General features: G+C 36.5%; 3 protein-coding genes across 11 annotated transcripts in view; 2 read left to right on the top strand and 1 right to left on the bottom strand.

The window, feature by feature from the left end:
* The window catches only part of LOC121317318 (protein RUFY3-like), a 27,069-nt gene extending 16,595 nt beyond the window's left edge, over positions 1-10,474 (top strand). For 4 of the 8 annotated variants that reach the window (XM_041253128.1, XM_041253137.1, XM_041253146.1 and 1 more), the window contains 15 exons: positions 883-984; positions 1,391-1,514; positions 1,744-1,808; positions 2,129-2,194; positions 2,328-2,397; positions 2,770-2,862; positions 3,156-3,239; positions 3,433-3,600; positions 4,073-4,170; positions 6,226-6,345; positions 6,989-7,121; positions 7,581-7,651; positions 7,999-8,026; positions 8,469-8,537; positions 9,317-10,474. In XM_041253128.1, the coding sequence (XP_041109062.1) occupies positions 883-984; positions 1,391-1,514; positions 1,744-1,808; positions 2,129-2,194; positions 2,328-2,397; positions 2,770-2,862; positions 3,156-3,239; positions 3,433-3,600; positions 4,073-4,170; positions 6,226-6,345; positions 6,989-7,121; positions 7,581-7,651; positions 7,999-8,026; positions 8,469-8,537; positions 9,317-9,460 (1,435 nt within the window). In that variant the 3' untranslated portion in view covers positions 9,461-10,474. Of the gene's footprint in view, positions 1-882; positions 985-1,390; positions 1,515-1,743; positions 1,809-2,128; positions 2,195-2,327; positions 2,398-2,769; positions 2,863-3,155; positions 3,240-3,432; positions 3,601-4,072; positions 4,171-4,659; positions 5,409-6,205; positions 6,346-6,988; positions 7,122-7,580; positions 7,652-7,998; positions 8,027-8,468; positions 8,538-9,316 lie in introns of those variants that run through there. The other 4 variants (XM_041253173.1, XM_041253177.1, XM_041253184.1 and 1 more) reach the window with 2 other exon arrangements.
* A 1,467-nt stretch (positions 10,475-11,941) lies between these two features.
* grsf1 (G-rich RNA sequence binding factor 1) lies at positions 11,942-18,495 on the bottom strand. Of its 2 annotated transcripts, none has more exons than XM_041253192.1 (10): positions 18,046-18,495; positions 17,455-17,602; positions 17,045-17,200; positions 15,428-15,562; positions 15,056-15,194; positions 14,804-14,964; positions 13,805-13,914; positions 13,497-13,632; positions 12,715-12,776; positions 11,942-12,507 (listed from the first exon to the last, which is right to left on the bottom strand). In XM_041253192.1, exons 1-9 carry the CDS (start codon positions 18,295-18,297, stop codon positions 12,727-12,729), a joined length of 1,287 nt encoding a protein of 428 aa, XP_041109126.1. In that variant the 5' UTR covers positions 18,298-18,495; the 3' UTR covers positions 11,942-12,507; positions 12,715-12,726. The 2 variants fall into 2 exon arrangements, with proteins under 2 accessions (XP_041109126.1, XP_041109135.1); XM_041253201.1 differs by having other exon boundaries at positions 18,412-18,492.
* Positions 18,496-19,242: 747 nt separating this feature from the next.
* LOC121317309 (MOB kinase activator 1B) lies at positions 19,243-35,463 on the top strand. The gene is made up of 6 exons (XM_041253116.1): positions 19,243-19,423; positions 23,911-24,077; positions 31,156-31,249; positions 32,424-32,557; positions 33,425-33,588; positions 33,969-35,463. The coding sequence occupies exons 1-6, from the start codon at positions 19,410-19,412 to the stop codon at positions 34,044-34,046; spliced, it is 651 nt and encodes a 216-aa protein (XP_041109050.1). The 5' UTR covers positions 19,243-19,409; the 3' UTR covers positions 34,047-35,463.
* Positions 35,464-52,500: the final 17,037 nt, after the last annotated feature.

Raw genomic sequence — 52,500 nt, 5'->3', positions numbered from 1 at the left:
GCGTGTCGATATTTCTTTAAATAGTGAAACCAATTATGTTTTCCTTTGACCAGTAATTTGAGAAATATGTTTATAGTAGTGCTGCCCGTATTCTCACAAAGCCCAAGAAACATGAGCATATGTATCTCCTGTCATTGCTATTCTCCACTGGCTGTCAGTCAAATGTAGGATTTAATTATATAATTTATTACAAGCTTATAAATCCTTACATTCTCAAGGCCCTGCTTATCTTGGGGATCTCCTTCAGTAGCACATACCTAAATGAAAGTTGAGAGCTGGTAACAATGTTCTTTTGTCTGCGCCTAGGACTCGTCTGTGCACTGTGGGTGATCGGGCTTTCTGCTCTTCAGCCCCATGCCTATGGAACGCCCTGCCAGGCTATTTTAATGATTTTTTTAAATCTAATCTTAAAACGTACTTCTTTCGATTTGGCTTTCTGTAAATGATTTTACTGTTTGAAATGAAATTGAAATGTCTGTTTTTGTGCTGCTTTGTGAAGTGATTTGTGATTTTTATACATAAACCGCTATATAAATACAATTTATTATTATTATATTTATTATTATTTAATAAATAAAATGGCAGTGTGTGATGGATAGGAGTTATTAAATTATTTAACTATCTATGCAGGCCCAGGGAAGCACTAGACCTGAACTTAAAACAGTTCAATTGAGTCTATTCCACAACAGTTATGCTGTCTGTCTCTATAACCTCAGTACAGAAGCAGAGAACCTAAATCTTCCTGTATGTAGTCCTGAACTAGTTATTTTTTTTCACCAGGGTTCATTCTTAATAATGACCTCATCTGGACATGTTCCATGTTATATAAATATTTTACATTATAAGAATATTGAAATGTCGTCTTTTGTTCCATCTTTACAGAACCCCGATCGGCAGAGGAAGAGCCTGGCTTCGTCTGGCATTGATGCAGAAGAAGCTCTCTGATTATATGAAGACTTTGATTAACAGAAAGGATCTTCTTAGGTTAGTTTGCAATATTCTTTACAGATACAGTTTCAACTACAGCATTGTGAAGAATCCATCACTGATCCTTGATTTATGTTGCGTAGTAAATGTTTTGCTGCATGTCATATTCTAATCCTTTTAATATATTTTACTTTTATATCAGTTGAAAAGCTTCAGTAAAACATGTCATGAACCATTGCCTAATTATTAGTGTATTTTACTAAAACATTTGTAATTAGAACAGCACAAGTATGGACAATTACACTTAATATACAATAAGCAAAATAAACTAAAATAAAAAAAATCCAAGTGAATAGAGGGTTGCTATGTGAGCTTGAAGTAGTCAGAATTACTTTAAGATATAAATGATCAAATATGGAGAAAACACATATTCTCGATTTAATAAAATATTTTTTGATTCCAGTGAGTTCTATGAACCAAATGCCTTGATGATGGAGGAGGAAGGAGCTGTGATTGCTGGACTGTTGGTCGGGCTCAATGTTATTGATGCAAATCTCTGTATGAAAGGAGAAGATCTAGATTCGCAGGTGCTTTTTCAAATGTGTTTTATGGAAGTTGGTGTATTCTGTTGCAGAGTCTAGACTTTTTAAGGTTTTTAGTTTTAGTTAGTCACTCATTTGTGGTTTTCAGAAACTTATGTAGCAGCAACAGATATACAGTATTGAATGGTCAGACCTTTGCCAATCTATCCCGATCCACACATTATTTTGAAACGAGGCGAATGTTTTTTCTCTAACTGATCTTGTTGCCCTGCAGGTTGGGGTTATAGATTTCTCTATGTATTTGAAGGATGGAAGTCACAGCAGCAAAAGCACTGAAGGGTAAATCATTAAAATGTTCTCATACTTTCATACTGTAAACTATAGAACTACAGTGAAGTGGTTGTATTCTGTTGCATCAAGAAGATTTACATAATAAAGTCATTCAAGTTATCATTTATTAGGACATTGCAGCCAACACTTCACACTAATATTTCTCTACCTGTTTAAAACTTGAATTTTAAACCTGTGTAAGATATTGTTTTCCGGATTGTTCTGTATTGATTTTAAGGATCTTAAGCTCAGAGCGCAGCTCTCATTAGTGTATCTCATATTCTGATTTCTTGTTTCTGGTATTGACTCTTAATATTTTTCTGTTTCAGGGATGGACAAATTACCGCAATTTTGGACCAGAAGAACTATGTTGAAGAACTCAACAGACATCTAAGGTATAATCATTTGAAATATAAATCATGCACGTTGGCCACAAAATGATTCGCAGTCCATTGCTGTTATTTTAAAAGAGGTTTGTATACCCGTAGTTGTCTATCAGTGTGATCTTTTTATTTTTCTTATTAACAGTGCTTCAGTGAACAACCTGCAGGCAAAGGTTGACGCTTTAGAAAAGTCAAACACGAAACTAACAGAAGAGGTTGGTCTTTTATTACTCTAAGTGAACTATCTTGCAACAATATGTATGCATACCCCATACAGCTGTAAAATAGCTTCTACATAATGTAGTTCCAGAATTTGGTGTCACTTTAACCTATTTTTAAATGGAAGTATTTCTTATAAAATCTTACCTGTAAAACAAAACCATGAAAAAAAAGGATACCCCCTATTTTCATGTGTTTATTGTGATTTGGATTCCTAAGCTACAGCTGAGTTTGGTGATCAGGTTCATAGCAGAGTTCATGGTTTCTCATACTTCAGTATACAATTGTACGTTTTCTGTTAAATGTGATTGGTTCTTGACAATATTGAGTTTTTTTTAAATCTGTACTCCTTTTTTGTTTGTTTTTAGCTTGCAGTTGCCAACAACAGGATCATAACAATGCAGGAAGAAGTAGAGCGAGTAAAAGAGGAGAGCTGTTATCTTCTGGAGTCAAACCGCAAGGTTATTGCAATTTTTTATATTTCTACATACCCCTATTTCTTTACAGCACAATTTTTTAAATATTAAACTTTCAGATCATCCCAGCACCTCCCCTCTAGATGAAGGCGGCCATTTTCCTGATGCCAGGTTTATTCTCTAAGTCTCTTTTTTTTTCTTTAATGAGTGTCTCCTTTATGAGTTACTGAATTAGCAGAATTGTGTGAATCCCATGATACATTGTAGGAGGCAAGCTAGATGGCATATACATTTTCCAACTGTTAGATGTTTTTTTTTTTTTTTTTTGGTATCTGTAGGTGTCAAAAGCTGATGGGAGTGCAGATGGACATGTTCTTGGCGACGCACGAAAACAGCTCAAGGAAGAAACTCAGCTCCGTCTGGTATGCTAGATCTACATTAACAGTATTGTTTTATAGTGCCATGGGTAGTGCTGTAGGTAATGCATACAAAAGAAAAAAAAACTGTTACATTTCTTTCCTCCTTAATGTTTTCTTAAGTAAGGTTTTGTGCTCCCCTGAACATGTTGGTCTACAATACAGTAGCATTTGACTTGAATTCTTGTGTCACGTTTAGGATGTAGAGAAGGAGCTGGAAGTGCAGATTGGCATGAAACAAGAGATGGAGCTCTCCATGAAGATGCTGGAGAAAGACATCTGTGAAAAGCAGGATGCATTGGTGGCACTCCGACAGCAGCTGGATGACCTCAGGTCACTCAATCATGAGTTTTCACTCAAGTCACAGGTCATTCACTTTTATACTCTTATTATCATTTTAGAATGTTCCAATAGGTTATTTATTTCAGTTAACCAAGGGACATGATCCTATGTTGGTATCTGTAGTTATTTTATCTTTTTTATCGCCTGTTTAACTTGCCGAGCCATCGCTTTTCCAAGTTCGCTACCTTCTGAAGTGGTTATAGCTAACGTAATAACTTTGTAAAATCTTTCCTGTCCTGCACTTCCATTTGCTATTAAAGCAAATGTACAGTTTTGAAAGAACCTCATACTTTACTACAAAAAGATCAAAGAAGTGCAAGACAAACTGACTTTAACTTAACACAAATACAAACTTAAAATCTAAACACAGATAGTAGATTATCTTCAGAAACATGGATCATTCTTGTCTCTCTGCATCAGATATATCATCTCACAGTCTGAATACAAAGAGACGTGTTACTGCAGCACTATAACTTAACAAGCTTATTCTTCTACAGACCTCTGATTCTGCAGTAAAACAGAAGAGTGAAATTATCAGCCGCTTAGAAGACAAAACAAGTCAGTTGACAGCAACCATTAAACAACTGGAATTAAGGTAATCATAACAGTGCCACACCTTTTAAAGCACCCTTAATAAGAACAACTCAAATAGATGTTCAAAGACCATATTGCATATATGTTTATGTTAAGAGTATGAAACAAAGTTTATTACCCACACTACTAGCAGAGTTATTACATGTAGGAAAAGAAAATATTTGAACACCATAAAAATATAAAAGTGTTTTTTTTTCAGTACTGTATTTAATCCAGAGGGATATATATGCAATATTGGGAATTTGTTTTTGTTTGGATTGCTATCAGGATAAATTGTGTGCTTCCTGTCACTCCAAATTTAATGTTTTGTGAATTCCCTTTTCTGTCTTTAATTTAAAATGGTCCACTTTAAACACTAAAAGGTTGTCTCTTTTCTTATAATAATTAATCTTTTCCCTTTCTGTCCCTTATTTTGTTTTTTTGTTTCATTTGCATTACTTTCATTGCCCTTTTTTTATTTTTTTATTTTTTTATTCTGGGTTTTAAACAGTGAAATGGATATGGTGAAACAGGCCAAGAACCTAAATTCTGCTGCGAGCAAACTTATCCAGAAACCGCATTAGTCGCTACTAGAAAATGTCTCATTGCACAACTCTGATACCGACTTTCCCAGTTTTAATGTAGTTATGGCTGAAATAGAACAATACTTTCAAGGTTCAACATTTAATTACAACTGTTTCTTTTATCTACTGTAAAATATTTTTCCTAAAGTCTCGAACTTTTTTCCTCAGCATCTGCTTTTGTGAAAAAGTGACTACTAAGCCTGTCCATTTGCCCATGTTCCTTCAATTTTAAATGAATACTGATTTTCCTCAGTTTAAGACTGTTATTTTACGTTGTTTCTTGTTTGTGAGCTTCACTGAAATAAGTTGAGATACAGTGTAATGTGATGGTTCTTGACAGGTCAAGGGTTTATTTAATCATTTAGCCTTCAGTTTATAGTTGATGGTATCTGAAAAACTCTTCCCTACCTAACAGTATGTAGTAGAAAAGGAACCCGACTACATTTTGAGTATGCTGAAATTGTGCGTGGCCATGGCTGCTAAGGTAAGTCAAACCCTATTATGACAGAGGGTTTATGGCTAGAACTAGAAGCAATTCGGTTTTTGTTATGTGTTAGTGAACAGAAGAGGCGTACTGAACTAAAACCAGTTCCAACAACACTGTAGAGATATATATATATATATATATATATATATATATATATATATATATATATATATATATATATATATATATATATATATATATATATACTTTGTTTATATATAGTTAAACATATTTGAAAACCCATATCATATTGGTTAAATAAACTTGGTTCTTGTAACCGCGTATCTAGTAATTTGTGGGTGAGCAGTTCAGAGCTGTTGTGCGTACTCGTCAAGTCTCGACACAAAAATGTTATTTGACTCAGCAGTTTTTGGATTCAGAAGAAAGGAATTTTAATATAAAGCCTATACAAATACAAAACATAATTATTAACTTTGAAACAGACTCTGCAGCAAACCAATTTTAAATGTCAAGGCTGTTGCTAATAACTGTCAGTGACCTATCATTTTCTGTGTGATGCTACTTGAAAGAGAAGCTGCTAAATTAGTTCCCTTTTATGAAAATTGATAATTGACATTATAGAAGAACCATGTGCCTGAATAATTTTTTCCACTGATAGTCTGGTAGGATATGGAGAAAGATCGAGAAGCAGCGTTAATAAAAACAAAACATTATTGACATTTTCTCTCCATAACCTTGATCAATTCAAATCAATCTGTAAGGTTTTATTGTTGTTTGTATGAAAGTAGCAGTTGAGCTAATTTTATGTATTTGCAGCATATGGAACAAGTAGAAATTTATGTTGATCTAACTTGTAGTTGTAAACTGTAGTAAAAAACAGCTTTAATAAAACAAGTTGAAGAAAAATCCTGCCTGGTTCATCTTTCTACACATTCCTTTATTTTATTCACCTCCTTTTTTATACCATTTTTTTTTGTTTAAAATGGATTTTCCACCCCCACCATGGCTTTTGTTTTTACCACAAGTTCATGTGGCTCAAATCCAGATTACGGCAAGCAGAGGAGCAGCGTCAGTCAGCTGAAGAGGCCAACAGACTGTTCAAGCAGGAGTTCGGAGACAAGATTGAGAGCCTGCAGCTGGAGCTGGAGCAGACGAGAAAGCAGCGGTATGTCAACCCCATGGTGTCTGGACACTAGACTAGGGCAACACAAATGGACTCTCTTTCTTTCAGCCTATAATTACTACAAGGAAAAGTACAATTACACTCTACTTCAAGAAACTATGTGAAAGTGTAATGCAGAAGTCTCTTTGGGGCATGTTATGCCCTTCCGATTTTCACTGCCAGAGTAGCCATCATAACCCTGTAAGGGAAGCAAGTTGCTATTTTCACATCATATGGCTGGAGTGTTTCATGATATCGTTTTTAGTAGGGATAGCAGTGAGTGACATTATTGTAAGTTACCTATGCTAAGTAGGCTTTTAATATTGTTGTCAAAAGTTAAGAAGCATTAAGTGCAGCAGGCATCACAAGTAGATGGTTGAGTAATACAAGACCCGCAAGATTTAGATACATGGATTAAATGCAGGACTAAAATTAAGTGATGTTGCTCTTGTTTGTTTGAATGGCTTCAAAAACTGAAACACAGTATCTTGTCTACAACAAAGAAAGGCCTTTTTTTTAAAAACTATTTTTACTATTTATTTTTCATACATTTTACATATTTTAGTTCTATCGTGATTTGATGTTCAGTCCGTTTTGATAACGTGCATATGCAGTGTATTTTTCATTGGCCATTAATTTACTGCAGATTCCATTTGGAGATGGAATTGAGAAAGGAAAGAGAGCGGAGGACCATTCATCGGCATAATAATTCATCAGGAGATAAAAGCCCTTCCCCGCAGATAAAAACTTACAAACAGCATATGGCCGAGATCGAAAAGGTAGGAGTCGATCAAAATGTGAAGTTAGGAGATACAAATGCCAGGTAAAAGTAGAAAAGGGGTGCTGGGTAACTTCTTGCTGCCGTACCACATAATGTGTGCTGTATCTGTAATACTGTACTTTAATAGCAGAACTGTAGAGCCCCACCCTGACATTGGTGTAACCCTAATGTGCGTGTTTGTGTGTGTAAGTACGGCACCAATCCCAGTCATTGGAACAATATGATATATTGAGGGTATTGGGATGTTAGTCATAGTGGCCTACTTCTGTATATTTTCAAGTCTATTATTTTTATCCATTCTGTATATGCAGAGTGTTAGGTGACACAGATGGTTAATGCAATGCTGTGTGCCTGATGTAGGATGCTTTGTTCTTGTGAACATTTCTACAGTGCAAGTCAGCTTTGTATTTAAGGTTGACTGAGCCTCATCAAATTATCACTGTTTTTTTCCCCACAGGAGCTTCAGCTAGTTAAAGATGAAAATGTTAAGCTAAAAACTGTTTTAGATGAAAGCCTCAACTCAAGCATGTATGTATTTTATTTATTTATTTATTTATTTATTATAAGGAACATGCTTTCAGTACTGCTTGCAACTAAACTGGATGATCTGCTGTGTTTTAAAATAATCTGAATTGGAATCATAAAAACCTGATATGTTATTTTAAACGCTTCAGATGGAGGATCAGGTTTAAGTTGGCAGCCTGATGATAAATATGAATAATAAACTGTTACATTATCACCAGTAAAAAACAAAAAGCAAGGTGTTCTAAACAGCTCTGTGTTTGTCACTGTACAGGATATTTCTTACGTATGTATTTAATGTGCTTATACAATATGTGTTTAGCGTGCTAATTTGATGTTCTTTCTATACAAAGGTCACTACCACAAACTGAAGATGAGCAGGTAGGAAACAATTCTTTTAGATTATTTTCAATGTTAAAATGATAAAAAAAAAAAAAAAAAAAAAAAAAAAAAACTGCTAAAGCAATTTAGAGGATGAAAGTTTGTATTCAGTTCCATGCTTGAAAATGTAAAACATCTTAATTCTATATTGACGGAGCATATTAAGGCAACATTCTGTTTTGTTGTTCATTATTTATTTTAATGTAACATGCCCCATAAGTTTGTTTCTGATACCGCTAGTAAGTCCATGGAGGAGACAGAAACCCATGTTTGGGGTCTATTGCAGTTAAAATAAATATAAGTAAAACATAGCTTAAATATGTTGAAGCCAATTTCATGATGTAAACCTGTTTTAATCCAGCTCATAAGGAACCAGCAGAGAAGCTTAACTTCTTGCATTATGCTCAGTTTTTGTATCCATGCCCTTTTTTTGGTTTTGCAGATTCCACCCTTCATTGAGCCATCGATCTGCAAGCTGTGTGAGGAGGAAGATTCCTTAACAAGACCCAAGGTGAATGAACAAACTTTGACTATAACACAATACCACTAGTTAGGAAGTACAGTTCTAATATAATTTTAATAAATCAATAACCATCTGAATGTGCCCCTACACTTGAACTTCAAAAGTAACAAAGTGTGATAGATTTGACATCCTCCTGACATAGTGGAGCACATGCTTGTTTCAAACACTGTTCTAGCAGGCTGCATCGTGGAATGCTTAACCAGAGCTAATAAATTAATGTGACAGGCTTTGTTGTTCTACACAGCCTGCTTCATTGTAAACCCTCAGACCTGTCCACCTAGCTCCAGTGTGCGTGTATGTATAATTGTCAAAAGTTTACATACCCACTATTTGCAACAATGTTATTTACCAGTGTATTAAATGTTATAAATATTGTTTGCTACACTATACTTGCATTGCTCTGGTACCTGTTGTGATTGTGTTGAACACTCATTCATCTCACCGAGTGCTAGTTAAAAAGCTGTTAAATTAACTGAGTTAAGGCACAGGGTAGCGATATTTATGACTCCCACTCTATGAAAGTAAATTAAGTTGGACCTCTGCATTAAAAAATGTAAACCTGTGATGAACATGCAACTTGCCCAGTTTTACAGACATCCTTTTCTTTGTGCTGTATTTCATTATAGTGGAACCTGTAATGTGGTGTGTGTAACTGACTGAAGACCTTATTTTGTTTTTACGTAAATTCTAAGAATAATCTTGTGGGAGGAGGAATGACACATGGTAGTAAATTTTAAAATGTTCTGGTTTCTTTCTTTTTGTTTTAGAACTCGTGTAAAAACTGCAGTGAGATCTTCTGTGAGAGCTGTTTAGCAAATGAGTTGCCTCTGCCCTCCTCCATCCAGCCGGAGCATGTTTGCAATACATGCCACACAATGCTGATGCAGCAGTACTCAGCAAGCCCATCCTAATTTCTCTGAAATTATGTAACAAGCAGATTCACTTTGCACCAGCTAATGAATGCCTATATTAACATATCCTGTCTTTACTAGATGCTGTCACCATCTGTAAAAATCTAAATTATTGAATGGTATTTTTGTTTTAAAGAATTGGTGTGCATCAGCATTTCTAAACTGCGATAAGAATGCTGACTTAAAGTACTTGCAGCTAACCAAATAATTCCATAAATAGGTCTCGTGTAGTTTTGAAAGAAACACCTGTAATAGCAAAACATGGTATTTGGTACTGCATTAAGTTAGAAAAAGTTCTCCTCTTGCTTGCCTTACTTTCAGGTCACTGTCCCCCCACCCCACAGTGGCTTTATGTGGTTCGTTAACACAAGGAAGTCTGAGAAAGTGTCACTGTGTAAAGAACTCAAACCAAGGTTTTTAAAATGGTTTTTCTTTATCCCCAGCTATCACACTTGTTATAGAATGTGTTTCTTTCAAAAACATTCATTTGAGACCTATGTCATGAATGGAAGTGCACAACAAGAAAGTTTGATAGAATTATTTTGTAAGCTGTGACAACATTAACAACCAGAATGTACATTGAAGGTTAGGTTAATGGCTCTTGTACAGTGTCTGGTTTCAGTGTTTCCACATCATGTCTGTGAGTAGGAATACAAAGAGGCTTCAGTTTATTGATTACAAAGATGGTACCCCTTCTGATAGTTTATACCAATAAGGATATATTTAAAATAAACAGTAGGGAAAACTGAATAAGGTACATTTTGCAAAAAAAAAAAAAAAAAAAAAAACCTTTTAAAAAGCTATGCTAATGTAAACGGGTAATATTCTTAAATACAAGAATTTAATATACTACCCTTTTATTAATGTCTCTCACTGGTAGCATCAGAAAAATATTTGGAAAGTGTCCACTAAGTGGATGTATAAGAAACATTTAATATTAATTTAATCACTTGCATCTGAATGGTATGTGTGCCTACTATGGGGAAAACTGATTAAAAGTTATCAGAACTGAAATGTATCCATCTTTATCACTTTCTTAAATACAGATCTAAAGTCTTAGTTATGCCTAGTAAGTAATTTCTGCCTGTACAGACATTACTCTTGTACAGAAACACTACAATGGTAAAATTTCAAAGTGTTATATACTCTTGAACATCTTATCTCATTTAATTAGGATCACTCTGGGAAGCAGCGTTAGTATATTTAGAAATGTATTAAAGTAAATTTGAGCAAAGATCTTTAAATACAGCATATTGATCCATTTTTATTATTTTATTTTCAATGCAGTATTTGATTTTAATATTGCCTTCCTGCAACATTGCCCAGAAGCACTTAAGAAAAGGAATGACTTGTGCTGTGTAGGGTGAGTACAGGTTTGCCCCCTGGCTGTGCAGTTGCCAGTCTTCCTGCTCACATGGGAAGCAAAACCGCCAGGGACTGCTTCTCCTCATCACGTTACAGTGAACCCTGCTGGCCAGGCACCCAGTGAGCTCACAGCAGACACCTGCAGGGCTGGCTTTTGTTCTCCAGTCTGGACATCCACTCTTGAGTTCCTGGGTGTAGAAGAGGAAGCTGGCTATGTAGGATTCGGATTGCCTGAGCTGTGTGTGGGGATTTGCTGCTGTGAGGAGAAAAAATAATTGGACATTCCAAATAGGGGAAAAAATCAGGGGTGAAATAATTGGGCATGCTTAAAAAAAAAAAAACAAACAAAAAAAACCATAGAAAATGACCCAAATATGTATGTTACTGCTGCTGTATCAATAATCAAGTCTGGGTTGAATACGAGACAAATGACTACAACTAACCTAATGCAAGATAATATACAAAGAATTGTATATTATTGAAATTGTATCAACTATTAAAATATCAGTATTTATATCTGTACGCAGAAAAGTTTGCATTACACAAATTAACCGAATAGCCAAAAAGGTATACTTTTATGGTTCATTTTTTACACATTCAAAACACATTTGAAATGTAATTGATGCAAGTTCAATTCGAAGATGGTTTGATTGTGCTTAATCTAAACATTGCACAATGTATTTGTGTGACCTTAATTCATTTCTGGGAAACAGTCATACAGAATGTAGCTCTAAAGATTGAATATTTATGTTCAAATATGTAGAATATAAAATGAAATTTGAATTTTTTTGTCAATGTACGTTTATTTTTTTTATACATACTTTCTATCCTATCGGCTCCTCCTACACGACTCTTACACATATGCAGTTTAGTCTTCTCAAAGTACACTCCTGCATTATTATACTGTTCTATGTAACAGGAAACACAAAGTTCCTGATTTTATATTAGGCACATAATGCTAAACAGTACAGTAAACACAATAGTGGATTGTTTCCAGTCTTGCATTGTTTAAAATAGAATTAATTTAACATTTAAACTCTATAACCGTTATTTTGTGTAGCACATGATAAAATATGTTAGCCTTTTGATGTGTTTGTAAAAACCAGTAACACAAAATAACACGGAGCATATTTTTATTATACATGGCAACTGCAAATAAACAAGCAAGGCAGAATAGGCTTGTTGCTATCCATATAAATTTATTTTCACATTTCTTACCTCTGAAAATGGGCTAAATGCCTTTCAATCAAAGATAAATCCAATTAATTTCTAGAAGAAACTTGTTTGGAGCTCTACAATCAAATCATAGAAGTGGTTTTGAAAAATGAATCCCTGTATTATAAGGGTTAAACCAGTCACTGGAGCCTCTCTAGAATTTAAAGAATTAGACAAGTGCAACACTCAAAAAGCTGACAGTATTTTAATGTTCTGTGGCTCAAGTTCAGTAATTTTACATCCTAGCCCGAACGCTATATTATCTGGCAGAAGGGTTCGCTCTAACACAAGAATATAAATTACATCTTTGTCTGGGGGGGTCATTATGTTCAAAAAGGCAGCTGTCATGAAGCTGCTATACATTAGAAGACTCTTATGGATATGTTTTTACTTATTTTTAATATGCAGGTATTCTGCCCAGGAACATTGCTGTCTTCTCAGATATTGTCCCTGACTCTTGGACACACCTGGAATGAACAATACAGAATATATACAAAATTGGTTGTATATCAAACCAGTAATTAAAAATATATAACTTTATTATTACAGATAAACACAACATTAAATCGAGGACTAATGAGACATATTTATATATGTCTGCCAAGTGAAAAGCTATGTTGATGCTTTATGAATCCAAAAATATAATACCATTTTTCTAATTAAAAAGCTCCTACCTCATCTTCATGTCACTGGTTTTCTGATCCAGAATTCAGGAACAGTTCTATATACCTATGTTCTGGATGTAGGGAAGACAATTTACAAGTCAGGCAAGATATTATTGATTAACAAATGCAGCAAATCCCTTCTTGTGACCATTTAGACCACTCCCTGTCAGACCCTTTCAATTTGAAACCAGTCCAAATATCTCCCTTTATTAGCCTCAGCTCTCAATTATATAAGACAATTTTACTCACTCACTTTGGTGGTCTAAATACAGGGAATGCATCACATAATGTAGTCTGGTTAAATTTGGAAACTGATTGCACAGCACTGGCTGCTAGAGTCAGTTCAAGGGGGAACTTGTGGGGAGAGGACGATAGCTGGTGTTCTCTTGTAGCACTGCTCTTATGAGAATGAATACATATTTCCATCCTGCAAGATTGTATGCTGCAGAGCATTCTGGCTGAAAGAGCCATGCTGTTAAAAGGCTATAAACATAAAATGCAATCAGTTTCAAAAGGCAAACCTTGAGTTTACTTTAAGTTTACTGAAACAAATATGGCTCTGTCAGACAGCATTCATGCGCTTTAAAAAAAAAAAAAAAAAAGATCAATTTTGTTGATTTTCCAGAAAGCTACTAATCGTCTTTGGCCTTATATTGGATAATTCACTTATTTAAATCAAAAGAGACCTTTTGGAGCTCAGTGAGTAATCTGGATAGTAATATGAAAAATACAATTCTTCATTGGTAAATAAACACTTAAACTGAAATTCAAAGCAGTTGTGAAACACTTACGAATGTGTGATCTGTCTTTGGACATTGCTGACACTGCATCTTCATGAGTGGTAAAATACACATCTGCTTCACCTGTGGCTTTCCCATCAGGGCCAAACTCAATGTGAATTTTGACAGGCTTCAGTGGAAAGAAAAACTACAAAAAAAAAAAAAAAAGAAATTGAACATTACAACATACAATATTATATATATATATATATATATATATATATATATATATATATATATACACCACACACACACACTAAAAAGAAAAGTATATCACTCATAAAAAAACTGTTTACAGAAAATGTATTGAAATAACTTACGTTTACAATATCTATTCCATTAACTTCGAATGGCAAACCTCTCATATGTATGTTGTGACCAAACAGACTTGTTTCAGGATTTATATTTGATTGAGACATTAGACCACTGCCTGTAAAAAAATAAATAAACAAAATAATAATACACAGCGTGTTTATTATTAAGGTCATGTTGAAAATTATGCAGATAATGATAAATGATAAATGTGATGGTCCCGGTAGGTGACTTTATTTGATGTTTAATTTCCAGTAATTTTGGACTGTTGTGTATTTTTTTTAAAGACTACACCTAAATGAGAAGATACAAAATTAAATTGTATTTACATAGCGCCTTTCATTCTCAAACAATGTACAAGACAAAACTAAAGAAAGCACACTTAAACAGAGAAAGAGTAAAAAGAAAACAATCAAATAAATCAACTTTGGTATATATAATGTTAAAAAAAGAAAAGCAAAAGAAGTGTACACATTTTAAAAATGTAAAAAAAAAAAAAAAAAAAAAACTAATTTTTTATTCTGTATAAGCTGTAGATAAGTTACGGCATGACCTGGGAGCCAAGCAAACAGAGCACTGCTGTTGTCAAGTTAGGATTGCACAAAACCATGAATTTGGTTCTCAGCAGCAGACAATGAAAGAAATTAAGTTTAGCAATATTTTGCAGATGGTAAAAAGAGTCTTTGGTGACTTAAATTTGAGACTCAAATATAATTTAGAGTCAAATAAGATCCCCAGTTTTGTTCACATCTGTTTTGATGATTTTTCAACTGCCCAAACCTATTTGTAAAGATTTTGTGGTTGATTTTGGGGTAGGAATAGAAGTAGCTACAGTATGTAGTGATTATACCAATGCAACCAAAAGATTGCAATATATCACTAGGAAGTGTTAGGATTCATTGATATAAGATGAATCATATACAGTGATTTAAAAAGTCAACAGGCCACCATGCTGATTCCCACATCAACCCACTCCCTGGTATTCCCTCATTACTTAAATAACTTACTGCTTTTATAGTCTGGGGGTGAATTCCTGATATCTTGAACCCCTGTGGATGTGTTACTGGAGAAAGTAGCTTGTGTTGAGGGACGAGCCTCCACTTGCTTTTTCTGTGGGGTGTTGGGGGTTTGGATCTCAATCTTACTGCTTGGGAACACTTCAATATACCTGAATGAAAGCCAGAGGTTGTTTAGTAGGACTAGACAACCCTAGTGTAATAAATACATGAAGTGAAGTATGCACAATGCTGACTTCATACCTGCTGCCCATTGATTCTCTGTGCTTCAGTAAAGCTTGATCTGCCATTTCTGGTGAAGAAAACTCTACAAAAGCAACCCCTGTATTTCTCCCTCTGCGATCTGTAACTAATGTAACTCCATTTGCAATAACATCCAGACCTGAGGGCAGAAGAATTATAGATACGTAATAATAGAACATACAAAAAATATTACTAACATACATCAGCCAACATAACTGGAATTACAAACATGAGCTCTCATTAAAAAAAACCCTGTGTCTGTGTGATAGGAATTGAGAGAAAACCTCCTGTCTAAGGACAGGTTTTATACAAGCAGAGTATGCCTTTTTGTGTTTCATTATTATTATTTTTAACAATATCATGAAAACAAACCTTCAAAAAACTGAATGACATCTGTTTCAGTACAACTAAAAGGGAGTCCCCTGAGACGCACAACTCCATCGTTCACAGGAGAATCCACAGACTGCTTCAGAAAAGTCTCTGCTTCACTGTTTGTCACTTCATACACTGGGGAAAAAAAACAGAGACAACAAATACAAATGAATACAGTATAGGCGACTCGGTGCCAGGGGCGGCGCCACGCTTGGGCCTGAGCCCACCCATTTTGCTCATGGGGCCACCCAGTTATGGAGTGATTGACAATTAAAAACATTTCAAACCAAACCGTATCAGAATGTAATCCACTGCAGCAAGTCTAGCTCATCCTTGTGGTTCAAAAATATATATATGTCCCATTCACCCCAGTACAGTTGCCATGGTTATATATAAAAAAAAAAAAAGCATATAGGCGATTGGACGGCTGAGATACGAGATATTGCGTCTTCGATAGTATAGTATCGAAATTACAGCGCGTCGGCAGCATACATACAGATACTTTCATTGCAAGGCACGCAAGCAACCAGCTTGTGCAGTTGCTGTTTAGTTATTTTTTACACTTGCAATTAGCTGTCTAATTACCTACACATGGCAGAAGTGTGGAGTAGTGGTTAGGGCTCTGGACTCCTAACTGGAGGGTCGAGGGACACTGCTGTTGTACCCTTGAGTAAGATACTTTACCTAGATTGCTCCAGTAAAAACTCAACTGTATAAACAGGTAATTGTATGTTAAAAATAATGTGATATCTTTTAACAATTGTAAGTCGCCCTGGAAAAGGGCGTCTGCTAAGAAATATAATACAGAACGTTTAGCCAACTTTGCAGTAAACCATAGCTATATTTGTGTCTTACGCATTAGCTATGTCCCAACATATTTTGTAAAAAGAAAACAAACCGACGAATCAACAAATGCGCCAGTAATCTAAGTACCTACATTTAATTTTATCAACTCAGTTGACTGATGCAGCTGAGATGTACTGTACTGTATGTTATGTTCAACTCATGCCTCTATTCCTGTTTTGTTTTTGTTCCCATATAACTGTTTTCTAAAGCTCAAAGGGAAGTATTAACATTCACCTTTAGTCACTGTATGACAGCTTTTTAAATTTAAACTACACTTTGGGAACTCGAATACACGCTGCTATGCCTGTTGGTGGTAAATCGGATTTCCGACTGTCAAAATGTTTATCTAGGCAGAACATACTAAAGACTGATGTATGCTATGAGAACTGTCAATATATCGCACTCTAAGAGATTAGCCACAGTGCCAGCTCTGCTTCTTGACTTTTCAGAAAATGTGCCATTCAGTGCCCCCTCCCCCACCCACCCCCACTTCTGGTGATTTGTATAAAAATGTAGTGCCTTGCTCATGGGCCTGTGAGGTAATACCTTTCATAAATTTAAAACCAAAAAATACAATGTCAGTGATCTTGTTAAGTAGACACTGTTACACCTTCACATCGGAAGCGGGCTGGAGTTAATCATTCTACTAATCAAGCACCACAGGACCATTTTGTTAAAACTAAAGGCCTGCCTCTTCACATTCAAAGAATGAACTACGCATTTTATTTTAGCCCAGACTTTTTGCTATTATGTCAGTGTTTAGAAGCATACCTTCCACATAACGCGGGCCCAGATACTGCCTGTGCTTTTCTAAAGCTTTTTGGACATCCTCCTCATAATCCAGCTCAATAAACGCTTCTCCGCTTGGCTTTCCATCTCTGTTCAGTGTTAGGTGTATTCCATCAGCACCACCTCGAATTCTGCAGTCTTGAAATGCAAGGCAATAAACGCAATGAGAGTATGTTAACAATTCCACTTAACACAGCAATCCTTACAACACTACAGTACTTAATCATTCACTGTAAAATAATATAAAAAACCAAAAACTGGTGGCTTCATAATGCGTGTCACATGTTAAAGTTCCAGGGATTTTGAATGCACTGTAGGGAACAGCTAGAACAAGCGTGTTTTTTTTTTTTTTTACAGCTGTCGCAGTAACTGTTATTGTAACAAAAGGCTACCTGAGAAGAAGTTCTGCACGTCCTCTACTGTACAAGACCAGGGAAGGCCTCTTGCTCGGATAATAAACACTTCTTTAGCTCCAGCTTCTGCTTTGTCATCATAGTCAGGAAGAGGAGGATATTCGTCTTCTTTAAAAGGAAAACCAGTCTACTGCCAACAGATAATAAACTTTAATCCCAGGCAAAAAAAACAAACAAAAAGCAACATTGCTCCTTTTGGTCTATGATTTTCTGACCCAGCAGTGGTATGACTTCCCTGAGTCACTTGTTAACGATGCTGCCTGCAAGTTGACAGTGAAGGGGAATATGATAAATAAACATTTGATTTTACTACACCGCATATAAAAGTAGCCTAACAGGGTCATTGCATGTAATGATGCAATTAATTTTAGGGCACACTTTGCAGGAGAGCAACGTGTATCTACACTGGATCTATACACACACAACAACCCAGGCCTTATTCTGTACTGCTTCTCAAATTCAATTACAGCTAATGTACAGTGCAGTAATAAATAAATCAATATCTTTAAATTAATATCTGTCACACCGCATCCCGCAGTATTATATTCGTTGGCATCTGAATGTTTTTACCTGGCTGAAACAGCGGGACTGTACCACGGATTTCCCCAGTATAGACTGTGGGACCGGAGGAAGCAGTGTATTAATTGCATGCTGAGCAGGTGACCCATGCTGGGAAACACGAGGTCCAGTTTGGTTTCCAAAGTGACACAAAGCAAATCGGATATTAGAATTATCAGACCATGTATTCCTCGAAGAATGCAGTTTCCCCATGACGTTTCGGATGAGAATTTTAAAAAGGACAGATCTGCAGTGCACAGACATCACGAGACGAGCACAGTACCTACGTATTTCTAAAACCTACAACCATTTGATACAGGCACCAGTTATTTTAGTTTTTTGTTTTTGTTTTTAATACGATTTAACAAACAACTGTACCGGCATGAACTGAGATCCGACAAATGTCAAACCAGATGCTGAATGTCACTAATGTAGGAAAACCCTGTTCAACGTTTAAAGGTCAACGAGACGGAGAGCATAACACAGAAACGAAACTACATTACAATGTAATGGTTCCTGTTTTCGCACAGTGACATCTAGTGGTGAAATAGACTTGGCTGGTGGCACGCATATTCTGAATGTCCTTAAATTATACACAGCTGATGACACGTACTATTAATAATATTGAATTTGTTAATGTATAATAATAATAATAATAATAATAATAATAATTAGTAGTAGTAGTATAATGCAATGGCATGTTTAATTATGCATATTTAAAGTGTTATAAAAAGATACCAATATAATCCAGTCACTTTCTGAATATGAAATACTTTAAAAAAATATTGTTTATTAATTCATGTAGGATACAAACGAGTCGACATTTATTAGTGCAGTAGTGTATTCCTACACACATAAATCATACAGTATTTGTTTTTCTTCAATATACTAATATGTACAGTCGTATACAGTATTAATATATAAAGGAAACTGTTTTGGACGGTACTATAGGGTCCTTTACAAACTGAATACAAAAGCAGTTGTATTGCAACATAGAAAGCAATGTATGCTGCATTAGATTGCTTATTACTTATTAACATCCGAAGCCATTGGTCTTTTGTTAATTTTAATGTCAATGTTTAAACAAACGTGAATCCTACAGCACCACTTCAGGTTAAGGGAGAAGAAAGGGATCAATCTCCGAATCTCGCTGTGTCAGCATCTCTGTTCTCGCGAGATGTTTCGTGGCGTGCGCTTAGACTTTGAGAGAAAGAAGTTTAGCGTATTGGAGAACAAGGAGTGGAAAGACGTTTATCAGTTTCTTTTATTTATATACTCACCTTACCTGTAAACAGCGCTCTCCAGTTTTGTCATTTCGCAGGAGTTACACCTCTTTTGACATACGTGTAGCTACTGAGTTTCGTTCGTGAACAGAAATGAGCTTTTTGTTGTGAGTATAAATGTGTTGCTGCTATTATTTGTTGAACTTGGCTTTTTGGATGCTGCGGATTTAGGAAAGTGGCACCATACGAAACAGACCGTGTCCGTATATTTCATTCGTCTCATATGCCACAGGAAAACGTAAACAACAATTAAACATTTTGATGCTGTTTTAAAATTGGGCTCGGACTTAGTTGCAAGCAACATTAATCGTAAATGCTGCATGTATTTGTTTATTACGTGATGCTCTCACAATGTCATTGATTTTGCAGCCGTTGCTGCTCATGACATTATATATATATATATATATATATATATATATATATATATATATATATATATATATATATATATATATTAGTGTGTGTGTGTGTGTGTCTTGTTTAATGGAAAGACAGATGTCATTTACATCTGCTATTGACTCTGGTCCGATTAGACTCATTGAAATAATCAGACATCACTCTATATGTAAAAGGCCCGAATTGCACAGTCAAATGCAGTAATGACACCCATACATGTAGCAGTACTTGCTCAGAAATTGTAACTTACATGTACACGCTCTGTTGAACAGATAATAATGTAATGCGGTAATATGGCTGTGGTCCCCGTTTGACCCAAGCATGCAGTCTCATCTCATTACTAGGCAGAACACATAAGTGGCTCCCAGTTACATCTCTTGTATTCGGTACATGTAATGTAGTCGTTTTATTTAAGCAGGGGCCTTTATTTAATAACATGGATTACCTAAGGTTTTTATTTATACTATGTAATCCCCCCACCCCCCCCCCCCCCCCAATAAATAAATAAATAAATAAATAAAATACAAATTAAAAAGAAAAAACAAGAACAACACGTTTCAGCTATGATTTAAAGCGTGTGGTGCTTTGAGTCGCAACTCTATTAGCTAAGGGTTACAAACGGAAGCTTACCTCAGACGTATCTTCTTCAGGAAATGTAAACGTGATTTAAAATTTAACTGTACGACTGCCAAGACTAACGCCCTTTGTCCATGGCATTAGATTTCTCATGTTAATGTATTTTGGTGTTTACATTGTAATTTATATATATATATATAATATAAAATATTGGGGGTCATCATCCATTGATCTCTTAGAAACCTCTGTAATAGTTAAGAGCATCTTTTTTCCCCATTCTTGGCCAGTAATGTATGGAGGTTGACAGGATGTCAGCAACAACAGTATACTATTTGTGATTTCCAAAAGTCTTTCACAACCTTTTCTGTGCAAGGCAAGTCTTAAGATATGTGCTGCCCAGTTATGATACTGAGTACTAGGCAGAGTTGGGGTCAGTTATATTTTTTCAATTCCATTTCTAATCCCAGTTTCCTTTTAATCAATTTTAAGTCCTATTCCAATTATTTTACAACAAAGGCTTTATTGAGCAAACAGGCACTGTATACAATTTAATGAACTTGACAGGTAACCTGATAAAGCCTAAACGTCAGTAAAGACTATGCTGTAAAACGGAATAGGAACTGGAATTGTAGAAAAGGGAACTGGGATTGGAACTGGAATTTAAAAAATGGAATTGATCCCAACTGTGGGACTAGGCAATATGTTTCATACTATATATGAAAGTTTTCAGCCTATTATCATTTTGTTGTGATTCGGGAATATGCTATTTAAAGTGAGTTACTCCTGTGCAGGGGAGTTGTCGGATAACTATTCCCAGCAATTGCAAATCAAAATAAGTACAGTAAATGATTAATCAAATTAAAACTTTACTGTTAGGTCATTGGGCCAAAAGTCAGAACATTGGGTGATAGTATGCGACAGATTTAGCTGAAATTAGGATTTTTCAATTTCTTATGGATACCATTTTACATGCATTTTTCACAGAAAATCTGTCTCACTCAAGATGGAATGATTCCCTTTGTGTGGTGTCTGTAAAAGCAGATTCTGTTTGTCATTTAATGATAACTAAACATTAGACCCAGATAGAATGACCTTTAAGAAGTGCAGTAGGCTTTTAGACATCCTAGTCTGTGAACAAAACCTCTTTAGGCACTGACTTCAAATCTTCTTTGTATTATAAAGGGTCATTCCATGTTAAATCAACAGACTTTTTTTATGTGACTTCCTCCGATTGCGTTGCCAGATGCCATAGAGTCCATCAGTGGAAACATGCAAAATATAACAGCCCTACTGTAGCACTACCATTCACAAGATATTAAGAATTGTGCAGATTTTTTGATTGTTTAGCTGATCTTAATTATTTTCACTATATCCTTGCTCTTGATTTAAGCTGCCTGCAGCAAATTCAGGACATGTAAAAAGTGTGTTGAGTTGGCATGTACAGTAATGTCCTATGACACAGTTTTGTAGTAGAGGTTTGTGAAACAAAAAATATTTATGATATTTATATGAAGCAAAAGAGAAGCACAGTTTGGCTAGTTTTTAGTGAATCATTCAAACTGCAAGCAAGTAGTGACTTGCCATATATACTGTCTTTTTTTCAAGAAGTCTCCATTCTTTTCCAAAGTACTAATGCGTGTGGAAACAACTTTTTCTGACGCACAATGTTTCTGGACTCTTACCAAAGTTACATTTCTAAAGGATGTTTTTACACCTTTATGTGGTTCTGTTTCAGTACATTTCATGAAACGTGCATGTATTCAGATAATCAAGTTTATCTTGCAGTGCAAAGCAGTACATCCACTAGTAGTAAACACATCTGTCAATAAATTGCTTATTTGTAACCATTAAATTGTAGGATTTCATAATTGGTTCTGTACTTTTAAGTATCAACATAGTATTAACTGGTTACATTACAGTGTGCAGTCCATAGGCTTTTTACTGCATGGTCTTAAAGATTCTTGTTTGACAAAGAAACTAGTTTAAACTGCATTATGTATATTGAACATCTATGGCCGTATTTACCTCTGTGCTAAGTACAACAATCAGGTAGACTAGCTGTTCCTGCCTACAAGGAGTTTATTGACAGTTTGTACTATTGCAATTGTTTTGTTACTGTTGCTTCAAAATATGGCATTAATTCTGAGATCAGTCTTTTAAATCTGATATAAATCTGTTTTGGCTAATCACAATGTTGTATACTGAAGACACTTGTTCAAGTACAGTGTAATATTTGGGTGGATGGGTCATGCACCAAATACGAGGGTTCACATTCTGTTATATAATGCAAATACTGCTGATTTATATGTAGGCTACCATGTGTTTTCAGCACTCTTGAAATGCCATTGACTTCCTGTGATGGAGACAGAATTATTCTTGGTGTTAAATCTCCCTTCCGACCTGTGAGGGCACTGTGTAAAGAGAACAGAGTGCCTGGACTGGATGGCCAGACAGTTCATTCCCAGGGTTAGATGGAAGTCTGCCATCTAGAAAGGGGGCAGAGCTACCGTACACCAAATCATCGACCCGGAAGGGAAACGATGTGGCAGCCGCAGATTGGAGGAGTGGTTGCAGTCCTTAACCAAGGGGACGTGATTGACAGTACATAAGGGGATGTAGCAAGGTGATCTGTTCCTTTGTTATGGTTAATGCTGAACTGGAAGGAGAACAGCATTGTTATCGTGAGTGTTTTGTTTCTTTTTGTCTTGTCAAAAAATAACTTGTTGTTATTACACTGAACAAAAATATAAACACAACATGCAACAATTTCAAGGATTTTACTGAGTTACAGTTCATATAAGGAAATCAGTCAATTGAAATAAATTCATTAGGCCCTAATCTATGGATTTCACATGACTGTGAATATAGATATGCATCTGTTGGTCACAGACACCTTAAAAAAAAAAAGGTAGGGGCGTAGATCAGAGTACCAGTCAGTATCTGGTGTGACCACCGTTTCCTCATGCAGCGTGACACATCTCCTTCGCATAGAGTTGATCAGGCTGTTGATTATGGCCTGTGGAATGTTGTCCCACTCCTCTTCAATGGCTGCGAAGTTGCTGGATATTAGCGGCAACTGGAACACGCTGTCGTACACGTCGATCCAGAGCATCCAAAACATGCTCAATGGGTGACATGTCTGGTGAGTATGTAGGCCACGGAAGAACTAGGACATTTTCAGCTTCCTGGAATTGTGTACAGATCCTTGCGACATAGGGCCGTGCATTATCATGCTGAAACATGAGGTGATGGCGGCGGATGAACGGCATGACAATGGGCCTCAGGATCTCGTCACGGTATCTCCATTCAAATTGACATTGATAAAATGCAATTGTGTTCATTGTCTGTAGCTTATGCCTGCCCATACCATGCAATATGGTAGAAATTGACCCTTAATACTACTGGTCAAACTCTTCCAGATCTTTCTATAAAAACACTTAAAGAAATAGGTTACTTTTTATATATTAAAAGATGTTGCAATAACAGTTATTGAATAAGTGTCACTTGCAGGTTAATCCTACAGTTAAGACGAGTTGAGGTAAATATTAACATTTATCAGAGGTGCATGCAGTATCGGCTGATGATAATTTAAACCCAGTATATTTTCTTTTATTATTCATAGTGGAAGTCGCTCATCTAAGACGTTTAAACCAAAGAAAAACATTCCAGAAGGCTCCCACCAGTATGAACTTTTAAAACATGCAGAAGCTACCTTGGGAAGTGGCAATCTTCGTATGGCTGTTATGCTACCCGATGGGGAGGACTTGAATGAATGGGTTGCAGTAAACAGTAAGTAGAAGACACGTTTTACAACATTTTTATTTGTGTTCAATCCGAGTAACTGTTAACATAGTCTTAATCTGTAACATGCTGAGTGGGGTGAGACCTAAAAAAAATATGTATCTACTTATTTTACGTAGTTTTTCATACTGTATATCGAGTGAATTGCTTGTCAATGCAACTCATTAATCGACCAATGCACTTTATGAATAACCATTGCAAATCAGTATTTACTGATTGTCTGTCTGCACTGCTAGACCTGAAGAATTATAGTCAGTCAAAGTGGTAGACCTCCCCAGGCAGGTATTAAAGCTCTTTGCAGCCATGGGAATCCTTTGGTTGGTTTAGTCCCTGAGGGTATGTGGCTTTGGGAAGAGAAAATAAATTAAGAAATCAGTATTCCATTAGTTCTCATGGGTGGACTTCAGTTGGACAAATAAACTTGACCAATTGTGTAAAATTTGGGTCAGACCATAAAATGTGTCTGTCTGCAACATTGTGCTGTTGTCTTTAGTATGTTATTCTTATTATTCTTATTCTTCTTCTTACTATTATTATTTTAATTAATTAGTTGCCAATTGTTTCATTTTCTCCCCAATTTGGAATAGTCAATCATTTTTAGGCTCAGCTCACTGCTACCACCCCCTGCACTGACTCTGGTGGGGCTAAGATGAACACACGCTTCTTTTACACACTGCAGGCCCACCATGTAGCCTCCTCAGAGCTACAGTGTCGGAGGACAACGCAGCTTACAGGCAAGCCAGCAGGCGCCCGGCCAGACTACAAGAGTCACTGGTGCGCAGTGAGCCAAGGACACCCTGGCCGACCTACCCCCCCCTCGGGCGGCACTCGGACAATTGTGCGGTGCCCCCTGGGAGCTCACATCCAAGATCGGCAGTGGAATGGACTGGACATTGCCGGTTCAAGTCCAGGCTATTCCACTGCCGACCTTGGATGGGAGCTCATCCTGCACTTTTTCTATATGTAAATGCTTGTTCCTTTTTAGCATTTCATTAATTGGTTAAAAAATTGGCAACATTTCCTCTAATTATCAGAAAAAGCACAACATGAGGAATTGGACAGCTTCTGGAGAGAAATAAAACCAACATAAAAATAATAGTAAGATTCTTCTCACAAGAACCTTTTAGAGATGTTCTAGAATGTCAGAGAATACAAAAAAAAGTAACTATGGCAACTGGAAATGGCAATGCCCCAGCTTTGGGTAGTGAACTAAGTACTGTATCAACTAATTTAATTAATTGACATACATACATAAATAGAGTCGATATATCGTGAATGTCGGGGTCCAATATAAAGCCGCTATATATCGAGGGCCGCGATATAGTGAGAGACCCATAGAAAAACAAATAGGCTAACAAATGCTGTACAACCACTCCCTCGTTTTATCCTGAGCATCAGGGTCCAGTATAAATCCTCTACGCAACCTGCTTTTTCTCATTGTTCATATAAAAAGCAGCACACCATTTTAATGCAACGGAGGGTCATTGCTTTTCATCAATTTCAGTATCTAGTTAATTTCATGAGTCTTCCTCTCGTTTCTCAAATGCACAAACCCGCTGCATTGAAAGAATCCATTCTCAACATAGGAGGCTTGTTGCTAAGGAGCTGACGTCACTGCCTTGTGACTTTTGCTAGTGCATTGCTGCCGCACATGTACACCTTGTTGGCTAAAATAAAAAACGCTTCAGCAAATAGATATTTAATTTGATTGTGTTATTGTGCAATACGTGTGTATATGATAACCAGCGTTCCCTCTAAGCTTTTTAAATACTGAGAAACTTACCGTTTTGACTGAGAAAGGGTAAATTATTATCGGTGAGAAATGCCATGCACTAACCATTTTAATATATTTTTTGTTGCATTATACAATTTTGAAACAATATTCCAACACAAGTATCGCAACAATTTTACAATTTACTTTAAACGACATTTACTGTGCCTCTGCCTCTGATTTTGAATCATCCTGTGATCCTATGCAGCTCTGTCTGTTGTTATCATAGATGTAGACTGCATGCTTAACTGGTGACCTGCATAAAATTAATTTATACTACTGCATAAAACACTGGCATCTGCACTGCCTTCAATTGTAACCATCTTTAGGGCTACTAACTGTTCCATTCTTGGGAATACCAAATTCTGTTTTTCAAAAATTCCCAATTCCATTTGATCCTATATTTTTTTTTTTATCAACGTATAATGAAATGTATAATAAATATTACCACAAATCAGACTGTTGCTGCTGTAATAGTAAGTGAAGCATCTGAAGACACTTTAAACATTTTTTCGTAATGTTTATAGACATCACTTTACAACAATAAAAAATATGAAACAGTTTAGTAACAGTCTAGCAATGTCATGTGAGAGTAATCCTATGTACAGTACTCCACAAATTAAATTTAGCGTTTTACTGGCATTACAATAATAACCAGAATAAAATGTGAGACACTGGCAAAGGTGTTTTGACTGACTCGTTGCTGTAAAACAGGTTCACTGCTATGTATTACCCGATTGTAATTTAAGTTGTACCACTTTTAATGTAAATGTATAATTAATCCTCTCAATTGTTTCTTTCCTAATTCTGCTGTGTTATTCACAAGATTTAAAAAGATTTGTCTCCAGACAATGTCTTTATGAAACCAGCGGTGTGTGGTGTGGTGACTATATCCTTTCCACAATAGTGATCAATTGTATAGCTAGAAAAATAGTTTTAAGCTCATTTCTTCAGCGTCAGAAAATATAGTTCAATTAAGAAATGACCATGGTTTAAAATTGCTAATTATATCTTCATTCATGGCAGTTAGCGTGGAAAGAAATAAATTAAACAATAGTGAAATATGCGATTATTTAACTTCAGGAAAGCTCTGCCTTGAGTGCATTACCTTAGGTCTTAGTTTTTCAGCATAGAAGAATGCAGTGCTGGCATTATTACTCGCTTTCTTATTCTCTATGTGTTTACGACTGACATTTAATTTTTAATGGTATTGACTTGTACATGTTCACGTGAATTACAGCAAAACTTTAAGAATACTATCTCACCATCCTCATGTAGATAATCATATTTCTTTTAGCTCTGCCTTACTGAAATATTGCTTTTTTCTTCATTGGTGCAGCCAATGAATAATATATAATATACATATAATAATATACTAACTTATGAAAGTTAGTAAACTGAGTGCTAAGGTTGTTGCCAGTTACTGCGAAAAATGTGTGCATTTTAGCCTTAGCGGGAACGCTGATAACAGTACGATATTAATGTTTTGTTTTTAATTGCTTTGTATATTGTTGTTTGTGATGTGCAGTACGAAATAAAACAAACAGTAATTCTAAGTGTCAGTATATTGCAGCTAAGGCATACGTATCTAGACAGTTAAAATAGGGAATGGGGAGCCAACTCCAGGACCGCGATATATCCGAATCCGTAGTATAGCGAGGGGCGATATAAGGGGTTGGAGACCTCTATAATATATATATATATATATATATATAATAATATTAATTAATTTTGGTTTGACCAAACTTCTTCATAAGTGGGGGATGGTGATTAATGTCACATTTTGTTGAATTACAAACAATGCATGCACAGTTTTTCTATCTATTTATTTAAAGCTGTAGTGTTTAAACTGAACACTGTTATATGAGGAGGAGATTAAATGTCAGCAAAACTTACAAAAAAAGTGTACACAATGAAATTTACTGGTTGCATAAGTATTCAGGCCCCTTAAGTCAGTACTTCATAGAAGCACCTTTTGCAGCAATTACTGCTAAGAGTCTTTTTGGATAGGTCTCTACTAGCTTTGCCCAGTAGGGTGGTGAAATTTTTGCCCATTCTTCACGGGAAAATTGCTCCAGTTCTGATAAGTTTGTTAGGGATTGACAATGCACTGTAATCTTCAAGTCTCAACATAATTTTTCGATTGGATTCAAGTCAGGACTTTGACTGGACCACTCATTCTCTTCTTGTTTAAACACTCCAGTGTGGCTTTTGGCTTTGTGCTTCGGGTCATTGTCCTGCTGAAATGTGAATTTCCTCCCTAGTTTCGGAGTCTTGGCCGACTCAAACAGGTTTTCCTCAAGGATTCGCCTGTACTTTGCACCATCCATTCTTGCCTCTATCCTGACAAGCTTCTCAGTCCCTGCTGAAGAGAAGCATCCCCATAACATGATGCTGCCACCACCATGTTTGACAGTTGGGATGGTGTTGGGTTTGCGTCAGAAGTAACGATTGGAATTTAGACAGAAAAGTTCAATTTTTGTCCAGTCTGACCACAAAACCTTTTTCCACATGTCTGCAGATGAGGCTTTTGGAGTAGTGGCTTTGTTCTTGCCACCCGGCCATACAGGCCAGCTTTGTGTAGAGACCGGCTTATTGTTGATGTGTGAACACTGACTCCTATCTCGAACACAGAACTTTGCAGATCTCTCAAGGTCATTGTTGGCTTCAGAGTGATATCCCGAACCAGTTTCCTGCTTGCCTGGCTGCTAAGTTTGGGAGGGTTACCTGATCTGAATAAGGTGCTTCTATGAAGTACTGACTTAAGGGGCCTGAATACTATATATATATAATTAATCAAATTGTGCAAGCCATAAGGGTTTGATTTGTTACATTAACCCATAATTAACCCATAATTAAAACCATAATTTAATTTAATTCAATAAAAAGTTTTATCACAGTATTCTTACAATTGGCTGAGCTCTAGAAGACTATAGAATATCTTCAGAACCACTAGTCTTCGGAACCACAATATCTTCAGAACCACCTTTGTCTCTTCCCGACTAGACGACTGTAATGCATTGTTTGCTGGAGCCTCTAAATGTGTTATTAATAGGCTACAATATGTTCAGAACTCGGCTGTTTGAGTCCTAACTAGGTCTGAATCTTTTGTACGTATTACACTTGTCCTGGCATCTCTGCATTTGCTTCCTGTTAAGTTCAGAATTGAGTTTAAATTACTACTGTTAACATACAAGACCTTGAATGGTCTGTCTCCTAGCTGTATCTCTGATTTGTTAACTGTATATTCTCAGGTGCGAAACCTCAGATCTGCAGATGCCGGGCTCTTAACGGTGCCAAATCTAGGCTTCGGTCTATGGGAGAGAGGGCCTGCAGCTGTGATGCACCCAAGCTCTGGAATGCTCTCCCACAGAAAATAAAAGATTCAAATACTGTTGATATTTTCAAAAAGCAACTGAAAACACATTTTTTTTAATGGCATTTGAGTGTGTAGGGCTGGCTGTTTATGTGTTGTACAGTACTGGTGCTGTGTGACTTGTTTTAATTATTTTTTTTTTTTTATTGTGTATTGTTTTAAACTATAAAGCGCTTTGAGATGTGCTGTATGAATTGCGCTATAAAAAATAAAGATTATTATTATGTTCTAGTCTGATTTTACAAAAACTAAGCAGTATGTTTAAAGTGCTATTTTACATGGTGTGGAATCGTAGGTATAGGTTGTGACCTACTTGTTTCATATTGGTACCTATTTATTATTTGTATCCTTGGCTGTGAATGTCAGGTACTTTTTCGCTGTTGACATTGTGTTACAGTAATCCGTTGCATATCCGATTGCGCAGGGACCAGTGTAAGGGTGGCTATGTAAAAAGTCTGATGAATTAATCCTGTTTTAAAAACAATTATACACAGCTGTAACACTTACTATATTCATACACTTATTGTTTTGAGATTCAGCTTTTATTAAGGAGCTCCCCTAAATCCAGTGTTTAGAAAGGTACAGGGTATTAATGCATGTGACGCAGTAGCCGTCTCTGTGTGCGTGCATGCATTTGCTGCTGAGTGACAGGCAGGAGAGCGAGACGGAGGTTGAAGTTGATACACCCCACAGGTGAACAGGATTTATTTACTGAACAGCTCACGTGACAGTACCAGCAATGGCAGTGCACGATCACATACAACACAGTGCACAACAACTTTGGTGGGATCTACAATCTCTAAACTAATCTTCTCTGTTCAATAATAAACTAGCATTGCTGAAGAGCTTGATTATGGCGGATAAATGGCAAGGACGGATATGTGACGGATTACTGTATCTTAAATTTTGTAGAATTTCAAACCAGGTCAGATTTTAAATTCTTCATTGTCCAACTGCTTTTCATTGCTACTGCCTGCTATAGTATATGTTCGGTAAATGGCAGGCAACTATAAATAAATTGTTTTTCATAATTGTTGTCATAAGTTTATACCACAGTATCTATTCTAACAGCTGTTTTACTCTTCATCTGTAGCAATATATGATTATAAGAAAGCCCTCTTCCCTACATGGAGTCATCAAGGCATAACTGACCTGCCTGTATTTTAAAATATAAAGGTATTTGTAACGTTGCCTTTGGTCAGTTCTCATAATAAGTCATCAGGATTTATTCATAGAAACTTGAAAGTAGGTTGTCTTACTTTTCTTTTTCATAATTATCAAACCTTTTAACCTTTCAGGCAGCCTCAATAACTGCTTTGTTCTCCTTTGTGCCTTTTTTCATCAAGACAAATGATGCAGGGTAACCGTGTGACAGCTTCATTTCCCCAGAGTCCAGTTTGACAAAGAAAATACAAATGAGTCAATTGTTAATCTGAGACTAGCACATGTAAACCTTGGTTTACATTTTGCTTGGCAATATAAACAAGGCACTTTTACAGGAAAGTTTTGTGTGTTTGACAAGTACCATTGTATTTTTTTATACATGTTGCCCAAAATGTGGCCCTTGGAAGCATGTGAAAATGCCTTGATTATAAGAAAAGCCTACATTCTCTTTTGACATAGAAATTAAGCTGTGGAAACCCCCAAATGACAGTGATTCTGTCTCCATGTAATCAGTGTTAAATTACTGTTAGTATTTACCTCCTTTTTACAATTTAAATTTTTGTAAAACTTTGGGTGGTGGTGGTTGGTTCAGAATAATTACGTGGTATTCATTTTATGGATTTGTTCTGGTGGTAAATGTCATTTGGGGTTTTTTATGATATTGATGCAAACAAGCATATAATTCTAAAATAAATATATTTACTTATCGATCTCACGTTGCAGAATTAAATAAGTTTTTCTTTTTCAATCCCTAGCTGTAGACTTCTTCAACCAGATCAACATGCTTTATGGAACTATCACTGATTTCTGCACTGAACAAAGCTGTGCTCTTATGTCTGCTGGGCCCAAGTATGTCATTGTTTCTTCTGTCTGCCTGTGGGTTATGGTTGTTTATTTATTTATTTATGTGTTATTATTTTTTAATGAATAGTACATAGAAAAGCAATGTTATTTTTTGAAAAACATTTAAAACAAAATACAAAGCTTACTTAAAAAATAAAAGCTTACAATTCACTTTGGAACATGACCCATAAATAATTTTTTGATCTTTAGTCTGTAGAAACTTATTTCATTTGCATTCATGATTTCAAAAGCACTTTGTGTGTGTGTGTGTGTGTGTGTGTGTGTGTGTGTGTGTGCTCACGCTATATGGAAATAAAATAAAATCAAACTTTTTTTTGGTTTAGAGCCATATTTTCATTGTTTGAACATCTGACGCAGTTTTATATTTGTTTGTTTTATTTCGGCTGGGAGGGGGTATATTTATATGGGCAAGGAATTAAAATACATTTCTAAACATATAACTTCAGTGTCACAATAATGTTGAAATAATGAAATGACATTTCTTGATCTGTTGTTTTCAGACCTTGCAAAGGTTTCCCATGTGTAATAAGTTACTGTTACTGACCAATAGACCCAAATAAAAAAATAACTAAAATTGAAATATATTCATCCTGTAAAATCAGCCCAATAAACCTAGACACCCGGAACCAAGAATTCAGAATAATGGATGTCTGTTATGTTGGTGGGTACGCATAAAGACAACTCATAGCATAACAGGAGCTGCCATCCCAGTGCCTCCTGTTTTTTAAGCTTCTGCAGAACTAACGTGCTGGAGTATGTACTGCACTACAATTTGGAAATTTCTCAAGCCTTATAAGAGGGAAGACAGTATAGCACAAAAATTAATTATAGAAAAACATGGATTTAATTTCACAAACTAATTTTACTTATTACTTGTTACGTGGAAAATGACTAACAGTTAGTTTGTATATTTAACATTTCATGTTTTTTTTTTTTTTTTTTCCAATGGCTAAAACAAATCCAAGACCTAGACATCATAGCTGAATGTGTTTGCCATTCTATGCTGCACAAGTCTTGGCACAGGCAGCTGAATTGTTTCTGATATTCTCTGTATGTACTTAGAGCATGTGCTTTACATGTGGTGGGAGGTTTAAGGGAACAATATGAAAGAGAAGTTTGAGAGTTATGCTTTTTATTTTATTGTTGTTTGATTTGTAAGATACGAGTACCATTGGGCTGATGGAACCAATATAAAGAAGCCAATCAAATGTTCAGCACCAAAGTACATTGATTACTTGATGACCTGGGTACAGGACCAGTTGGATGATGAGACCCTCTTCCCATCAAAAATAGGTACAGTACAAAATTTGCTAGTAGAAGATACACAACCATTTTACATTCACGTGGTGTTGCTAGTAGAAGGGGGTTATGTTGTTCCAAGAAATTGGAAAGTATCTTTACTTAAAGTAATATCCAGTATTGTCAAGTAGTGAACAGTTTTTTTTATTTTATTGTTATTTACTGCTGTGAACAAAAAAACATGAACTTTCTCATGGCTTTACTTTCTACATTTTATAAGTCGTTTAGCAGACGCTTTTATCCAAAGCGACTTACAGAGACTTGGGGTGAATTATGCGTCAACAACTGCTGCACAGTCACTTACAATAGGACCTCGGTTTTATGTCTAATGCGATGCACATTATAAGGACATTAAATAAATGAATTTGTTTATTAGCCATAATAGTGCCTTAAAAGGACAGGCCTTTATATACAGTTTTATCCACACGCTGAAATTGTTGCTCTTGCCACATGAAGCCTGAACAAACATAAAACTACAAAATATGTCATTATGATTTGTCTGTCACGTGTTTTCAATGTCTGCGACCTCCTGAAGTAGAATGCAGAATGGGAAAGAATGACTGGTGAATTTAGTAGCTTTAACAAAAAATACTATTATAAAAATCAAATACACATTTACCATAATGTGTGTTATTTTAAAATAAAAACATGAAACCTATAGTAACTGACAGGTAAGATTGACTGGAATAGAATTGTTAGATATATGAACTTCAAGAAAGGATGAAGAATGTAAAGACATACATGGCCACCACTGCAGTTTGGTTATATGTGTTGTCTTATGTTTTTTGTTTGGTTATAGATCACTCACCTTAAGTTTTAAGTTTGACTTAATACTCACTTCATTTTAATGTTTTTTTGTAGGTGTTCCCTTCCCAAAGAACTTCATGTCCGTGGCAAAGACCATCTTGAAGCGGCTGTTTCGAGTGTATGCCCACATTTACCACCAGCACTTTGACACTGTGATTCAGCTACAGGAAGAGGCCCATCTCAATACTTCTTTCAAGCACTTTATCTTCTTTGTTCAGGTACATGTTTTTCTGACATTTCAACAACTTTGATTTTCCTGTTATTGCATGTTCCAATGTACTGTATTTGTTTGCAGCATTTTTCTGTATTGTAAAAGGCCTAGTTAAGATTACATTAACAAGGCATAGAAATACCTGCCATTTGTAACAATTTAAAAACCTTCCAGACAAATCTCACTAGTTTGCCAACGTTGTTTTCTGTGATTTTTTTTTTTTTTAAAGTAACTTTTCAGAAGAGAATTTTTTTTTTTTTAATCAGTAATTGAACTGTAAGAATGAATGTTTAACTATACAAAGCTGCTTTTGAGAAAGATAATACATTTAGTAGATATAGAGAATTTAAATAATTTCTTATGTTTTTTTTTTTTTTTTTTCTGTAGGAATTCAACTTGATTGACAGAAAAGAACTTGTACCTCTGCAAGAGCTGATTGATAAGCTTACCACCAAGGACAGATAAATGGAGATAAAACAAAAAGAAAATATTTCCTTCAAGCAGACTAACTATTACTTTGATTTCTTTCTTTTTGTACAGACAGTCTGGCTTTGTTCTGTGTGCTACAGTATGTGAAATGTTTAGGGGAATGTCTTTTAGCAAGATAGGGAAATGACAGGCTTTTATGCTTAGCAAATTGTTGGCAAGTCATCTTTAGACAGGCATCTTTAATGTGGTACTCATTTAGATTGTTGATGGGTGTTTTGCTATAGCGGCAACATTAGAACACCCCTAACTAGAACATCCCCAAAACTCATTTCTGATTCAAGTGCCTAGTGAGGGTCACAAGTATGGTGGGACAAACCTACTAATTATAGATACTGTAACAATTTGAGATTCATTCAGCAAATGTCTACTTTAATTTGGGAAGATTTTTATAATCTGACTTTAAAGTCACTGCTATTATTATTATTTTTATTATTATTATTATTATTATTATTATTATTATTATTTTTATTTATTTATTTATTTATTTATTTATTTAAGTTTTCTTATTTGATTGGTCAAGTAACTCTACCTTCAATGACACATTTCTTCCAGTTGACCTAAAACATTAGAAGCTAGCCCTTCTGAATACCATAAACTCTAAATGCTGATTTATTTATTTATTTTTTTTCAGTGTTGTAATATGAGGAATGTCAAAAGTAAAGATTTTGTTTAGATGGAAACATAAGAAGGTATATCTTGGTCATTGCATTTAAGTATCAAACTGGGGAAGCAGAGGTCTTGCTTTCTATTTCTTTGTTCTATACCAGGTCTATGGATCAGTGCAGGGCTAAAATCACAGGCTTTTAGTAACTTCTCGGTAGTCTCCTTTTTGGATCAACAGTTTGTATCAAATGTTTTTTTTTTTTTTTTTTACAAAACTTGTGTATTAGAACATAATGTACCAATTGGAGAATTCTACCACCATGGGAAAGACTGAGAAAGCATTTGCGCCTCTGAAAATGTTGTGCCATTAAATAACAAAATAATAATTGCTAATGCTATAAATCTATAAACAACTAACATATAGCGTAGTTGCTTCATGCTAGTTCTGTGACATTACCATACAGTTTTAGCTTTTACAAGTTTTACACTTTAGTACATGCTTTATGAACCTGGTCCTATGTAGTTTCCATAAATGGACCATATACATAAACTTAGAATAACCATTTACTAGGAAATAGTTTGGATATTTTTCAAACTAAGGGTAAGAAGAGCATTCTATGATGCAATAAGAGCTATTGTAACTTTAGATAAGTATATTAAAAGTCAGAGTTCACCTACATTTTCTGCAGTCTGTATTTTTAATTAAACATATTTTTTACTGCCCTTGGGAAACGTGTGCTAATTTACCATTCCAGCTAAAGTAATTTTCAAAGCTCAGTGGGTGGTATTCAATTGTAGTGGCTTTTTTAGAATACTGAACACATACTGAACACTTCAGGAAAAGAAGTTGCCATGGAATAACCAGGTTTTAAAATCTCTTTTTCAACCCCCTTAGACTTTCTGTTTTCAGTACACCTGTACAGCAATGACTTGCAGTACCCCACACTGGGAAAGTGTAGTAAATGCCCATCACTGTGACACCACTCTAGTTCAATGCCAACTACATGAGAGAGCATTCTTAACAGACAGGAAGCTGTATTGCATTTCCAAATTCCTTTCAGGCTCTCCTCCCTACCCAAGGAACCTGATACTGTTGAAGAGAGTATCTGGTTGTCAAATGCAGTTTGGGTTGGAACGCCAGTCCCCACTTGGCATTTAACTCAAGTGTTCTGTATGAAATGACAGCTTAGCGCTTTGCTAAAGCCCTCCTCAGGACGCCCCTGCATTTTCCCAGCAAGTGCCAGACTTTTTTATTCTACTACATTTTATGAACTGAATATAGTACTTGGGAATCTAAGTATAGTGACTTGATGTGAGCAATAGCTGAGCCAGAGTCCTATGGTAAAATAGAGTCAATATCTAGCTTACTATGCAATTTATTAGTACATTGTCATTTCCATTGCATTAGGCTGGCATTTGTATTTGAATTCTTCCAGAACTTAGTATAGCAGCTTCTAGAAACTAATGGTTTTTGTATGAATACTAAAACTAATATTAAACATTATTTTGCTGTGCATGTTTTGTTTTTAAAAACCATACAGTAATTGAGGTTAGGGGATACTATTTTTCTTCACTTCTGTACAAAGGGTGGTGGTGGTGAAATGGGTGAGGGGATTAGATTTTTTATTTTTTAGTAATAAAATGTAGTAGTAAAAGATTCCCTTGGAAATCCTGGTTTTAATTTAGTTTGGTTTTGTTTTGAAGGTTTTGACTTAAAAGGGGAATTTTAGTAAATGTATCTGATTTGCTGCTAATCACATACAATTAGTGAAGACACTAATGTGTTAATTATTTTAAGTTACTTAATTAGAAGCATATCATTAAATGTACTGTCAAATTATATCAACACTTTTCTGTATTTTAGTTATTTTAAAAATGGTATGTTTTAACTTTCATAAAAAGAGATTGAAAAAATGCTGTGGGAATTTTGTTTGGCAAATGTTTATATGGATGCCTCCATATGTGTAAGGGGGAGAAAATGATCTGTGGTACTTTAAAGGAAGTGTGCCAACTGTTTTAAACTATTTACGAATGCAATAAGGGGGTCACATTGCATTCCATTATTAAGAATGCCCTTTGAGAAAGTTTTAACTTTGTTTTGATTATAGGGAGTACAAAACATTGTGCAAAGAAAGTTGTAAATAATGTATACAGACTGCTGTATGTGGTGGGGGTTTGAAATACAGTATTTAAAATTGTGGTACGATGCAAAATGCTGTATATATGAACAATAAAAGTTATGTTTGACCAGACTGATAAGATCTTCATGTGTGAAGTGTCTCTTTACAAGCGTACTTTTAAATGGGGGGGAGGGGTAGTAACTTTATATTTAGTTACATTCATGTAAACAATGTCTTTCTGTGCAGTACAAGACTGTTTACAATATAATGCAATAACGCACTGCTTGTGGTTGCTAGCGTATTCTCAGGGGAATATAAGCAGGGCAGACCTTGCAATTGACTGTTCGTTGATTTTTCACACATAAATTATAAGAAATACTTTTTAAAATAACAAAAGAAAACCTAAATAAAGGGCCTTGCCCTACCCATGTGAGAAGCAAACAATTTGTATAATATAAGGAGGCACTGACTAGGAGTGGTGCATTTTCAAAGACATCATGCTAGCAGCTATGTACAGTACCTTCTAGGAAAGACTGCTTGGACTTGAGAGAGATGTGTCTCAACAGTCGGTCTATACAATAGTAGGTGTTTTGGGAAAGAGGACTGCCACGTGTTATGACTGTGTAAATTGAGCAGCTTGGCTCTCAATGCCACCCAAAGCTCAGCATTTTGAACACAATGCAATCAGTGGCGCAAACGAACAAAAAAAGCTTAACTTTGCTATAACGTTTCTTTCATCAGGTTATACAGCATCTGTGTTGTTTTGTGCTTTCGGTGCGAGCAGGGTATGTGGCTACCAGACTGAGTGTTCCGTGATTAGTTGTTTATGTTCCATTAATGTGTTAGGCACACTGGACTTGCAGGCGAGAGGTCAAAACTGTAGTTGGGGTTGGGGGTAGGGTAGAAATAATAATGCCGTTTTTGACATGGAAAAAGTATTGTAAAAGTCATGAAAAAAATGCTTAGAAAAGGTTTGCACTATATGTTGTTTAAGACTACCGGTTTTTCTTTTTCTTTTTTTTTTTTTTTTACTGTCTGTTTCTTTGACTGTTTCCGCGGATTTTATTTGTATTTTCCATGGTTGCTAAGTAACGAACTTGGCAACGAAGGCGTATACGTCATTGCTTAACCATTGCCAGAAAAGCGAGGGGGTATATATATATATATATATATATATATATATATATATATGTAGTAATGTGAATGTGTATGTATATAATGCAGTTCAAGTTATGCCACTAGAGGTCAGTAGCGCCCTACATACTTATCCTCTACCTAGGATACCGTGGGGTCGAGGAAGTCCTTAGAGAACACTAATGTGTAGGTTTCAACAGAGATGGTTCTAATAAAGACACTGTTATTTAAGTTATACTCTTGCATCTTGGATCTCCGGTTATTACATATGACGACGAGGAAATCGGACGACTTGCCTTAGGTCGTTGAAAATGGAGACAACGAAGGAGAAAAGTGTAGCTGCATAGCTTCGGCCCAACCTGCTAATGTTAGCGAGAGCGCTCACAGACAACGGAACATGGGTGCCACTGTAGGAACAACCACGCCGTTTGATAGTCAAATACAGACATGGGAGGAATATTGCAAAGTGCTGTCGCATTTTTTTGAAGCAAATGAGATTGACAACGGCAATAAAAAGAGGGCGATTCTCTTAAATTCGATAGGAAGCCAAACATATAGTCTGATGAGAAATTTGTTAAGCCCAGATAAGCCAGGGGCAGAAACTGTTAGCAGAAACCGAGTTAATATTTAAAAAAGCACTGAAACTTGCTCAGGCATTGGAGACAGCGAACTAAGACGTTCAGGATTTACAATGGCAAAGCAAAGGAAGCAATGGTGCTAACTGGAAACATGCTAGCCAGGCTACAGTGCAAAAGCTAAAAACGTGGCGGGAACCACGAACTGGTGGAACTATGAGGGCATGTTATAGATGCGGTGGTGAGCACATGGTGAATGACGTTTTGTTAAGGAAATGTGTCACAGATGCGTTAAAAAAGGAGCACATCAGGAAAGCGTGCAGGGCGAACTCACCTGTGGAGAAAACCAAACCTAGAGGGGGAGGAAAACAAAAGCAGGGAAAAGTGGAAAAAAACATGGGGCTCATCACATTAGCGAAAATCCTGAAACAGATGCAAGTGACGGTGAAGATGTGTTCATTATGAATAACGTAACAGAGACAAGCATTCCCAAGGTAGTGCCTATCACATTACAGTTAAAAGTGAACAAGTCGGATGTGCAATTTGAGGTTGACACGGGGTCCAGTGTTACAATTATGAATGAAACAGAGTACTCCAAACTAAGGAATGGGGCAAAAGTACCTGAGCTAAAGACATGTTCCCTGCATCTCAGAACCTATACAGACGAAAGAGTGAAAACATTGGGTACTGCAAACTTAACTGTACAGTACAGAGAGACTGTTAAACAGCTGCCAGTAGTAGTAGTGTCTGGCAAAGGACCAAACCTACTGGGCCGCGGTTGTATTAAGGAGTTGGAATTAAACTGGGGCACTGTAAACCAGATAGGTAGAGACAAAACAACACTCCAGGATGTGTTGAAGAAACATGAGAATGTATTCAAAGAGGAATTGGGGACATTGCGAGGCCCACCGGCTAAAATATATGTTGACAAAGAGGCAACACCAAGGTTCTTTAAGCCAAGACCTGTGCCTTATGCTATGAAACCGAAGGTGAAGGCTGAGCTGGACCACCTCTTGAGAGACAAAATAATTGAACCAGTGAAATTCTCTGAGTGGGCAGCTCCCATAGTCCCAGTGCCAAAGCCTGATAACTCTGTGAGGATTTGTGGAGATTACAAACTTACTGTAAATCAGGCGTCCAAACTGGAACAGTATCCCATTCCCAGAATTGAAGATCTTTTTGCAAAGCTCTCAGGAGGGGCAAAATTCAATAAATTGGACATGAGTCATGCCTATCAACAGGTAATATTGGATGAGGAATCCAAAAAGTACGTAACTATAAACACACACAAAGGGTTATTTACTGTAAACCGTCTTCCATTTGGGGTTTCTTCCAGTCCAGCTATCTTTCAAAGAATTATGGAGGGTTTGCTGCAGGGAATTCCCCATGTAGCCATTTACATGGACGACATCATGGTGACGGGCAAGAATGATCAGGAGCACCTGCAGATGCTAAGCGAGGTACTTCGGAGAGTGGAGGAGGCAGGCCTATGGTTAAAGAGAAGTAAGTGTACCTTTCTGGGAGGTGAGGCTGAGTTTCTGGGTCACAAGGTGGATGTTACAGGACTACACCCACTTAAGAACAAGGTACAAGCTATCCAAAATGCACCTGCACCTACCAACATAACAGAGCTTAAGACTTACTTAGGACTGTTGAACTATTACAACAGGTTTTTACCTAACCTGTCAACACTGTTGGCTCCACTGCACAAATTGTTGAGAAAAGACACAAAATGGCAATGGAAAAAAGAGTAGGAGGCTGCTTTTGAGAAATCTAAAAAGCTCATGCAATCCACAGATATACTTGTGCATTAGGACAGTGAGAAAGAGCTGATTCTGTCCTGTGACGCCTCCCCCTACAGGATAGGCGCAGTACTTTCACACCTCATGCCAGATGGGTGGGAGAGACCCATAGGTTTTATATCAAGAACACTCACGTCAGCTGAACGAAACTACTCTCAGCTTGATAAAGAGGGACTGGCTGTGATTTTCGGGGTGCAACGGTTTCACAATTATCTCTATGGTAGAATGTGTTATATGCACAGATCATAAACCGCTTCTTTCACTTTTAAACGAAACGAAGGCTGTTCCACAGATGGTGTCACCGAGGATCCAGAGGTTGGCTGTGACACTGTGGGCGTATGAGTACGTGATAGTCTACAAGGCGGGTAAGGACCATGGCAACGCAGACGCCTTGAGTCGTGTGCCACTGCCGGACACTTCCCAATCCACAGGTCTGGAAGACAGGGTGCTGATGATGGAAGACATAGCGATGGTGACCGCAGAGGAGGTGAGAGTGTGGACAGGGAAAGATTCCATACTGTCTAGAGTGAGAGAGTACGTTTGAAGGAGGTGGCCACAGCAGGGGGAAGGAACAGATTTTACACCTTATTCTGCTGGGAAGACAGAATTGAGTGTGCAAGATGGTTGTGTCTTGTGGGGGGCACGTGTCATCATCCCACAGCGAGGACGACAGGCTGTGTTGGAACAGCTGCATCAGTGCCATCCAGGGGTTTCGCGCATGAAGGCTCTGGCCAGAAGTTATTTCTGGTGGCCCAAACTAGATGAGGAGAGCAAGTAGCAAGTGTCAGGAACACCGGAAAGCACCAGCCACAGCCCTGCTACTTCCCTGGGAGTGGCCAGACAGACCCTGGAAGCGAATACACCTAGATTATGCAGGACTATTTATGGGGCAGATGTTTTTGATACTCATAGATGCTCATTCCAAATGGATGGATGTTTACCCGATAACTTCAGCAACATCAGCTGTTACAATTGACTGTTTGTGAAAAAGTTTTAGCAATCAGGGATTACCAGAAATGGTAGTTTCTGATAACGGCACCTGTTTTGTCAGCTCAGAGTTCAAGGAATTCATGAACAAAAATGGCATTGTCCATGTTACATGAGCCCCGTTTCATGCGTCTTCTAACGGTCTCGCAGAACGAGCCGTTCAAATATTCAAGACAATGATGAAGAAAGCGGGAGAAGGAAGTATGTCAACTAAAGTGTCAAGGGTACTATTCAGCTATAGGTTAACACCTCAAACTACCACAGGACTCTCCCCAGCAGAGATGTTACTAGGGAGGAAACTTTGGTCTACGCTTGATTTAGGTCATCCCGATTTAAAGAGAAAAGTGGAACTTAAGCAGAATAAACAAAAGGAACACCACGACAAGCACACAAAGGGGAGGAGTTTTGGAGACGGAGACTCTGTGATGACAAGAAACTTCAGTTATGGTCCCAAGTGGATACCAGGAGTCATTGCAACAGTGACTGGTCCTGTATCTTTCAAGGTAATGCTGGGAGATTGCAGGATAGTACGCAGACACATAGATCAGATCCTGTCTAGACAACAGGACAACACCATTGGGTCAGAGGATATTGTGCAGGACACACCTGCAGAGGTTCTACAACCACCAGCTAGAGTAACCATGCCAGAGGAACTTGTTCCAAACAATGCGGACACTGTCTCAGAGCAGCTTGCTTTGAAACCAGAAGTTACCTGTAGGACTTTGACTTGTAAAAATGTTTTAAAAAAAGTTTGAAATTAAATGTTTATGTACAGTTAAGGATGGACTATTTTGTGTAGTTGTTGTTACAACAATAGTTCAGAGATATCTAGTGTATTAGCATTACATTTTGTTTATAACTGTGTTTAAACTGTTTCCAAATTTTAGAGAAGCTGAAATCTTAAGGGGGGAGAATGTAGTAATGTGATTGTTTATGTATATAATGCAGTTCAAGTTATGCCACTAGAGGTCAGTAGCGCCCTACATACTTACCCTCTACCTAGGATACCGTGGGGTCGAGAAAGTCCTTAGAAAACACTAATGTGTAGGTTTCAACAGAGATCGTTCTAATAAAGACACTGTGATTAAAGTTATACTCTTACATCTTGGATCTCAGGTTATTACTATATATATATATTGTCGTGGAAAATTAAAGATGTTTTTGCAGGCACTTGATTTTTGTGACTATAACTTGATTGAGACCGTAGGCGCCTAACCCATAGAGCACAGGGGAGGCAATACCGGTATACGTTTCGCCCCATAACTTTTTTACTCGGCACACTATTATTTTGTTATGGTTTTGTCTTTTAAAAAAGTGATTAAAATGTAATAACAAAAAACCTGAAAGTCATTCAGAAGACGCTAGAAGTCTGACATTGATAAAAGAAAAAAAAAAGAAAGAATTAAAAAACACAAAAACCTCACCCTACACGAACATTGGTTTGACCCAAGTCCGCGATGCACTGTTTACAGCGGACGTAGGCAGCAGCGTGTCTGCAACAAGATGCCGGGCAGTTTTAGTTTGGAAGCAACAAAACAAATACGTGTTAAATAATATAGGCTAGGTAGTTGTTAGTTTAGTTTGTTTTTATTGTGTACGAATTCAGTTATATTCATTAATAAAAGACGAGAAAACCAGGCTTTATTTTTTTTGTTGGTGTGTGTGTGTGTGTGTGTGTTTATTTATTTATTTTTTAAATATATAATAAGGAAGCAGGTCTGTGTTGCTGCGGGGCGATGAACGGGTTTAAGTTCAGCACCAACACTAAATAAAACGTTGTTACTGTTATTAAGCACCAGTAATAATCTGAAGCGGTGGCATTTCAAAATAGCAAAATCATGGCTTCACTTTAGTTAAGTACACTAGAATGGTTTTATTATAAAAAAACTTGTATTTCTTTATTAAAATGTATTTTCAGATTTGATACTGTATTAAGCTTTTTGTGCTCAATCAATCAAACCAAGTAGGTTTGCTTGCACCATTTTTTCAAGTCAAGAATGGCAAATGTAAACCACCACCATTATTATTATTATTATTATTATTATTATTATTATTATTGTATGTTGTTGTTGTTGTTGTTGTTGTTGTTGTTGTTGTTAACTTCGTATAACACATCAAAAAACAGCCCAATTATTTGTTTTAACTGAAAGCAAGCTTATTGTTAACATGTAGTCCTATGCATACAAAACAAAAACAAACAAACAAAAACAATCAAAAGCTTTCGTAAATTTGATAAAAAAAAAAAAAAAAAAAAAAACTCTATCAACAAATTCGTACAGAAGTGCTGAAGGAACAAATCAACATTCATGTCAGGCCAGCGCGATCCCTTTATTGAAATACTAATGCTGGTACTATATCCGAAACAATATTGCAAACATGAAAACAGTTTCAGTTTTTTAAAGCTATACCACCAATCTAATTACATTTTCAAACCGCGACTCGTTAACATTTCCCGCGTCTGTGTTTTTAAAGTAGCCCAATTCCGCGGGAAAACCACGGATCTGGCAACACTGCGAGCACCAAATAAATAGTACTGTGAAAGTAGATCTCTATACAGTCAATTCTTGTTAATACAAATTTCAACGGGCCAGCAAAAAAAAGGTTCTTATCATAATTTGTATTACCAAGAATTTAAAGCCACTGAAATCAAATTTCAGTTACAGAACAGTTGAAAGTGTTATACATTTTAAGTACCGGTATGTGCGTTTTATTGAAAATCCTTTTTTTTATTAAAGTGTACATTGCAAATGAACTGCACTTGAAACCTGCATGTCCCATCCCATTCTGATCAGAGGCATTTTAAATCCAGCAAGGGGCCCTCAAATCAAGGGTATTAAACATTGACTTCCACAGTTTACTGTTCAAAAGCATGTACCCTGCATATTGTAGCAACATCTTTCTTTGTCTTGTACGGTGGTGGAACGCTTCCAGGTTCAACAGGTAACTCGAAATGCATTATAGGATCTGTAGTCCCCTAACGGCATTAAAATACAGTACAGAGGCGCAAATGTGGATGCGTGTAATACATTTCCCAATATCCTTTACACTCAGCTGTTCGAACTAGTTTGTTTTTCTTCACATTTTTCTCAGGGATGGTGGGGAGGGAGCTCCTGTGGTGTGTTTTCCTGGGCGGGGAAAACATGGGTTGCACAGCAGATGGCATAGTGTAAGACCAGAGTAGAAACGCAGCAAAGAGTTCTGTTTCCCATCTGGATTTGTGTCGACTTCTTATTGCAGGGGAACACATCAAGCTTTAAACATGGTGGCAGCGGTATGCTTTCAAGAACCCTGAAGTAATCCATGAAGACGATTTCGCAAAGAAAAAAAAAAAACGCAGAACGTAAAGGACTAAAAGTAATCGTAAGTAAATCGATCCCTTGACATCCTAGATATTGTGTACAGTAACAAGAGGAAACGCTAATAACTGATTGTTAATAAAAAATGGAACACGCACTCAAAACTCCAGGAAAAATAGACTTAAGAGAAAAATAGCCTGGAGAAGATGGAAATAGGAGTTTAATTTATACATTGCCCTGACAATGGGTGAAAAGGGGGATGTTTTGAAAGTGAAACTATTGTATTACATGATTGGAGAAAAAGGCAGGGAGATGTGTGAAACACAAAATGAAGGAGCGCACGCCGATCGTACGTTAGTACAAGTAATGACTGCGTTAGACCGTTACTGTGACCAAAAGAAAAATGAGACGGTAGAGAGATACCATTTCTTTACACGCAGCCAAGGCCCGGATGAAAGTTTTGACAAATACGTCACAGAATTAAGGATATTGGCAGCCACCTGTAATTTTGAAAATATTATAGACTCCCTCATTAGAGACAAAATTGTGTGTGGAACTCGAGACGCATATTTAAGAGAACGCCTACTAAGGGAAGCTGACTTAAATTTAGCCAAGTGTCTACAGATTGGGAGAGCTGCAGAATTATCCAAAGAACAAAAAACAATTGAAGAACGGGGGTCTACACAGATACATGCAATTACACAAAAGGAAACAATGAGACAAAAAAAACCCACACCAAATGACTCTTAATTTAATACAGTGCAACTACTGTGGAAGAAGACATGAGAGGAATAAAGAAAAATGCCCAGCATATGGCCAGAGATGCAAGGGTTGTGGCAAGTGGAACCATTTTATTAACAAATGTAGAAGCAGCATTAGCAGGAGAAAGCAAAAAGTGTTAGCATTGGAGAATATTTCAACTGAGTCAGACAGTGGCAAGGATATCCTGTGTGTAACCTTGGAGCCAGAATCAGAGAGCATCAATGTAGTACAGGTGTCAACATTACAGCCTCATGCAGCACTGTTTGCAACCATGTTACTGAACAAACAACCAGTTAAATTTCAACTGGACTGTGGTGCTAGCTGCAATGTAATTCCAGAGAACCGCCTGACAAGAGGCATCCACCTAGAAAACTGTGTGCAAGTGTTAGTAATGTATAATAAAAGCACACTGAAGCCTGTTGGAAAATGCAAACTTAAGAAATCCATGCAACAAAAAGTGTATAGTTTGGAATTCATTGTTGTCAACAATAGTGTTCTCAGACCACTGCTAGGCAGCAAAGCCATACAGGCTATGGAGTTAATAACAGTACAGCACCAAAACATTCTAGCAGTTGATAAGTCCATCGGCAAGAGAGACATTCACTCATGGAGCATGGAATCAATCCGACAGGAGTTTGCAGATGTATTCCAAGGGGAAGGACTACTGGAGGGAAAACTCAAGCTAGAAGTAGATCATAGTGTAGAGCCTGTGAAACTACCAAAGAGAAGAGTACCGGTGGCACTGTCAAAACCACTGAAGAAGGAACTGGCTATACCCATCCCCTGATTTTTGCCTTTCAACAACTTTGTCCCGGAGTTCTTTTGAAAGCGCCTTGGTGCTCATGGTTGAGTCTTTGCTTTGAAATGCACTAGCATGAAAACTACAGGAACTGCTGAATTTATCCAGAAATCATGTGAATTACTACAATTTAACACAGGTGGAGGCCACTTAACTTGGTTTGTGATTTTGAAGGTGATTGGTTACACCTGAGTTAATTTTAGGATTGCTATTACAAGGGGGGTGGACACTTCAACCGAGCTGCTTCAGTTTTTATTTTTAATTAATTTTCTACAAAGTTGTGGAAAAGGTGAACATTTTGAAAGGCGTGTAGACTTTCTATAGGCACTGTACACTTGGATATGGTGTAAGTCCTGCTGTTCCCACAATTCGTAGTACATGAGGAAACCACCGGACGTGGGACACTGACCAGACCACTTATTGTACAGAATATTTAGAGAAGGTTAATTTTAAAGATTCAATGAACAGAATTGCACTCATGCACTCAATAGCACACTTTTGTGTTTTTATAGATCATTTTTAAAATACTATAGGAGTGTAGTTACACACATTAAAGCATGCCGGTGTGCACTGACTTTGAAAGCCCCAGTCACATGGACTGGCTGTCCAGAATGAAGTTGAAAAAAGGGTACAAGCAGACTGAATTATTAAATTAATCTTATGCCCAGTAAACACTTGATTCTTATTTCAATGGAAACCATTGAACGCCAGGATTAGAGAATTTAGCAAGTTACGCAAAGATAATAAGCAGCTATTTTTCTTTTTCTTCAATTGTCATGTTTCAGTCCGTTCGTCTTTTATATTGTATCACAGGTGTGCTATACGATCAGATGAACATGAAATGCTACTTGGTTTGTAAATTCGAGCTGCACTTTAGGGTTTAGATTATTCTGTAAGGATATAGTGACTGCTTCAGTTGCATATGGAATGTAGGCTGCCATCTGTTGGATAAAATTGTGACAGCCTGTCGATCGGATTAAATAAAGCAATAGCTCTGCAGATGCATACCTTTTAAACAGCTGAGTTTTGAACCAGTCATTTCACAAGCACCTGGGTGGCTGACCAGGAGTAGTCGCTTGAGCACAACGAGGTGAACTTGCCCAGTTAAATTTTTCTAGATCAGCGTAGCGCTCCCTGTTGGTTCCCAGCAAAGAACAGCAACTTACCACAAGTAGCAGAGAGCACGACTCACTCTGCAGTACGAATGGCGGTGCTTCTACTAGCTGGGCCCACTGGCCAATCCTGTTATGAATAATTATATTTTGTTTCTAATCTACATATGCTTCAAAACCTAGTATTCAAGCTTTCAATGATAGTGGGTTCAGCGTGGCCTTCGGCTGCATTCTCTGGGCAGCTCTGTACAGTATATTACAATCATGGAAATAGAATGAAACGAGACAACCATACAGACAACTGTTAACTTACAAGTCTAAGAAATCGCCTTGTGATGTGTCTGTCAGAATGCAAGTACACCTTACCCTGTGTACAGGTGTGTGCAGTCAGCAATGAATGTTTGCAATCGATTAGTCATACCCCCATTATGAAAAGTACTATTTGCCAATAATTCATAAGGACTAAAGGTTTATAAAGTAATCGGTTATTTATGCTGAATTTTTGGTCCACTGATACCTTAACGGTTATTTATTTTTTTTCAAAGGGTTACTGGTTCAAAGGTTCAAATGTCTTAAATGCATAAACGTTCCATTGATTGATATTTTGTTCATTATCTGAATAATTGAAACAATAATTGAATGATTAGGCTAGTTGACATAACTGTTAATTGCTTCTAACATCTCTTAACATTTCAAATGGCAGTCCCATGAACAAATTAACATTGTAAACCACTATGTGGCAGCAGATTCATTTAATAGAAATGCTGGTTCTGTAACTGGAAACTGATTTTTCATGTTTAATTTTAAATAGGCTACAGTAGATTAACTCGACTTTTATAGCATCTGATACCAGATTTTTTTTTAAATAAACAGATTAGTTAAGTAAAACCATCAGCAACCACAGACTTTTTTTTTTTTCACAAGCCATGATTTGATATACAAATACTGTAGACTTTACTGTGCCTTACATGTGATTCTAATTTTCATAACCATGCTGAGAGAGGAAGGGTTAAGTACTTATTGCCTCCATAATCATTGTATCTCAGTGTCAGCTAGATGTGAAGCTGGGGGTATGGGAGAAGTTCCTATTCACCCAAAAGCCATTTGCTTATTGACCCTTTCAATATGTGCACTGATTGAGATTTGGAGACCCAGATCTGTCTCTGTTGGCAAATCTAATTGAACTAAACCAGTTACAGCTCATAGGAGCTTTCAGTAGATCAAACTATGAACCGCAATGTTAGGTTCCAAATATTATATTTTAAACATGATTTAAAAATGCACGTACTGTATAACGTTAACAATTATTGAAAGAATATGGTAAAAGACTATAAAATAGACACGACATGCAACATAAAAGCTGTATTATGTGTGCAGGTATCAGAGTAAAGAACACCACAGGATCCAAATAATTTTTGAACAAATATTACTAGAATTATGTTTGAGTCATTTAATATTAATCATTTTAATATAGTAAAGCATGACTTAACAGAATGGCAAATACATTTAGCAATATTCTAATGTTAGGACCATTCAATGCAAGGGGGTACATGCAAGTGGATACAAACCTGGTTAAAACATAGGAAGCAGAGAGTACTTGTAAGAGGGAGAATCTCTAACTGGGGTGCAATGTGCTCAGTGAGGTGCTGCAGGGCTCTGTTCTCAGACCCTTGATGTTTCTTCTCTGCATAAACAACTTAGATTGAGATTAATTAGAAAATTTGTCAAGTTTGTAGACATCATAAAACTAAGGGGAGTGGCCAACACGCTAACAGCCACCCAGAAATCAAAAAAGATTTAGTCTGCATACAGAACTGGGCAGAAACATGACGAATGAAAACCAATGTCAACAAATGTAAAGTGTTAAACTTAAGATCCAAATACCATATGATGGGGTATTGAACTAGAATAGGCTCACCAAGAAAATGACCTTGGTCTTGCAATAGACTCAAGATTATAATTCAACATACCCATTTTAGGATTAATAGTGCGGGGGAAGGGTCTGCAGTATTTTGGCAGTGCCTCATGCGAATAAGCCTATCTTGATGTGATGTGCATTGACTGACAGTGAGATTGTAACTCAGAACTATAGATGGTTGAAAGAGCATTAGTCTGGGAAAAGATTAAAAACATTATTTTACTGTTCTGAGAAATCAGTTTTAAGCCTGAAACTATGTCGCTATATAATTAATCCAGTAGAGGTTGTTCACAGAATTTTGAAGTCAGTTTTATTATTTCTGAACCCCAGGGCCATGTTCACAAAGCATTTTCCCCAAGCTGCTAATGTTAATTACATTATTTACCATTTTCTTTTTTGTATTTTTATCTCTTGTTTCTTTGTAAGGAACTGACAGCATCACAAAAGAGTGGCGGAAATCTTCTCGAGATGATGTATGAGAAACCAGAGCGATGGGCCATTACATTTCAGATCTATGCTTGTATGAGCAGAGTGCGCGCACAACTCAAGCCACTTAATGGAAAACTGCAAGAGGCTGAAAACCCAGTCCAGTGTTTTGAGAGATCCGTTTGTATAGGTATGTAAATATAGGTTAACAGAACTCAATCAAAAGAATACTGGTTCTACCCCCGTCCTAGTCCCCACCACCTCAAGCAATCTGAATTATTTATTACATTAGTAATAATGTAACAGCCCATTCCCTTAGTCTTGTACCAAGAGTGGATTCTGTATTGTCTTCTGTGACTGTATTCTCTTCTACACAAATGTACAGCATTAATAAACGAATCTGAGAGAAACAGTAATGCAGAAACTGAGTACATGAACAAGGCCCTTTGTTTTTTTCTAGTATCTGGATGCAGTAGTTTCCCAGCAATTACATTTACACAGTTTCACAATGCCCACACAATTTGTAATACGATATTAGTAAGGGTTAGTTACTCGTATCTTTCATTTGTTTTTGTTTTTATGGATTTTTTTCACTATATTTTAACATTTAATGCCACCCTCGCTGGAAAAAACTATGCAATATTACTGTAAATAATTAAGTTCCAAAGTATCATTTTCATTCAAATGGTCATACCTGTCCAATGATAATGTCTACCATTTGACTGTACAGTATCTTGAAGTATTATTATGTACAAAGTACAATTTGATAAGTATTGATTTGAGTGAGAAAACTTAAGTGTTCCCAGTTATCTTGTGTGTAGACCTGGAGATCTATTTTTAAGTGTGTTCCATAAAGAAATATTGAAAACAATTGCTGTTTGAGGATACCACTCTTATTTTTGCTGTCTTTTAAATTCACTTTAAAAAATGTATTACATAATCACAAATCATATGTTTAAAAAAAAAAAAAAAAAAAAAAAGATAAAAGCCATTAGTCTGAGTACTTGGTAAGTCATACCTCATTTTTTAATGAGAAAGTTTGAGTTGTGTGATTATATATTTTCTAATTTCGTATTTAACCATTTACAGTATATAAGAAAATGTGTTCATATTTGTAAATGAAATGTATTAAACAGACTTTTAAAATCTTATATAAACTTTGTTCCAGTGTCATTTAACTTGTACCAAATAATGAATTGGCAACCCATTGAAAAACCAGTATAATTCAGTTCGCCCCAAATCTAGTTTGAAGTTTCTGATGTGCTGCATTTGCAATAGGAGTTAATTGGCTCTTATTCTGACAAGGTACTATAAATAGGGCTTCTGATTTTCAGTTTTAACTGATAAAACATTCCCAATTTAAAAAAAATTAAAAATTAAAAAATAAAAAAATTGGTGGCTAGCCAATAAATACCGGAAAAACTGTAGAAATGGTTAATTAATTCATGTTGACTTTACCCTTTTTCCATTAAATAAAACCTACTACAAAAATAATAATAAATACATTTCCCAGTGCTGCTGGGCAATGTACTGCCTTCCTGACTTGCGTCTATCATTGATTCATTCCAGATATTTTAAACCTGCCTCAACTACTGAGTAACAACATTCCTACATTTCTATTGTAGACTCTGCTTGTGAGATTTAAAACAAGATTACAATCAGGAATAGAGGCTTGTTTGCGGGATTTAAAGCTGTATTACAGCTGAGATACAGTGGATTTAAAACAAAATTGTAGCTAAATGTTAAAAAATGCCTACACACAAAAACCCCAGAAGCAGTTATGTTTGTTTGTTTGTTTGTTTCTCCTCCTCTCTCCCATTCTCCACTCCCTGAGCACACCAACCCCAAGTGATTCGTGCCGCTATGCCGCTATTCAATTACTAATTAATCTTTCACTTGGATCCCAGAACGTGAACTAATTTGTGCAATTACATGGGGTCAAACTTCATATTTAGTTGGCGTTTCAAATATTTAGTATGTGTATTGATTTCAAACAATCAATGGATGGAAATACTACACTTTCTAAATGTAAATTAATTACACATGTGCTACGTAGTGGCTGGACATTTTACAGTAGTACAATCACCTTTGGGATAACATCTTTTTAATTTCAAACCTGAAACACTCTTAAAAAAAAAAATTAAGTCCGGAACACCCTGTACGATGCGACTGTCGTATTTCCATGCAGGAGATCGCGTTGCAAAAAAATCTTAGCGAGTGGGCATCACACACTGCCCGATTTTAAATTGCAGTAAGTGATGCACAATATCTGATTTTTTTTTTTTTTTCTTTCCCCCTGATGTTTGACCTGCCCTGGATGCATAAAGTAAAGCAGCAATAAGGCAAATCAATGACAATATGTGAAAACATATGGCTAGGACACAATTTTGGCTAGAAGGCAATGTGATCGTGAAAAACACATATGACTGGAGACGTGCGTACATGCTCTCTTACGAGAGATATGAAAAAAGAAATGAAAAAAAAAAAAAAATATATTATATATATATAATATATATATATATATATATATATATATATATATATATATATATATAAAAATATCAAAGGCCTTGAATATACCTTGGATTATGGTCATGAAGATTATTAAGAAGTGGAAGGTGTATGGCACCACCAAGACCCTGCCTAGATTAGGCCGTCCCTCCAAACTGGATGACCGAGTAAGAAGGAGACTGATCAGAGAGCCTACCAAGATGCCAATGGCAACTTTACAAGAGCTACAGGCTTTTATGGCCAAGACTGGTCAAAGTGTGCATGTGACAACAGTATCCCAAGCACTCCACAAATCTGGCCTGTATGGTAGGGTGGCAAAAAGGAAGCCATTACTCAAGAAAGCCCACCTTGAATCCTGTTTGAAGTATGCAAAAAAACACTCTGG

Source organism: Polyodon spathula, chromosome 1, assembly GCF_017654505.1.
Source record: "Polyodon spathula isolate WHYD16114869_AA chromosome 1, ASM1765450v1, whole genome shotgun sequence".
NCBI classification, from domain to species: Eukaryota; Metazoa; Chordata; class Actinopteri; order Acipenseriformes; family Polyodontidae; genus Polyodon; species Polyodon spathula.
Note: the sequence above shows the minus strand (reverse complement) of the source record. Positions and strands in the feature narration are given on the sequence as shown.

Coding starts and splice junctions, on each gene's coding strand:
- grsf1 (XM_041253192.1), bottom strand. CDS start 18,297: ATGTCTGTGCACTGCAGATCTGTCCTTTTTAAAATTCTCATCCGAAAC. Junction 17,201..17,454: donor CGTGCAGAACTTCTTCTCAG/GTAGCCTTTTGT, acceptor TTGCATTTCAAG/ACTGCAGAATTCGAGGTGGT. Junction 15,195..15,427: donor TGTCATTCAGTTTTTTGAAG/GTTTGTTTTCAT, acceptor TTCTGCCCTCAG/GTCTGGATGTTATTGCAAAT.
- LOC121317309 (XM_041253116.1), top strand. Junction 32,558..33,424: donor CCTCTTCCCATCAAAAATAG/GTACAGTACAAA, acceptor GTTTTTTTGTAG/GTGTTCCCTTCCCAAAGAAC. Junction 33,589..33,968: donor ACTTTATCTTCTTTGTTCAG/GTACATGTTTTT, acceptor TTTTTTCTGTAG/GAATTCAACTTGATTGACAG.